This window comes from Rattus norvegicus, chromosome 15 (genome assembly GCF_036323735.1).
Source record: "Rattus norvegicus strain BN/NHsdMcwi chromosome 15, GRCr8, whole genome shotgun sequence".
Lineage (NCBI taxonomy): Eukaryota > Metazoa > Chordata > Mammalia > Rodentia > Muridae > Rattus > Rattus norvegicus.
The window spans coordinates 28505539-28577627 of NC_086033.1; the positions used below are offsets into that span (position 1 = coordinate 28505539).

A 72089-nucleotide genomic window follows, 5' to 3' on the forward strand; every position below is an offset into this window, starting at 1 on the left:
GCTCTTCCAGTTCTTTCTCTGATTCCTTCAACGGGGGTCCTATTCTCAGTTCAGTGGTTTGCTGCTGGCATTCGCCTCTGTATTTGCTGTATTCTGGCTGTGTCTCTCAGGAGATATCTACATCCGGCTCCTGTCGGCCTGCACTTATTTGCTTCATCCATCTTGTCTAATTGGGTGGCTGTATATGTATGGGCCACATGTGGGGCAGGCTCTGAATGGGTGTTCCTTCAGTCTCTGTTTTAATCTTTGCCTCTCTATTCCCTGCCAAGGGTATTCTTGTTCCCCTTTTAAAGAAGGAGTGAAGCATTCACATTTTGATCATCCGTCTTGAGTTTCATTTGTTCTAGGCATCTAGGGTAATTCAAGCATTTTGGCTAATAGCCACTTATCAATGAGTGCATACCATGTACGTCTTTCTGTGATTGGGTTAGCTCACTCAGGATGATATTTTCCAGTTCCTACCATTTGCCTACGAATTCCATAAAGTCGTTGTTTTTGATAGCTGAGTAATATTCCATTGTGTAGATGTACCACATTTTCTGTATCCATTCCTCTGTTGAAGGGCATCTGGGTTCTTTCCAGCTTCTGGCTATTATAAATAAGGCTGCGATGAACATAGTGGAGCACGTGTCTTTTTTATATGTTGGGGCATCTTTTGGGTATATGCCCAAGAGTGGTATAGCTGGATCCTCAGGCAGTTCAATGTCCAATTTTCTGAGGAACCTCCAGACTGATTTCCAGAATGGTTTTACCAGTCTGCAATCCCACCAACAATGGAGGAGTGTTCCTCTTTCTCCGCATCCTCGCCAGCATTTGCTGTCACCTGAGTTTTTGATTTTAGCCATTCTCACTGGCGTGAGGTGAAATCTCAGGGTTGTTTTGATTTGCATTTCCCTTATGACTAAAGATGTTGAACATTTCTTTAGGTGTTTCTCAGCCATTCGGCATTTCTCAGCTGTGAATTCTTTGTTTAGCTCTGAACCCCATCTTTTAATAGGGTTATTCGTCTTCCTGCGGTCTAACTTCTTGAGTTCTTTGTATATTTTGGATATAAGGCCTCTATCTGTTGTAGGATTGGTAAAGATCTTTTCCCAATCTGTTGGTTGCCGTTTTGTCCTAACCACAGTGTCCTTTGCCTTACAGAAGCTTTGCAGTTTTATGAGATCCCATTTGTCGATTCTCGATCTTGGTGTTTTGTTCAGGAAATTTTTTCCAGTGCCACCAGTGGATCCTCTTAGAGATGGTCTGTGTTATGATTTGTGCTGTTCCTGTCTATGAGGCTGTTGATCCTGATTGTCAGACCCTGTGGATTTTGTGGACATGGGCTTTAAGACCCTCATCCTAGCTCCCTGGAAGCCAGTCTTTGCCGAGCTGCCTCCTGAACAGCTCTTCCTGCATCATGCCTGGACGCCGCCACCTTCCTGCCATGTTAGTAATAGACTGAACCTCTGAACCTGTTGTGGATTTTGAGTGTAACCTATTATGAATTTATTTTATTCATTTTCTACTCAATCTAATAGGCGTCTGTTTCTTCTACACACCAGTAAGATACTTCACTTACACACAATATCATTCAAGCATTGGGAAGAAAAATCTTTTTTTTTAGGAAATTCACAGGTACATTTTAATTTGTACATTTTACTTATTACCGGTGTGTGTGTGTGTGTGTGTGTGTGTGTGTGTGTGTGTGTGTGTCATGTTTTATGTGGAGGTCAGAGGACCACGTCCTAGAGTTGGTGCTGTTCATCCATTGTGTGTCTATGGAATGAACTCAAGCCATCAGGTTTGCATAGCAAACACCACCCAGTGAGCCATCCTTCTGCCTTCTCAGGTACATTTTCAGGAATTGCACTGAATTGCTTAGTGTGATGGTTTGAATATGCTTGGCCCAGGGGTGGCCCTAGGAGGAAGTGTGACATTGTTGAAGTAGGTGTGGCCTTGTTGGAAGAAGTGTCATTGTGATCATGGGCTTTAAGACCTTAATCCTAGCTCCCTGGAAACCAATCCTCACCTAGCTGCCTCTGGGACAGCTCTTCCTGCACTGTGCCTGCCTGGACACCACCATGTTTGTGCCTTGATGATCATGGACTGAACCTCTGAACCTGTAAGCCAGTCCCAGTTATATGTTGTCTTTATAATTGTTGCCTTAATCATGGTGTCTGTTCATAGCAGTAAATCCTTAACTAACACACTCTAACAGGGCTTCGTTCAGATGTATTCTGTAAATCCTTGACTTCGGTATTCCTCTCCACTGACCTCTCACCAGAAATAGTCTATGCATTCTCTCACTCTGTGCCAGAAGAAGGCAAAGTAAACCAGGCTTGTAATTGCAGCACCCAGCTCTGCACAGGGCTCCATTCCAGAACCCTTAGGTTCCAGCCGCAGAATGCTGTGCCCACCACCAGAGGGCAGTGCATCTCCGCTAGAAAGATGGGAGTCGCAGTTAGGGTTGGGTGAGGGTGTTGAACCAAGCCTGTCTCTGATTGGCTAGGCAAAACCCTGAGACTCAGAGGGACAAGAAATTAAATATTCATCATCCAGAACTGACTCCTCTGCCCTAGGAGCCAGGCTCCACTTCAGGGTGCAGCACAGCGTTTCCTGTGGTGTCAATAAACAAGAAGAATGAACGAATTCCTGAGAGTATCTTTGCTGATTCTCTGGTTCCAAGTGGCCTGTGAGTTGGGGCTGGTAGTGATAGGCATGGGGAGAACTGAGTTCAGAGGCCACATGGCTGAGAAGTGTTCATTTGGAAAAGCAATTTGAAAACATATCCACTGACTATTGTTCTCTGGTCTGTTTCTATGTAGGGGCGAATAGCCAACGGGGAGAAGAGAATCTTCTGGCTCTGAGCACCCAGGAGGGTGACAATGTCACCATGAACTGCACTTACAAGACTTATACAACTGCTGTACAGTGGTACAGACAGGACTCAGGCGGAGGTCCTGTCCTGCTAATGTTAATACGTTCCAATGAGAGAGAGAAGCACATCGGGAGACTAAGAGCCACCCTTGACACCTCCAGCCAGAGCAGCTCCCTGTCCATCACTGCTGCTCAGTCTGCAGACACTGCTGTGTACTTCTGTGCTACAAATGCACAGTGTGGGGCAGGCACCTGCAGCCCTGACACAAACCCTCAGGGCTGCTTCCTAGACCCCAACTGTGGGTGAAATACGGATTATGTCACTCCAGGAGTGTCTCCTGGTAACTGGAAGGAGAACTGCTTTAAATGTGTCATTTCTGTTTGTTTGTCTTTACCTCTGTAAGCTGGGTCAGAGGGCAGCAGGATGCTGAAATGACAGGCTTTGCTCTGCCTGTGTCCTCAAGCTCATCGTCAGTGTGACGTCTCCAGTTTCTCCATATGAAATCTGAGCCAGTGAGCCTGAGGAGACTTCAGGCTTAGGTTTTTAATAAGCCTGGTGTCCTTGTGCAGGGTGAGGGAAGGTCCCATCTGTCCCTTGTGCAGCCCTGAGGTCTGGTTGGCTCCTCGAGAGGCCAAGATCATTCTTACATCTCTCTAGTTCCAGGTTAACGAGCATGTGCCAGACGTTAGAGGAAGAAGCCCTCCGCACGTTACCTCAGCCTCTCAGTTTACAACTGGGGCATGGGGCCACTGCATAGCAGGGAGGCAAAGATTCGAATCTCTAAGACAAAGAAACAGACATCTAAATCTGGTTCTGTCTTTAAGAGGACTGTGGTTTTTAAGACCCTGTTTTACACACTGGGAAAAGGAAAACTTAAAGTCAGTTCCCCTTCCAAGCAGGGAAGCACGCTCCCCGCTGCCCCATTCTGATGTGCTCTATAGAAGGAAGGATACGAGAAGGGGAGGGCATGTAAGAAAAGTGCTCTTAGTGATAAGAAATGAAATCAGTTTTGGCTAGCATATGAGCTAGAATAGCAGCACACCCTCAATGAGGAAATTACCTCGTCTAGGAAGGAGCAAGTAGGATCCAGGTGAACAGAAGTCTTGTGTGTGGTGACAAGATCCATCATCCATCCTTGCCTAGATCACAGCATTCACTCTTTAAGAACCAGTTTTTCCCATCATCTTATGACAGTCCCCATTCATCACAGTTACATACAATCCTGGAACCCTTCCAAGAGGTGGCAGCCCAAACAAAGCTTGGCCTTCCCATAGCAATCAATATTCAGGAAGAAGTACCACACACTTGGTTACAGATCAAGCTGATGGGAACAAATTTTCAGTTGAGGATACCTCTTTCCAGGTGATGCTAGTGTGTGTCTTGTTGAAAAAAAATGCTACAGCATATAAATATATATATATATAAATATATATATATATAGCATTTATTTTACTAATTTATGTGTTATTAAGGTTCAGTGAGATGTTCCCATACATGCATACAGTATATCCACTGATCAAACCTCCTCTCTCCTCTGTATGCACACATCCCAAGCCTTCTAGGCTTTCAGGTGAACACAGGATACTTGTGTGCTTTATTTGTTTGTTTATTTATTTATTTACTGTTTAGTTTAGTTTTTTCAGGGTAGCACAGGGGTAGGAATTTAAGTCTGGCTTTTTTCATTTAATGTCCTCCAGGTCATCGGTTTTCCTGAAAATGACAGTTTTATTCTACCTTTTCCTGAGTAGTGTTCTTCTTTGTGATGCTGCACTTCTGTCTGCCCATTTGCTGATGGTAACCTAAGTTGACTTCCAATCTAAGCTGCTATGACTAAAGGTACATAAACCTGTGGGTAACTATGGCGTGCCAATTTCGTCTTCTCTGAGTTTATTTCCAGAAAGAGAATAAACACTAGCTTTGCTTTTGATTTTCTAAGCTTTTCACAAGGCTCGCTGCAGTGGTCCTCCTGATAAACACCCTCTGCCCATCAGCATTCCTGAATCCCATTACCATGCACCCTCATCAGGCCTCATGGCTTCCACACAGTGAGTGATCTGCTGTCTAATACTTGGTTTTGTTTTGCATTCCACCAAAGGCCAATGACACCAAGCATGCCTCATCTGCTTCTTGGCTGTGTTTCCTTCCTCCTCTGTTCAGATCTTTTGTCCATTGTTTAATTTGTAACTTCCCTTTTTGTTCTTGTTTCCAAATCACCCCTGTGACAGATGAATAGGTGGAAAATAAGTTCTCCTATTCTGTAGGTTGTCTCTTCAGTATAAAAATTCTTTGATTTCTAAATAAAACCTTGTTAATCTGATATAATCTGTTCCCTCATTTTTCACATAAAATTGTATTTCTAATTACTTGGACGACCAGTTTGTAACAGAACATCCTCCTTGATTCGGGCCTTCTATTTTATAACTTCAGCAAACTAAGGACAAGTGGGATGATAACATTGACAATCCACACATCCTGGATGTTTCATAGCATCATAAGTTCATAATAGCACGAGTATGACTTTGGTTATGACCTACACAAGGGCAAACTCCAAGGAATTTGCATTAACAATGTCATGATAGTCTTCCCATTGGAAGAGCATTTTCACTATTTGTATGTATATACTTGAAATTCAATAGACACACAATGATGTTACAGGCACAGTATAGTTTCCTGAGGTGACCCTTTGTGGCTCTGCTACATAGTAAAATTTTGTGCAGGTTTATTAAAGAACTCTTGGGGTTAATTTAAAAATTGCAACCCCCCCCCCATCAGAAATAGTCATGACGCAGTTAATAGGCAAAACAAGAGACAGACGAAAGCATCTAATCAAGGGGTCCATCCTGGGCTCCAGGGAAACGGTGACCAGACGTCAAGAGATCTCAGAACAGCCTTTGTCATGCTCACAGTGAGCTGGGAGATGTTTATAAAGAGAAGTAGTATAGACATTACATTTGAGGACTGGGGAAACATAGGAAGCCCTCTTTCCCTCACATGTCAAACAGTTAACAAAGCTAAAGCCCACTTTTGAAGACTGAGATACCCTGATAAACTCTGCAGAACGTTTTTGGTGTAGCATTCTTGCATTCCCATGCAGATCACAATGTTACAACTTAATGATCCAGGACAAATTACCACACATAGAAAGTCACGCTGCAGTACAGACAGGAACCACAAGGGGGAGCTACCCCTCTATGCTATTGATAAATACAAATTCACCCAGTGCCTCTAAACAGAATTCCCAGGCTGAGGGGAGTGATTGTCTTACTTAATATATGAGACGACAAATTTTTAAAAAATCTTGCAAATGATTTGATGCCAGTCATGTTTTTCTGCAAGAACCTTTGTTACTGCAAAAAGAAGCTTTTGATGAGGAACAGTGTGTGCGCGCGCGCGCGCGCGCGTGTGTGTGTGTGTGTGTGTGTGTGTATGTGTGTGTGTGTGTATGTTTGTATGTATCTATGTATGTATGTGTGTGTTGTATGTATGTATGTTTGTATGTATCTATGTATGTATCTATGTATGTATGTGTGTTGTATGTATGTATGTTTTATGTTTGTATGTATCTATGTATGTATCTATGTATGTATGTGTGTGTTGTATGTATGTATGTTTGTATGTATCTATGTATGTATCTATGTATGTATGTGTTGTATGTATGTATGTTTGTACGTTTGTATGTATCTACATATCTATCTATGAATGTATGTGTGTTGTATGTATCTATGTATGTATGTGTGTGTTGTATGTATGTATGTTTGTATGTTTGTATGTATCTATGTATGTATCTATGTATGTATGTGTGTGTTGTATGTATGTATGTTTGTATGTATCTATGTATGTATGTGTGTGTTGTATGTATGTATGTTTGTATGTATCTATGTATGTATGTATGCATGTATGCATGTTGAAATTATTACAGTTGGTCTGACATAAGAGCCACAGACTAACTTCAACCCAATACCATGACTCTCAAAATAATATACGCTGTTGTTCTTGCTCTTAGCTACAGCTCAGAGGTGGAACATAAGTCCCTATGCAGAGGACACCACACACTTTGGACATAGGACTCCACAGACTCCAATAGATCTAACCTGAAAGTCTTCTTCTGTCAGTCTACCATTCATGGTACATGAATGTGCTAGGTAAGCTTCCAAGAGAGTGAAGCAACCAACAGGTTTGTCCAACTGTGACACCTTTGAAGGACACAATAAACAGTGTGGCAAGATATCGCTACCTTCCTTGTAACCAAAGCTCTTTAATGGGAATTAAGATCTGATCAAGGGGAGGAAATTGTGCCTAATACTGGAAACGTAGTCAACTCCTTGGAGCTTGTAAGGTCACAGACCTTAGGGGAGACTGTACTACTTCCACTTCACTAGAGTGAAACAGTTTTTAATATCCCATTCTACAGAGAGGGACAGCAGAACACAGAAAGGGGAAAAGGGCTGGTGTGCTGATTTTATGAGGAATGAAGGTTTTAAGAGTCCTTGTGAGAAAGCCATTCCATCTTCTCATTCAATAAAAGTTTTGTGAATTTATTTTTGTTCATTCCTGTAAGTATGAAGCACACATTAACATGTAGATAGACAGACAGGTAGGGTGTGTGTATGTGTGTATGTGTGTTTATGTATGCATTTATGTGTATTTTCCTTCTGTTATTTGACATGTCACATATGCCTGATTTTGTTACTCAGGGGACATATGAAAGCTTTCACTAAGAACTACCAGGAGCCTGATATAGCTGTCTCCTAAGAGACTTAGCCACAGCATGACAAATACAGAGTAGAATGCTAGCAAATGAACTGAGAACTGGGTCCCTGTTGGAGGAGTTAGAGGAAGAATTGAAGGAGCTGAAAGGATTTGCAACGCAATAAGAACAACAATACCAACGAACCAGAGCTCCCAGGGACTAAACTACCACCCAAAGAGTACACATTGACAGATCAATGGCTCCAGCTGCATATGTAGCAGAGGATGGCCTTGTTGGGCACCAATGGGAGGAGAAGCCCTTGGTCCTGCCAAGGCTGGATCCCCCAGTGTAGGGAAATGTTAGGGCAGGCAGGAAGGAAGAGGAACACCCTCATAGAAGAAAGGGGAGGGGGAATGGGATAGGGGGTTTATGCACAGGAAACTGGGAAAGGGAATAAAACTTGAAATGTAAATAAAACATATCCAATTAAACAAAAAGGATTTCTCTGATCAGTCATTTTATAGAAACTCATGAAAAATAAAAATGTTAGTTGCCAAAAAAGAAATCCTTATTTCTCATATAAATTTCCCAAATCCCATCATTAGAATTTTAGCAAGACTGAGATGAAGTTTTGCATTCTTTTTAAATTGTCAACCTTTTGTTTTTCTCTAGTGAAAAAAGGATGAATCTATAAAACCAGAAGCAGCATGGCTAGGTAATTCACATATTACTAGATTTCATAATAAGTTGCATGTCCTGCATTATCTATCTGAGCAATTTGAAAATTAGTTCATCTTCTTACGATGGTTTCCAGTCGATTATAATAAGATCGACAGGTCTTCAAAGCAGTCTAACATTCTCCCACATCCATACAGGAAGTTATCACAGGGCACAATTAAACCTGCCCCATAACTGACAGCGGTATTTCCTGTTGGGGTGGTTGCACCACACAGACCAGTAACTTTGCTTGTTCCTCTGAAGCACACAGTATAGGTTAAGATCTGGGTTGAAAGAGAACATAGAAAATTTCACTCAAGACAAGAGTTAACAAGATGCTGGTTCTAAGCCTTCTGGGAGCAGCTTTCAGCTCCATTTGCCTTGGTAAGGATGTTTCCCAGCATAGGGTCAGACCCTTATTCCTGAAGGTCACTGGGAGAGGTTATTGTTCTCTGCTGAGGCTCAAAAGAGAGAGATCATTGGAACTCTGGCTCATAAGCTACTTCATCCTTTGGACTCTCGCTGTTGTAGTTAAAGAGGCTGATATCTCTGTGTTTTGTCCTTTAGCAACCAGCATGGCCCAGAAGGTAGTGCAAACTCAGGCTTCAATTTCTGTGATGGAGACGAAAACTGTGGCAATGGACTGTGTGTACGAAACCCGGGACAGTTCTTACTACTTATTCTGGTACAAGCAAACGGCAAGTGGGGAAATGGTTTTCCTTATTCGTCAGGATTCTTACAACAAGGAAAATGCAACAGAGGGTCGTTATTCTCTGAACTTCCAGATGTCAAAAAGTTCCATTGGACTCATCATCAGAGCCACGCAGATTGAGGATTCAGCAGTATATTTCTGTGCTATGAGTGAGGGCACAGTGGCAGAGGCATCTAAAAGAGCCCCACAAAAACCTCAACCAGAGACAAAGGTTCTGAGAATATACTCCACAGACAGGAAGAGGCAAGGACTATGGTAGCACAGGAAAGGGTTTGGCAATAAACTTTAGTACAATTCATGTGAGATGTCCATTTTAAATCAGTTACCTGAGGTATCCATGTTCAGGGCTAGCACAGGTCGGCACTAAGTCCTCTGCATCTATCATGGCTTCCAATTGAGTGGTTTTGAGGGATCCTAAGTGTTCAAACAAGTGGGTTTCTGATTCTTGTGCCTTCCCTTGAATTCTTTTCTTTCTCTTGGTTTGTCTTGTTCAATTTTGATGTGATAGACTTTATTTTATCATTATGTTATATATTATTTTTTAAGTTTTGTTGTTTTTTTCTCTAATATTTTCTAATGAAAGGCAGAACATGAGTAGACCGAGATGGGAAGGTCAGTGGGGAGGAACTTGGAGCCAGATGCAGTAGTGAATGTCTGTAGTCCCAGAGCTCAGAGGTAAGCACAGACTAGCATTTGGAAAGTATTTCTTTGTCTACCCACAATTTGTATCTAAGCAAATCAACAGGACTCAGCCACTTGATTAAATCTGCCTGGGACAAAAACGTATATGTAGAAAAAAGTAAAACACAATTCAGTACAGCTTCATAATCTACTGTTGGTGTTATTCAGGTGGGAAAACTATTAAACTACTTTCAGATCAAATGAGTAATTCTACTGTTAAGTTTTTTAACTTGAAAAGTTGTTCTGTCATTTCTGCAGTATTTTTATGGAATGTCTAACTGCCAGACAAATTATTAAATAAGATGTCATACACTGACTTTTATCAAAGCTAGAATTGGGACCAATTAAGGCAGAAAAGTTTCTTTTAAGTTAGACCTCTTTCTATAATCATACTACAAAAGCCTTTGTGCAACAAGGACAAGTATAAAACTTCCACAAATGCCCTCTTCTGGGCAAAATATAATTTTGAAATCTGCCTAAATATACCGATCTCATTTGGAGGCTTCTGCTGAGGGGACACTTCAGGTGGGTCGCCTGTCCAGGGTCTTCATTATAAACTGTGTAACTGAGAAGGAGTCAAGTCCCGGATGTCAGTACCATGCCAGCACACATCAGATAGTAGAAGGCAGTGTCTAAACAAGTGCGACTCAGGAGGAGAAGAAGACAGAGAAGGGGAGGAAGGAAAGGAGAGAAAAAGTTAGGATGGTGAAGGAGGTGGAAAAAAAACAGGGGGTGAGAATAGGCGATAACACATAAGTAAAGTGATTTCCCATTGAATTCATGTTATGGTTCCTTTCACAAAACGTTAGAAATGTTGTTAGTATGTTAGGCTGAAGAAATGTGGAAGATGCCCAGATGATCATTCTGAACTTCACCAGGCATCTGGATTTTCCAGTGACCCCTCTTGTGAAAGATGAGAGTCGGGTAGTCATAGAGATCTTGAATCCTGGATTCCCCTTATAAAGTAATAATAAAAGTTCATCTTTTGGGGACTTAAGAGCCTTGTTCCTAGGTGGGGTCTCTTCAACATCAAAGCCTCAGCTAGTGCTGGGTTACAAAGGCCAAGCTGCACAGCTGCTAAGAGCAGAGAGAAAAAGAGTATGGCCGGCCAAGTTTTTATAAAAGGTATGACCCTGGTTCTGTGTCACTTGGCACAGGACCCTGGCTTTCAGAGAATGACAGAGGTGACAGGGTAAACCCCGCTAATCCTCGGAGGTCTGTGATGTGTGTGTGGGGGGGGGGGAGGCAACAGTTATTAACAGTGAACAATTTCAATTTAAATCCAAGTCCTAACTGATTCAGGCTGCAAGCATGTAAAAGGTGGACAGGCCAACGCAGGAGACATAACAGCGCACATCTTTCAGGGTGAGGGCCACAGATCCATTATCACAGACTGCAGGAGGGTTATTCCAACTTCTGTAAGTAAGGTGATTGATAATGGCCGCCAGGCTCCAGACTCTGCTGCAGTCTAGAGATTCTGCTGTTATTTTAGGGGTTTCCTGAAATTACTCACCATCCACCCCACATCTCAGAGACCCTTTCTTGCTCATCATAGCTCCTCTTTGTTGCTACCGAGTCCTCTGGTTGGAATTTTTTGTTAGGTCTATGTTGCACTCAGTAACTTGATTAAAAACTGCCTGTGACAAAAATGTATATGTAGAAAAAAGGAAAACACAATTCAGTACAGCTTTATAATCTAGTGTTGGTTTTATTCAGATGGGAAAACTATTAAATTACTTTCAGATCAAATGAGTAATTCTACTGTTAAGTTTTTTAAAGGAAAGTAAAACTAGCCTTCCCTTGCTGCTTCCCTCCTCCAACTGTCTAGGGTCTCGCACCGTTGCTTACCCGGCTTCCTATTCTGCATCCAGTGGACTGGGATACGTTTCTATTTTGAAAACAGAATGAAGGTAGTTATTAAGCAGGTACTACATTTGATACAAAGCATTGCTCGTCCTTACCTATTAGCCTGTCCCTTGTCTGTCTGTAACCATTGTCTTTGTCTTGCCCTAGCTGAACCTGCCCACAACCCACATGCTTTACTCTGCTTGTCCTTTTTGTCATCTTGTTCCAGACAAAAAGACACAGGCTTAGTAGCTTGATGTTCCCCGACATCAAGTGACATGATAGTACACAGGAGACCTGAAAGACAAGAGGTACGTGCTCAGTCAGCAAAGGGCTTATGTGCAAATGTGAGTTCCTTACTTCAGTCCCCAGCATCACCTCAAAGTAAAGCTAACTAGTACAAATGGTCGGTCCTAAAGGCTTATACACACAAGCAACACTCAATGGACTCACCAGGTTATATTTATATATTTATTCCCATGTTATATATAAATATACAACATACATACAACACACATATGATGTGTATGTGCACGTGTATGTGCATGCTTACATGCGTGCTTGCATGCATGCATGCATGTGTAACAATAATAGTTGAATAAAAGAGGCTGTGGATTTGAGAGGGGATAGAGGAATACAAAAGGGGCTGGAGAGAAAAGAGGGAGAATGAAATGGTACAATGCTATGTTAATTAAAATCAAAATTTTGAAACTAAAGCTAGGACTAGTGGCAAGTTCTGGCAATCTGAACACTAGGGAAGAAGGTCACTGGTGCTCAACTGACCCGAGAGCACAGCAGAATCAGTGAGCTCAGCATCAGGGAGAGACTCGTCTCAAAAAAAATGGCGAAGAGTGGTTGAAAAAAAATCTAACAATTTCCTCAGGCCTCTACATACTTGTATCCATGTTCATGTGCACATATATGTACATGCTCATAAAACATACACACACAGACACACACACACACACACACACACACACACACCACAGAAAGAGAGAGGGGGAGCACTTTGCATAGATTTCAGTGACGTGGTTCTTTCTCATATTCCCAGCACACTCGAGGATACCCCCACGTCTAGCACAATAGCCAACCCAGGAAATATGATCTTGGAGTCCTGGATGAGTGACTCTGCCTAGCTCATGGAAGAACAAAGCTAACTGTGGATAGCAGAGGCTCTGGGTATACAAAGAAGGAAGATATTTAAAAACAAACAAACAAACAAAGGAAAAACCCATCTCTGCTAGACATCAAGTACGAGTGCAAAACAGACTGAGCGCTAGCAGAAACCAAGAAAAGACAGCGGTCGCCAGACAGTCCCCTCTCCTGCACAGAGCCTACTTCCTCCAGTTTTTAAAGCACAAAAATGTTACCCAAAGCGTCATCCTTTTCTTTCTTTAAAACTGAATATTTAGCAGTGCATTTACTTAATTGTGTTTAATGAACCTTTCTAATGTTTTATCCCCCTTCATACACACCTCCAACTTTGTTCCCACGTCATCTTCTCTCTTACGGTCACCTGTGCTTCTCCATCTCTCTGTTACGCTGTTAGTAGTACCTTCATCGCTTCCCTTCTCGCATTCATTTAACTTCATTTTGAACTTTCATTGCCATGTCAATTTAACTCTAAATTCCTGGGAAGTTTTATTTTATTTCTTTTGCTTTTGTTATGTTCTAGTACATTGCTCTTTTCTGCTTTCCCCATATCATTGCCTCCGTTCCGTTTTATTTCTAGAAATTTATTTAATCTCATTTCTACTCTATTTCTGTCCTTCCTCCACCTCAACAGTAGGTTGCTCAATGCAAACTCTCAGAGGTTTCCAAAGCAATACATGGACAAATAACATCACAGAAACATAAGAAATGTGAAAACTATAACTTTATACCCAAAGCTCATAACTCTCCAACTACTAATTTTACACCTGAAGGGTTCACATTTTTATATTTTAGTTTTTTTAAATAAATGATCGATGCAACACCTTAAGTTCCAGAAAATGACTGGTCAACTACTAAATTTAAAGATGAATTCAATACAGGGCATAGAGAATAAAGTCAGACTTCAGAGGGAAGGGAGTTGGTATGAGAAAAGCAGTTCTAAGAATGGAAAGACAATGTGGAAGAAAGATTCATGTTGCAATCAATGGCCCCAGACCCACGCGAGTATAAAAAGCCTTCATTGGAATTAATGGACTACGAAAAAAATAAAATTAAGTTAGGAAGGGAATACTGGGAGGTGGAGGATACAAAAGCCAGTATACAGATACCAGACACCTTCTGTGTGCAAGTAATAAAAAACCAGGCAAAAAGTAAATCAAGAAAAATTATTTCACTATGGCTTAAAAAATGCATAAACAAAGAGGTGGAAGATCTCCCAAAGAAAACTTTAATGAAGGAAGAATTGAAAAGGACACTAGAAGGTTGTCTAGTTAAAGTTTCTATTGCTGTGATTAAACACTGTAACAAAAACAACATGGGAAGGAAATGTTTTATGTTTCATTACCTACGAAAATCAAGGCAGAAACCTGGAGGTTACAACAGATGCAGAGGCTGTGGAGGAGTTCTGCTTACTGGCCTGCCCCATGCGGTATGCTCAGTCTGCTTTCTTATTCCATCCAGGACCACATGACTGAGCTGGGCCCTCCCACACCAATCTTCAACCAAGCACATGGCCTAAAGACTCACTACAGATCAAATTGTGAAGGTATTTTCTCAAGAAAACTCGAAGACCAAATCATTTAACCAATTTATGAATGAATGACCTGAATAGATACTCAAAAATTCAATGCAAATAGCCAGTAAGTATTATAAAAGGTTTTCAATCCCTTTAGCTCTCAGGGAAACACAAATGAAGGCTTCAGTCAAATGAATGTCACTTCAGCTAAGTCATTATTATAAAACTAACACAGACACCACTAAGGACATAAGGAAAGAGAAGTCCTTATACATTGCAGAGGGGTTATAAACTGGTATGGTCACTGTACCAACCAGTGTGGAGGTTGCTCAAAAATTGAAACTAGAACGGCCATATGATCCAACCACGTGACTAACACATATATCCAATGGACCCTCAGACCATGAACCACAAAAATACCTGTACTTACACACTTCCCACCAACTAGGAGATGGGTACAACCCAAGTGACCTCCAATGGGATAATAAATAAGTTATGCATTAGCTTAGGCTGTACAAGCTGATCACTCGCCTTCCTTATGTAAAAGGTCAGTGTCCATATTTCTTGTTTTTCACTGGTATGAATATTAAGGTGATAAACGGATACATTAAAATATTTGTTGTATCATTTAGATGATAAATGATCTAAAAACTTCCACGTGGGATTAGAAAGTTCATGCTTCAGAGTTTCTTACTTTGAGTCGTAGGCCTAAGAAGAGCCCTCTGGGATGTCCACATGGTTTTGAGTTTTATATTGTTTTTAAAACTAAAATGTATGGAAAGCCTTCTCTCTCCGAATTCCCTGTTATTACAATTTTATTTTGCTTTTAAGCTTTATTATAAGAAAGTCTTGAAAATAAATAAAAATATCACACACCAAAATTAACTAAACTCCGAGTCTACACAACTTAATGAACCCTTTACCCACACTTAGGATTGGCCGATGCCAATCATTATGACTTTAATTTTCCAAGAGATGATAAGGTGGCCATAAAAAGTATTTTGGATTTAGAGGAAGTGAATAGCTGAGTTTCACAGACTTGGGTGGCCAACGTATTTTTCATTGTACACTTCGGTGTCACCAAGATTCTACAGTCTTTAGCTGCAGCTTTTTTTTTTTTTTTTTTTTTTTTTTTTTTTGGTTCTTTTTTTCGGAGCTGGGGACCGAACCCAGGGCCTTGCACTTCCAAGCTGCAGCTTTTTTATATTGTGATTTCTTTTTCGGTTGCTTAACTCAGAGTCAGTTTATTTCCCAACAGGTTCCAGTGTTGGAATCCTTATCTTCCCTCCCTGACTTCCTCCAGTTTTCTTTTCTGTTCTCACTCTTCACTGCGACCACACTGTCCCCTCTGGTCTGTCTGAGGGGGCATCTGTCTTTTGTGTGCTGCCTTTGTTACAAAATTGCCTCACTGAATGGATCTATTAAGGCTTACAATAATTATTCTGATTCTTCTATTGCATAATTTAATTCACAACCCCTCACTAGAACTACAATCGTGGCAGTAAAAATGGAAGGTGATGCTCATGACTGCCGCCCTCTGCTGTCCAAGACTGGAATAGTCTCTTGTTGACAGCCCTACACTATGACAGGCGTCATTCCTAGGACTCAGTGACACGTCAGAGAAATGGCAAAGAGACGTTCCCATGGCTAACTTAGTCCCTAATCAGTGTGACACCTGTTGAATTTAATTCTGAATTAGTGCAGCAAACTGGAAATTGTAAGTTTCGGCCCTGCTATAATAGTTTTTATTTACTTGATTTACTTCTGTAGTTCTTTTTTAGGTTCAATAACCCTTAATTGGGTCTTCTTGTAACTGTACATTTTTAATGTTTTCTAGGGAGAGGGGAAAAAGAAATCCTGATGTAGTAGCATCAGTCGAATAAAATGTTATAGTTTTCTGAACTGTGATATTTCTGATAAATTCCTTTAAAATATATCAAGATATTGTTTTTTTCACACTAAAATTTTTGTGCACATTTTCTGTTCACAAAAAAATTATAAAGTCACAAGTTTAACACTTTAGAGTCTAACATTTTAGAATTTAAAGCTAAATTTAGAAAATGTAACTTTTCCTTGATACATGAATGTTCCAGCTACTTTTCCATTTGCTATAACAAACCATGTGCCGGAAGTAAGTTGTATATGAAAGCGCTTATTTCTGTTTAGAGGCTACAGGCCACCATTGAGGAAGTCAGGGCAGGAACTCCAGGCATGGGTTAAAGCAGAACCAGGAAGATGTACTGCTTTTTTGGCTGGCTTCTTGTGTTTGCTCAGCTTGCTCTCTCATACAAGCTAAGACCATGTACCTTCCCAGGAATGGAATTGTCCACAATGAGCTAGGAAGTTCCAGATTAATCACCAATCAAGAAAGTACCTCTACAAGCATGCCCACAGCTAATCATAAAGAAGCAAACACTTAATTGTTGTTTTCTCATCCCAGGTGACTCTAGTTTGTGTCAAGTTGATAAAACACTGACCCACAGAATTGATCCTTTTTTCAATTTGACACACAAAGGCAACACAATTAAAACATGGCCTTTCTTTTCTTGTTATTCCTAAGATCTCTTGCTAATATGATATAAAGCATAGTATAACTTTAATAGCCCTACATTTGAACACTTTAAAAATTGTTCGGTCTCTAAAATGCTCAGACTCTCTTGCAGAATCAAAAATGAAGGACCAGGGCACAGTTACAGTCATATCAAAGAAAAGCCCAACATTCCCCAGTGCAAATCAAATAATGGAGCTTAGTATCTGGCCTCTGGAGTTCACTCATGGTCTTCCCGGCTCCAAAGAGCCTAGCAGTTCAATTTCTCTGACTCTCCAAGCCACTGCAAGCTGTGCTTGTCTCATATGCTTATATGAACAAGCTCTTCTTCATACCTACTACAGTTCCTGGTTCTCATCCCACAGAAGTCATGACATCTTACTATGCTAGGATCTCCACTACCACTGAAGCTTCCCGTTTACTAAGACCCTCTTACAGCATCTTCAAGGACTCTGATTCTATCTCAAATCACCAAGCCTCAAATTCTCTATATGACCTCTTCAATCACTATGTATTTTTCTGAAAGACATTTATACATTATTGACGAAATTTTGATGCCATCTTGAGATGCAGTTTGGGTCCCCTCTGGACCACAACTGTGTGTAAACCTTGAGGAAATACTTTCTAAATTTCACTTTAATTATTCTTGTCTCTTCTTAATCATAGGTGATTTTTAATACTCACTTAACCAGCATTAATTATCTTAGTAAAGCAGAAATTTCACTTCACAGCTGATTCTTCACTCCTACCTGACCAGAAGCCATAGATTCTTATCTCAAAATACCACACAGACATTCCAAGTAGAGTCCATGGGGGAGTCTCAAACTTCCCTCAAAACTTTTCAAAGAGGGATCATCACTAACATTCTTATCTTCCAAATCCCCACATCTCATTAAGCATGGTCAGAAGCTGCAAATTCTCTACCATTCATATACAAAATCATCCAAGGCATAAAAATTCACATGGTCAGGTCCATCAGAATTGGTACCAATTTCTGTTCTAGTTACTGTCCCTGTTAACTGAGATGAAACCAACTTAGAAAAGAAAGGGTCTATTTCAGCTTACAGGCTGTAGTCCGTCATTAAGCAAAGTCTAGGTATGGAATCCTGGAGAAACTAAAGAAGCGCCATGGGAAAATGATGTTTATTGGCTGGTTCCTCATGGCGTGCTCAGCTCGATATTCTTCACAGCCCAGGATACAAGGTCCACTGTGAGTCAGTCCCCAGCCTCAAGGGGGCAAGTTTTGAGTTGAGGTTTCCCATTCCCAAGTGACTCTAATTCATGTCAGGTGAGAGCCAGACAGTGAGAAGCACATCAAAATTGTAAATTTATCTTGAAATTTGTTCTCTATAGGACACTGTCCTCTAATTAGGAAATGAGTTTTCTGTAGATTAAAGAAAAGATACAAAAACTTACTTTCCCTACTGAAGTGGTAATTTCTGGTTTCTTTGGAGACTCAATTGTGTCATGTGATGCTTTTCTGGAAACTGTCTTATGAGAGGAGGTTTTGCTGAGACACGTGTGTTTTTTCTGGATGCCACCTTGTGAGAGGCATATGATGTTTTCCTGGAGCAGATGCGTGAGAGTGTGAGGGATGTTTATGAAGAGTATAAATATAACCCCACAGACAGTGAGAGGATGCTCTTGCATTAGTTTATCTTGCAATGCTTCACTGGTCTTTACTGATAATGCTCTTGCATTGCTATGCCTTGCATCACTTTGCTGGTCTCCAAAGATTTTTGATTGTCATGACTTCATAGAAAGAGATTTGCCAAAAAAAGTCTCATAGTATTCCTGCTGTTTCTGAAGACTTGTGCCAATTTGATGGAGCCTTGTGGTTTCTTCTGGATATAGCTGCTGCTACCGTTCATGTTTGGGTGCTTGCCGATTGGACTGCAGCTACTGCTTGGATGGCAGCTACTGATTCTGAAGAGTTAAATTTCAAAAAGTTAGTCTCAAACAAAGTCCAGACATGCCTGAGAGAATTTGAGATAGGGCTCACCGGCCCGACTATCAGCTCCCAAGGACACTGGCCATCTGGAGCCACCCCCTCCCCTTCCTTCACTCTCTGAGGATGGGTCATCCCCCTGCTGCAGTGAGATGAGTTGCCCTGCCCACATTGCTGAGATGCTAGATTACACGTATGCTTTGTTGATGTAACTCCGTGCCAATAGTAACTGTGCACCCTTTGTATTAGCCAATCATGTGTATCCACACGAAACCCCTGGTTTTCCCTATATAAGCTCCTGCCTAGAGAGGCTCAGGGCATGACTCAATCTCCTGTGTGGGATACGTGTCAGCCCGAGATCTCATGAATAAAACTGCCTCTTGCTGATTACATCAAGACCGGCTACTCGTGTTTCCTGGGGGTACCCCAACCCGTGACTGGAGCGAGAGTCTCCCCAAGTTTGGGGGTCTTTCAGTTCATGTTTGATGTTTTGGACAGGACTGCTCATATTCTGACAATGTAGATTACAATCTCCCCAAAGAACTACTTCTAAACAGCTGCGTTTCTCCTTATCTGATTAACAATCTTTCTCCCCTACCTTTGGTCAATGGGTTAGAAGGGAGGTTAAGCATTTAAGAATCCTTATAAAGTAGGTTATGGAAAATCTAAGTCAGTACTCTACTGTAATGGCAACAGTCCTGACTAGGCATACTTTAGTCAGAAGATTTTTAGCAATGGAAGAAGAATCTCAGATACCAGAGGAAGATCATCGCCAAGAATTGCTCTTCTTGCCAATCCCTTCAATCTCCCTGTAGTGAAGGAACCAACATCTCCTTAAGCTCAGAGCAACCTCTGTGCTCTTCTCTGGGCACTAGTGGTGTCCTGGTTATATTTGTTTTCTAGAGAATCCCTGACAGGAGTCAGCTGCTTTCTGCTCCTCTTGGTGACCTTGGTGGGCATCCTGAAGCTTGGACAGCTCTGTGATTGTCACCCATCTTTAGTCCATCTTCACAGAAAGAACACTGTGTGGCTTCACTCTGAACAGAGACACTTATGTGACTGAGTTCCCCACACAGCATTGACACTGCAGAAGGATGCAGAGCCCAGGGGCGCCCCAGCATGATGGCAGCACCTGTGCATGTGCAGCAGCTGCTCTGGAGCTGAGGAGCAGCTGCTCATCCCTAGTCCCTCAGGGTCCTTCCCTGCACGTGTGACACCCTCACCTGGGTTTCCAGTGCCTCCTGAGGCTCACACCAGGAAGTCAGCTTGTCTCAGGCCTAGGGGCTTTCAGACTGAGTGCAGGAAAGATAAAAAACTCTCTTGATCATTAGACTGAGGCAGCTGCATGCCTCTCTGCACTGAGTCACGAGTGCAGAGCTGGACACAAACCACCTGAGAACTGAGCAGTAAGACATGCAGCCACTTTCAGGGATTTTGTCCTGTTCTGAAAAACTTTAAAATGCATACTTCCGTTGTTACAAGTGGGAAGTACGCTGCTCTGTGCAGTCACCAAGTGCAATAGCACACCAGCACTTCTTGCTCCTGTTCCTCGGGAGCTTACAGACTGGTTTGTTTTCTCTTCCCACTTCCTCCTCACAAGCCCTTTAAAACTATTTATCACAAACTTGGGTAGTAAAAGGAGTGACCAAATACACCTGCCTTATCTATTCCAAGAAAAGGAGATCATTAAATCTATATTACATAATAATTATTATCTTGTTACTCTGTATGATTGGAGAATCTCCTTTAAATCAATTTATAGGTCAATGAAAACATTTTAGTCAGAGCGTGCACCCATATTCTGGATATAATATTCAGTTGTTCTTTTGTACACCACTCCTCAGACTCTTGATACAGTCCAGACACTTTATTCTTAGGGTAAACTGGTCCCCTCCTCCTCAGAGTTTCCTCCATTGTCTTAGGATCCCAATATCATCAAAGAACCATCTCCCCTCACCTCCTCTACCCAGACTCTCAGCCAGGTCTGGTTTGGGAGGAGCTTCAGGCTCTGAAGACTGGGAGGGAACTCAGCAGGGTGTGGCCAGGCAGGGTTCCTGGGTGGAGCTGACTGGTTGCAGGAGGAGGGGACACTTCCACAGCCACCCTGACACCACAGCCCAGGGGTTGGTTACTTGCTTCTGTCTCCAGCAGCCACACAAGCACCATGAAGAGGCTGCTGTGCTCTCTGCTGGGGCTTCTGTGCACCCAGGTTTGCTGTGAGTCTGGCTGTCAGCATTCAGGGCACCTGAGAGGATCTGGCTCAGCACATGGAGGGGTGGGGGTGCAGCTTAGGAGTCCTGCAGAGCTCCCAGCTTCTCAGAGGACATGGGTGTGATCAGGGTTCTGTGGTCACTGCAGTGACAATCATCTGTGTCTCTTTCTCTGTTTCTAATCAGGGGTGAAGGGGCAGCAAGTGCAGCAGAGTCCTGTGTCCTTGGTTCTGCAGGAGGGAGAGAACGCAGAGCTGCAGTGCAAATTTTCCACCTCAGCAACCGGGCTGCAGTGGTTTTTCCAACGTCCTGGGAGAAGCCTTGTCAGCCTGTTGAACAATCCTTCTGGGACAAAGAAGAGTGGAAGACTGACATCCACGACAGTCACAAGGGAACGACGAAGTTCTTTGCACATCTCCTCCTCCCAGACCACAGACTCAGGCACTTATTTCTGTGCTATGGATGCACAGTGCTCCCCCACACACCTGCAGCCTGTGCACAAACCTTCAGCCGAGTGGTTATGTCTCTTCTTAGTCAGAAGACATCAGGAAGCCACCACAGAATATGTATCTAGCTTAATGCCTCTTTCCTGTATCTCTAGAGTTTCACCCTCATCTAAGCTTGAACTTGTAGGTTCAAAACTTTGACCTTTAGCTTCATTTCTCCATATAAACTCCCTCCTGAAGTAGAAATTTTCAACTTAGAACTAACAGAAGCTGATGGGATTACTGAATCAATGTAAACATTTTAGCCACAGTGTACTGAACTTGCAAAGAGTAAGGAGCAAAAGGAGAAACAGGCAAAGGCTGACATCCATGTAAAACTGCTGTGGACAGTGATGTAGCTTAGATGTGCCTCAAACACATTCAGTCCTGAGCAGAGTGGGTCATCGCAAGGGTGGACACATGCGTATGGCCTATTGATGCGCTGGGAAAGCATCCCCCAAACGTGTCTATGCTGTTAAACAGATGTGAGTGAGATTCGCACTGTATTTTTTCCTCACCTAAGTTCTGTGCATATCCTTGGAGTTTCTCTGGACCAGGAATTTGCCCTATTCTGAAGAATGGCCCTGCATGTTTAAGAACATGTTCTTGGCTGAATGGATATTTATGAGTGTTGGGGTCCAGGAATTGCTTCACAAACCCCATGAACACCAATCTCACTCAGACAGGAATAGTTCATTGAGCATATGCCAGGGTCACAGCCCTGATTAAGGAATTGAACCATAATACCAGGTGCAGGTCCTTCAGGCCTTTTAAAGCCTGAGATCTACAAACACCTGTGCCAAGTTTTTCCACCAATCAGGATTTAGGGAGATTTCCTTAGGGACAGCTCATCGTTGTACACTACTCCCAATGGTTGGGGTATTCAACTGTGGCATGGTACTTGCCTTTTCTAACATCCATGTCTTCACTTGTCTATCAGGATGGGACTTGTCTAACACTCATGTTTCTTTTTGCCAAGTAGTATGTCAGTCCCAAGGAGGGCTTGGAAACTTAAACTTTACTCAATCCCTACTCAAAATGGAAATCTTATTTTAAATAGTTTCTTCTATCTCTTATGTTAGGGGTCCATGCCCGTGGTAGGCTATAAAAGCTAATACTGTAAAAGCTTACACACAGGTGCAGGAAGAGCTGCTGGGTGGTTAGTTTGGGTCCAAGTTTACAGTGAGTAACTATACAAACAGTTCTACTGATTCTATCATGATGGTTCCCAAGAGCTTAGAATATAACAGAATAAGTAATCATCTTGGGCATTAGAAAGTTTCCTAGTAACAGCAGAGAAAATTTCCCTATAATGACAGCCTAGCCAGGTAACTGTTACCTAGGCCTTAACATTTTACTTAGGCCTTAACATTCCATTAGGCCTGTACTGGCTAGTTTGTGTGTCAACTTGACACAAGCTGGAGATATCACAGAAAAGGAGCCTCAGTTGTGGAAATGCCTTCATGAGACCCAGCTGTAAGGCATTTTCTCAACTAGTGGTCAAGGTGGGAGGACCCAGCCCATGATGGGTAGTTCCATCCCTGGGCTGGTGGTCTTGGGTTCTATAAGAGAGCAAGCTGAGCGAGCCAGGGGAAGCAAGCAGTAAGAAACATCCCTCCATGGCCTCTGCATCAGCTCCTGCTTCCTGACCTGCGTGAGTTCCAGTCCTGACTTCCTCTGGTGATGAACAGCAGTGTGGAAGTGTGAGCTGAATAAACCCTTTCCTCCCCGACTTGCTCTTGGTCATGATGTTTGTGCGGGAATAGGAGCCCTGACTCAGGAAGGCCGTAATACTTTACCTAGACCTTCACAGTGAGATAGTGTTGCTACCGTCTATTTTCTTTTTGTTATTTCTTCACTGTTCCTATTTATTACTAACAGTGAAGTACTGGAGTCTCTGACTGTTCTTGTTAAATGATCTGTTTCTACTGAAGCTCAGTCAGTTTTTGCTTTATGTATTTGCAAGATTGTTATTAAGTACAATGTAAATGTTTTATCTTCCTAATGAATACCATTTATTTTACTTAAGATCCAACTGAGGAAATCACTCTGGCACTAATTTATGTTCCTGGCTTTGAAACTGATTATTTGGCTGCCTTCCTGTGCCCCTTTCCATACACTGCCTTTAGGTAGGGATATCTATCCCATGCTGTTAGCCTCACTACCCCCGACCAATCACCCTTAAGCTTCATCCCTGTTTGAGTAGCCTAGACTTCTCTTAACTGAGCTCTACCCAGCCCTGACAACCCCTTCCTCCTAACTGTACATCCTTAGCTTCTCCTTTAGGGAGTCACCAGATTTAAAACACTATCCTACCCACATCTGCAAGGCAATGATTACCCCTCCCTAATCGGAAACACTAGACCAGCAACTCCACACAATCCCACTACTTGCTAAGTTACACATGGTGTCTAACACACCTGCCTTCCTTCATATCTTTTGGCATACCCCCATCAGGTAAGGGCAGCCAATTCTTTCAAATAAACACATCCAGGCCCACTGAATATATTTGCCCTCATCCTCAACCGGGGAGACTAGATTCACCCCAAACTCAGCTCTGTCTATCTACACTAATTCTACCCACCCTCATTGTTCACACCCTTTCTCTAAGTAGACACTAGAGTCACCCTACCAAGTGTACTCATCACTGAAATGAAAGAAATGTCCTCTCTGGTGAGGAACACTAGACCCACCCTTTCACTCACCTGAGGACTGTGTGCCCCACATCTTCCAGTCCTCTTTCTTCTCCCCCTTTTTATGCAGGGAATCCCAACTCACTAATATTCATTACCTGAGGTATCAGCAATTCTACCTATGCCAGTTTTTTGTGGTAAAGGCCAGAGTACCTATTCTGAACTCCAGAAGTTTCACTGTGAAATCCTTTAACCCTACAGAAGTTCTGCTCCCATGTTGAGAAGTCTCGCTTAGCTTGAGCTGAGTTGGGACTACTTCTGAAACCCTCTTCGAACATTAACACTGATTTTCCCACAGACTGAAAACTAAACCCCATACAGCTATTTGGAATAATAGTAGACACAGCTTCAAACACCAATTTCATAGAATAAAGATAATATTTCTATACCAAAACTAAGTAGCAATGACCTAACTCCAGATTTCTGGGTACCATTGCAAATACAATTAGACTCTACCAAAAATTACTGCTACCATAAGTAACGTACCCCAAGAAAAGTGACTTAGATGATGCACAGACATGTTTTCAAAATAGCAATAACCGATATGATCAAAGAACTCAAAAGAACATGGATAAATGCTAGAATGAAGCTCAAAAACATAAACAATTTGATGGAATATTGAATCAACACATGATATAAAATATAAAAATTTAATAAGTAAATGCTTTGAAAAAAACACAAATGAAACTGTAAAAATTCGGAAATATATATATATATATACACACACACACACACACACACACACACACACACACACACACACAGGTAAACTTCATAAATAAGTGGACCAATTAGAAGAATGTCAAGTCTTGAAGACAGAGGAATTGAATTACTCAGAAAAAGAAATGTCAAGGAGGAGGAGGAGGAGGAGGAGGAGGAGAGGAAGAGGAAGAGGAGTAGGAAGAAGAAAAGGAGCATAGTCTCCTGTCCATTCAGAGGGTGAAACAAAATGAGACAAATGGGTTCCACATGGCTCTGAATCTGGCAGGAATCCCAGGAGTGTTATAGCCCTCACAAGAGAAGTGAGGAGGTCTAGGCACCTTGTAGAGAACAGGTAACTGGGATCATGGGTCTCACATCAGCTACCATGGCAGCATCAACATCAACAGTAGATGTGGCAGCAGCAGCAGCAGCAGTAGCAGCAGCAGCAGCAGCAGCAGCAGCAGCAGCAGCAGCAGCAGCAGCTTCTTGAACCTGGCCTGCAGCAAGGCAGGTTCAAGGCCCAGCAATGAATGCTTTAGGAGAGAGAATTCTTCCCCAATATGTGACTGATTGCTCATGGTCCTCTCAGGGAGGTGTTGTGGTTATATGTTCCAGAGCAGGTACTGAAATTGGTAGGAAGTGACTTGACTCCTGCTGATCTCAAGTCTCAGAGATTCCTGTGGTCTAAGCTCACTCAATCTTACCAGTTGAGTGAGCCCTCTTGACCTTCAGAGGAGGAAGAAGGGAAGGATGAGGATATGAGAAGAAATAGACCAACACAGAAATTCTGGACCAATGAAAACGCATAAATAATGGATATAGAAGGAAAAGTGATTCAGATCAAATGCACAAAATATATTTTCAACAATATAGTAGATAAAACCTTTTTCAGTCTGAGGAGACAGATGCCTTTAAAGATCCAAGAGGCATATAGAGAACCAAATAGAACTATAATGATAACACTTGTATTTTATGACCACCAACACATTAAATTTATAGAACAAAGAAAATACATTGAAAGGAACAAGAGAGAAAGATCAAGCCACACACAAAGGTAAACTTATCAGAATAACAGTACATTATCCAGTGGAGATCATGAAACTCAGAAAGCATTGGTCAGATGCTCTACAAGTTATGAAAGCCCACAGATGCCAGCCAAGACTATACCCAGCAGAACTATCAGTCATAGTGGAAGGAAAAGGGAAAACATTCTACAATAGTCTTGAATAATATATAACCATTAAGCCAGCTCAAAAGAAGATGCTGGAGGTAATACCTAAGCTTGAAGAGAAGATTAGTTTCATCACATTGAATCAAAATATGTCTAACAGAAAGCCACAAAGGCAAAACTCACAGGAATTAATACAAATTTTCAATAATTTTAACATTTATGATATCAACTCCCTAATGATACAAGAGATACAAACTAAAAGATTAGATCAGAAAGTAGGGTACAACATTTTTGCTGTTTCTAAGGAATAAACCCCAGTACAGGTGGACACCATCTTAGGAAAGAAACATACCTCAGGACAGGTGGACACCATCTTAGACAAAAAGAGGGAAAAATAGTCTTAAGCAAATGGGACGATGAACAAGGATGTGTAGCTACTCTAATATCTGACAAAACAATCAGAAGACACACCCCATGGGTAGATCCCAATTTGGGTCAGTCACTGGATGACCTTTCCTTCAGGCTCTGCTCCAGTTTTGTCCCTGTTTTTCTTTTAGTCAGGAACAATGCTGGGTCAAAAACATTTCTTAAAGTGTGTTTCCTAAGACATAAAGCAGGATGCGTAGAGCCAGGGGTCTTAGAAGAGTTGGTAAAGTGGGGAGAATATGACCAAACACATTCTATGAAACTGTCAAGTAATTAAAATAATAGAAGCTGATTCTTTATCTCTATCAACTTTAGAGCCACCTTATGTCTGATCTAACAGTAGTGTAGTGACCACGGCTCCTTCACAGTTGTCATATAGCACGTAAGCTTTCTAACTTATTTGAACTTGTACAGAGAGGATTGTGAATGCCCCTAAAATGCTCAAGGTTAATGCTTATACTCCAGGTTGTAAATATTAAGATTCTAAGATTTGACTTCACGGTTTATCGGGGTCTTGACCTGAAAGAGACTTAGTAGAGATCTTTTGTTCTTTCTCTCATTGGTTGAGACTTTCTTCTCCCATTGTATTTATTATTCCTTTGATATCTATTACAATTGTAGCCTGATGGCCATGAACTCCCTCAGCTCATGCTTATTTGAAATGTCTTTATTTCTCCACCAGTGCTAAAAGTTAATTTTCAGAGTATAGAAATCTTGTTTAGCATTTATCTGCTTTCAGGGCTTCAATTATATCATTCTGCTTTGAAGGAGACTCTAATATTACTCGGGAATTTCTGTCTTTGTATAGAGTGATATTCCCCCTTATGTCTTTTTACATTTTCTGTTTGCTTTGTATTTTTGAAATCTTGACTAAAATATTATCTAGACTGGTTCTTCCCTGGTCATGGGTACTCAAGGTTTCAAGGACCTTTGGTTTCAAATATTTGCTTCTTTCTCTACATTTGGGAATATTTCTGATATAATATTTTGAATAGTCTCTCTATGCTATTAGTGTTTTTATCAGGTCCTTTCCCCCTCCCCATGATTTTGGGAGCTTAATCTCTAGAGAATTTCCCAGAAGTCTTAGTCATGCTCATTCTTTTTTTCTTTTAACTTCATAAGTAATGTTTGAATGTAGTATCCATCACCTTTCCCCCATCTGTAATATTAATCTCAGCAATAACCATTCACTAATACTTCCTTTATTCATTCATTCTGTTTGGTTAAGTATTTTAATAATGCCTTCCACTGTGTGTTTCCATTCATTATTTTTCATTTCCAACAATTTTTTCTTTTAAGGATCTTAAATTTCTTGCCCTATTCTTGTTCAGTTTTGCTGACGTTTTTCTTTTTACTGCTTCCTCCCCAGGTTCTGAATTAAGAAGGAGTATAATCAGAAATGCAGTGCCTGAGGACCCACTGTGTGCTCTGTAAAAACCTCACTCACAGCAGGTATGGTACAGACATCACATTGCAAAAGGATCGTTCTTCCCAAACATGTCCAGTCATCTTAAGCAAATTCTCCAGATCCCTCTGCGGCTTGCCGCAGTGTAGGAGAGAAATTGTGACAGCTGCTCTCAACAGGACAAAATCTCTTTCCATGGATAGGAATATTGGTGCCAAAGGAAAAGTTAGTGAGATAACGGTTTCTGCGTAGAAACTCTAGGAAGCTCTGGAAACTGTTGAGTGAAGAGCTCTGTATTTGGCCACAGAGGGGCAGTGCTGTATCAGAGGAGATGAAGTGTGTTTCTCCTAAGTACTTATCAATGAATCAGTGAGATTATGTACTCAGACTGCATTTGCATATTTATTTGCATATATATGCAATTTTAAAGGGTCCATGAATTTGTGGAAGGGAACAGAGGTAGGGTTATGAAAGAGATTGGGGGGAAGAGAGGAAAGAGGTAAATTATATAAATACATTTTAAATTTTAAAAACTACATACAAATAAATCATCTCCTAACTTGCTTAAGTAGAATTAGAGAGAAGCAAATACACACACCTATCTGGCCATCTAACTATATTGTGCTTGTTTATCCCAAACTCATAGTGTTGACAAAAGGACTTTAGAAGTGAACACTATTAGATTCATGCTATCCTTCGAGGCCAGTGCCACATCAACTTCTCTATTGTACATTTATAATGCTGACACCCATACCATGCCCATTCTTCTGCCATACTAACATGAACCCATACACAGAACTATGTTATTTGTCCTTTCCACATGAAATCGACTCGTGGTTTGAAGCCATTTCAAACTCTTCTTCAATCCGAATCTTTTCTGACTGGATCAGGAAGCAGGGTCCACACCCTTTCCTTCATGGCCTTTGTCTAGACACACAGGTGCCTCAGGGAGCCTTCAGTTTTCTGTTCTCTGTAGAAGATTGGAACTGGGTATGTCATGAAAGACACCCAAGCACTGCCCATGCAGTGGGCAGCTGGGCACTCAGCAAATGCATAGCAGGTCTGCCTCATCTTCAACCTAACTTGCTTCTGTCTTCAGATCACCTTAACTTTTTTCTTTTCTAGTTTTCACACATAAAAACAAATTATGATCTATTTCTTTATGTGTTAATGTTACTTAACATCGTATCTTCCAGCTCTATTTTCCTACAAATGACAGGATTTTGTTCCTTCACATGGCTGAGGACACTCTCTCTTCTCATGTGCAGTATCTTGTTCGTCTGGTGACAGGTGGTACCAGGCTGGTTCTGCATCTTGGCTATCATGGCCTTGCTGTGGTAAAATGCATAGGTAGTATCTCCTAGCATTGAGAAATACATAGAAGTAGAATATCTCAATCATTGGTAATTTCCTTTCTTTTTTAATCTTTATTACTGTTTAAATTTTTTATTAAACTTTTAATAAAACTTATTTTGATCATAATTCAGCGCCTCTGCTTCTCTCCACAACCCTACCTACCTAAATTTATGATCTTTCTTCTTATCTCTATTTCCACTAAAAATATAAACATCAAAATAAACAAACAAAAACTAATAATAGAAAATATAAAAACAAAACAAAATGAGTCAAAAAGCCCACACCATAACAAAAACACAAATCAAAACAAAACCTCAACCATAGAGTCAATTTTGTAGGGCACTGGACTGACTATGGAACCTGGTTGATAGACCTGATAATACTCCACTGGGGCAAACTGAAATTAATTGAAAATATTGCATCTGTCTATCCCAGGATCATAGGACTGACAAATAAGACTTTAGAATTAAATGTTACCAGATTCAAGACCAGGGCCACATCAATTCCTCTAATGTACATTTGCAATGCAGTCACCCATACCTTGTCTGTTATTCTGCCACACTGATATGACCTGAGCCTAGAATTGGTATATATTCTTCCCACTGGGAAATCTACTCATGATTTGAAGAGAGTTAAAACATCTCCTCAGTCAGGATCTTCTCTGACTGAATTGGGAGCATTGTCTACACTCATTCTTTCATTGTCTTGTCTAGACACACAGCTATTCATTGCAAAGAGCATCTTGGTTAATGGCGACATCCCGAATTCACTTCCCTTTCCTGGTGCTTGGATTTTCCTATTCTGACCCTTTGCATGTTTCCTGCAAGCTACTACAATCTCTGTAAATTCACATGCGCATTAGTCCTGTTGTTTACAGAAAATACTGTTCCTTGGAGCTGTTCACAACCTCTGAGTCTTACAGTCTTTCTACGTCTTGAAAATAGATTCATTAACTTTGATGGGAGTACATTGGTGAGAGTGTCCCATTTAGAGCTGAGTGTTCCAAAGTCTCTCACTCTATGTACATTGTCCAGTGGGGCTTTGTGTTAATTCCCATCTGCTCTAAGAAGACTTCTTTGATGATGTTTGAGCCAAGCACTGATCTGTGGATGTATCAATGTCTATACTGCTTTGCTTGGTGGCCATAACAGCACACATTGTTACCACCCTGTGCAATGTCTTTATAAGGAAGGGATTTGTGATCCTCATGACTCAATTTTCATCAAAACAAATTTGAGCAGAACAGGAAGTGCTTCCTTTGTCAGAAATAGCCTTAGACTAGTGTGCTGTGAAGGGTGGAGCCTGCTGAAAGAACTGAGGTGCCTGTGAAGGTGGAGACAGTGCTCTGTGGGGAGAAAAAAGGCCACCTGAGTTTCCCACAAACTTTGGTCTAGGAGAAATGGACAAGATCCTGACAGCATCATTTTTACTCCTAGGCCTTCACCTGGCTGGTGAGTCATGGAGGAGAAACCCAAGGATATGGGATTAATGTGGAGGCACAAGAGAATTGAGCCACCAGGAAGTCATGATATCATAAGCAGGAAGTAATTCCTGGGAAGCTAACAACAGTTGTTATTTCTCTACACAGAGGTGAGTGGCCAGCAGGAGAGACGTGACCAGCAGCAGGTCAAACAAAGTCCCCAATCTCTGACAGTCTGGGAAGGAGGAACCACAGTTCTGAACTGCAGTTATGAGAACAGTGCTTTTGACTACTTCCCATGGTATCAGCAGTTCCCTGGGGAAGGCCCTGTACTCCTGATGACCATATATTCAGGATCCAGTAAAAAGAAAGATGGACGATTCACAGTCTTCCTCAGGAAAAGTGAGAAACAGCTCTCCTTGCACATCGAAGACTCTCAGCCTGGAGACTCAGCCACCTACTTCTGTGTAGCAAGGGCACAGTGCTCTCCACACACCTGCAGCCCAGACCCAAACCTGCAGCTGAGGCTCCAGCAAAGCCCTGCTGCGGGCTGAGCCTGGCAGAGATGCACAGGAGTTGTCATGTGCAGGAGCAGGTGAAGAGGTCACTCAGTGAGTGTGAGGATTAGACCATTGGTCCAGAGACAGACCAAGCTGGAGTCATGGCTTGCTTTCTCCAGTCTCCCTCAAGAGCAGCTGGCGTCTTCCATCTATTCCCTTAGCTAGTTTAGATGAGTGTTTGTATAAATAGTTCTCTGTGTGATTGGTTTGTGGCAACTATAAATTACAGAGGCCCTGTCTCCCTGCACTCTTGTCAACAGTGTTCTGAATGTGTGGTGTTATAGTGCAGTGTCAAGAGACATTGACTTTGGTCTTGGGATAGAAATAATGTAGAATTTTCTTTTACCATCAATTTCCTCGGATGACCAGAGTAGTGGTGATTCACATGACCACTTCCTCTTGTTTTGCCTCTCATATCCTCATCTATCTCCAACAAATTCAAGTACGCAAAGCAGGAGGTTTTCACAAGGATGCAGTAGTGTCCACAATAGACAGATGACATCAGTGGGGAAGGAAGAGTTCAATTTCCTCATGTAGGGAAAATGTGCAACCTTCACTAAAGAAATAATTTCACATGTATATTTCATAGATGAAGAAAATATCAAATGGATGTAAAATTTCTATCATATAAAATCAGCTTCCATGTTTATGGCCATCTGCAATGCACAGAATTGAAAAAGGACCTCTCATTGCATAATACTTTGCTAGCTTTACTCATTTGGTGCTGTAGAAATAAATGCCAACCAGGTTTTTAATGGAAAAACTTTCATTGTCTTATAAGTTTAAATATTTTCTTGTCATAGAGTTGATGTTGTGGTAGCCCTAAACTACCTAGGAAGCTAAGTGAGGAGGAATGTGAGCCTAGGATTGGGAATCTAGCCTTGGCAACATAGTAGAACTCTTTCTCAGGAAAACAAAATGAACAAACGCACTGTGGAAGATGTTTAATGTAAGAATGTGAAGGCTATAAATTCTCTTACTCTCATCCACAGTGAATAGATTTTCAGTATCAAAAAGGGAAAATTACAAAGGAAAATAAAGCCAGTTGGCTTTTAGCCAAGAGATATATCTCAAAATACCAATAAGTGACCTTCCAGGGTCCTTCAAAATCTTCTCTCCTTATTTTAAACTAGAGTTAGAAATTGCAAACAGCATTTGTATCTGATTGGGGTAGGATTCACAGAACATAAAGACTGAGCTTGCAAGTCAGCAGGAGAGGCAAGGCATACTTATAGGTGTACCACACAGAATTTGGAAACTCTGGGTACCCTGAGGCAGAACCTTGAGCTTCCTCTGGATTGAAAGACTGAAAATTATTTAAAGAGAGCTGAGAGAGAGTTACGGCAGATTGATGTAGAATAGCATAACAATAACCATTTCCGTGTCTTCCTGTGCTGGGCAAGCAAATGTCTGCTTTTGGAGTTTGAGGTTTGACATAAATTCCTTTGCCAGATGCATTTTCAGCCTGCAGTCAATTGTGTGTGGGGGTCTCCATGCCTTCAGTGTCTGAATAAAGAAATATTATTTCAGGAAATTCTGATATAGTCATGGTTTTGTAAGAGAAAGGTGATTTACAGACGGATTTTGTTTTTCTGAAAACTCTACCAATAACTGCAGAACATCAACTGTGGCCATGCTCCTGTGACAGTGAATGGCATCACTGAACATTGAGATACAGAAGCTCCTCACTCTCATGCTTCTCCTCCTGACTCCTGCCAAGATCCCCAGAGCTGTGTCATCGGATAAGCCTTTGTTGGGGCCGTTGGCTCTCCAGGACCCAATGCAACATTTCAGTCTCACAAATCTGTTTTGATTTTGTTTTTCTGTGATGCTTTGTGGATGTGAATTCCCAGTGGTTTTGGCTAAGGAGGAAGGAAGGGTAAGGATTTCTGGTTTGTCTCTGCAGAAAAGCCAGGATTGGTGATCATGTTTCACCTTTACTCAGACTGGAGTCGGAACAGTTGAAAGTTGAGTGAGTATAGGCAATAGAGTGGGGACTCATGCTTATCTTCCCAACTCCCCTTTCCAGTCTACCAACTTCATGCTCGTTCTCCCTCTCTCAGCTTCAAAAAACAAAATAAAACAAAAGTACCACCCACCCCAAACAACAAAATCAAAACCCACAAAATAATAATCAAAACAACAAACAGGCCAATAAATTTAAACATGCCAAAACAAAGCAAAACCGACATGGCAGGCGTAATGGGAGGGGAAAACCTGAATAAATATGCTATATGAACAAAAGTGTTGATTGTAAAAAGGAAGAAGCTATTGCAATTGATTCCTGGTGCTAAATAAAACCACTTTTCTTCCATGTCCACCACGACATCAGTGAGGCAGCTCTGTCTCCTAACTCCATTTTATGTCCGTTTTCACATTTCTCAGTCACATCTGCCTTGACCACACACACATTGGGAATCTCTGTAACCCTGACCTTGGTCCAGACATATTAACCAAAATGATATGCATACTGACTAAATATGAGATAAAATAATTGAATACAGAGTCAAAATAAATGTTGGGTTGTGCCTGAAATTCCTACTATGTTCTGTCAAAATAGAAGTTACAAAGTTACTAAGACACTAGCTGAACTTTGATATAACTTTTTCTTTATATTGTTTTTATAAAGAGGCTGTATGCCTGACCTTTGACACCTTTGACACCAAGAGACTCTAAGGCATTACCATTTTATTGGTCACTGGCCAAAAATGAAAGGGCTCTTATAATCTTGATTACCCTAATTAGCATGGTAGTCTGCATTCCACCTACACTACAGGGCAGGACCCCTAACACATAATGGATTCCACATACTCTTTTTATTTTTGGTTTGGTTTTCTCTTTTCACTGTTTTTTTAATCTGTTACATTTTTTTAAAAAAATAATGGTTTTGAGACAGAGACAGACAGAGAGAGAGAGAGAGAGAGAGAGAGAGAGAGAGAGAGAGAGAGAGAGATCATGGAGTTGGGTTAGGTAGAAGGAAGGGGGAAGGATTTGGGAGGTGTTGGGGTAAGGGGAAAATATGATTAAAAATATTGCATGAGGGGTTGGGGATTTAGCTCAGTGGTAGAGTGCTTACCTAGCAAGGGCATGGCCCTGGGTTCGGTCTCCAGCTCCGAAAAAAAAGAAAAAAGATAAAGAAAAGAAAAAGAAAAAATATTGCATGAAAAACTTGTTTTATGAGGGAATAAATAAAAATTAAAAAAAATTTTTCTGAGATGGCCCCTCAGGCCTTATCACAGATCACAGATTGATTTATTAACTTTGATATTTTAAGTTATTATTTTTATTTTAATTAAAACATATTTACCTCATTTTCCCCTTCTCTTCCCTCCCTGAAACACCTTCTGTGTCCTCCACCTCCAGCTTTACTAAAGCTTTCCAATAGTAACTTCAAATCCATGGCCACTGTTTCTATGGTTACTTTTTTACACACACACACACACACACACACACACACACACACACACACACACACACACCTCTAGTGTGTGTACATGACTATATAAATACAACCTGTTGAGTCTGGTGTTCCTTGTGTGACTTCTGTGCTGACCACTTGATGCTGTAGCATTCATCAAATGTTCCTCCCTGGGGATGTCCATTTGTCCCTGTACTCAGTTGTCTGCAGTTCTTTGTGTAGGGATGGAGCCCCATGACATTTATTATGTCTATGGGCACCATCATTGTTCAGGACTAGTTATGCAGTCTGTTGTGGTATCAACCAAGAACATCGCTTCCCTGTCATTTCTAACAGACAGTCTTACAGCAGACTTCCTGGCCTTCTGACTCTTAGACTTTCTTGCTACCTTCTTTTCTCCAGTGTTTTCTGAGCATTCAACATAGATGTAGATGTAGAGAGAGATTCAGCATCTTGCTGTAGATGTATTCAAGGGGCTGACTATCCCATGGCTTGTTCTCTATATTTTGACCCGGGGTGGTTTCCTATAACAGTCTCCATCTGTTGCAAAGGAAAGCTTCCTTGAGAAGTAGGAGATCTACACTTACTCATGGGCATAAGGAAGAGTGTTTAGATTACAGTTTAAAAGGTTTCTGGTTTAGTAAGGGGCAATAGTAGATTCTCCTCTAAGACCCATTATGTCATGAGGTCTGAGTAGTTAGCTACATTTTAATGCCAAGCTTTATTTCCCTCTTGCTGAGTGGGCCATAAGTCCCATTAGAGAGGCATTGTTTATAACCAATTTATTAGTGCCACCATTGCACCTTTGTAAGTACATTGCAGGGTTCTTCACTAATGTGATTCATAAGGATCACATCAAGGTAGAACTATTGGTGTCTTTCCCCCTTTGTCAACTTGAATGGCACCTTTTGATGTTATGAAAGTTAGCGGTAGCAGTGAGGTTTTCAGGTCAGATCCAGTTCAAGTCTTTACAGTCCTATGAACAACGTGCACTGTTTCTTCAATAGGGACTTGACTTCAATCTCTGGGATCCAAGGGCAACAGGAATAGCCAGCACTCTTCCTAGAGCCTCTTGGATTCCCATGATCCACATATGGAAAGAAGGTTCTCATGCCTGGCATTTGGTTTCTTATTAGATGATCTGTCTCTTGCGGGGGTATTGCCACCTTGAGTGTGATAACTTCCTTAAAAAATACAGAATGTAGTTCAGGTAAACATGAAACAATCAGTATCTTTAAGGCTATTTCAAATATCTTCAGTGGCATTTATACTCTCTCTCTCTCTCTCTCTCTCTCTCTCTCTCTCTCACCATCTGTATTGAACTTCCTCCCCACTCTGAACTAAGCACACCATTATCCCAATTTTCCTGATTTACTAACTTCTTTTTATTATTTTTGAATATTAAGCTCCTTTCTTTTTAAAAGATTTATATTGGGGTTGGGGATTTAGCTCAGTAGTAGAGCGCTTGCCTAGGAAGCACAAGTCCCTGGGTTCGGTCCCCAGCTCTGAAAAAAAGAACCAAAAAAAAAAAAAAGATTATATTGATTGGTTGGTTGGTTGGTTGGTTGGTTTTGTGTTTGTGTGTGTGTGTGTGTGTGTGTGTGTGTATGCTAGCACACACATCTGTGTGAGTACACAAAGACTTGTGTATATACATGATTGATCACTCCTGTGTGCATGTGAAGGACAAAAAATGGTGTCCAATCCCTCAAGGCTGGAGTTTGAGTTTTTGCAGGACACTTATCTTGTCAAATGTCCTGGGAGCTGAGCTTCTACCTTTATTATTAGCAGCAAGTGCTGTTCACTGATGAGCTGTCTCTCTACCAATCTTAAACTTTATCCTCACTAGGAAGTATGTCTATCAATAAATCACAAGGAAAGACACAGGAGCATTTAGAATAAGACCAGTTGTTCAGCCCAGGACCCAAACCCAGTGTACTCCAAAGCCACATCTCAGAGGCTGTGGTCATGCAGCAGAACATCCACCTGCTCTGTGGAGAACTAGAGCAGGGACAGAGCCCTGCCATCCTGAGCTCCTCAGGCTGCTGTGGCTCCCATGGTCTCCTGCTAAGTACAGAGACTGCAGTCCAGGGCATGTGATCTCAGCTCTCAGCAGTGAAATGGACAGAGGAGGATACCTCAGAGTCCAAACCATAGTCCCCAATGTACTTGCTTTTTGATCACTTAATCTTATAGAGAGGCCTGTAACTGTTTCAGAGACCTTGTTTGCATTTTCTCTTTTGATTGCTTCTTGGATTAACGACTACACCTGGAAGATGAAGAGCTACATTCAGAGTAGGATACAGCAGGACACAGAAATTCCACCACCAAGTCACCTGGAATTAGCATGTTTCTAAGTACAGACGGTTTATGTGTAGCATGGACATGTAATAGGTTTGAGTCACAGAGAGACCTGGCAAGCTTATTATGAGACCGTTTTGTAATTAAAAATACACAGAATTTAACAAGCAAGACGGAATCCTTCATGTCAGTGGGACAGAAACTTCAAGGACATGTAATAAGTATAGTTCTCTGTTTGGAGAGAAATGACATACCTTCTGAATAAAACTTGATGTTAGACTTTAAAAACCTAATCATTTTTTGTAACAGAGGGTTTTTTTTTTATTGGTATAATGTCTGTCAATCTTCCCCGCCCCATCTCTGTATGTATGTTTCTCTGTCTCTGTTCATCTGTCTCTCTGTGTGCATATGTGTTTGTTTGTGTGTGTGTGTGTGTGTGTGTGTGTGTGTGTGTGTAAAACAGTGGTCAAATTGGGTATCTTCCTCTATTGCTTTCTACATTTATTGATTGAATAATTGTTAGATTGATTGATTGATTGATTGATTGGTGTCTTTGGTTGAGGCTTTCACTGAGACTGAAGCCCACCGACTGACTGACCAGTGAGATTCCAGGATTCTCTCGTCTCTGCTTCTTAGTGCTGAGATTTCAGGTGCACCCACAGCAACTGAATTCATGTGTGACTGCTGGAGATGACTCATGATTCATAACTGACCCCTGACACACTGAGCATCTACTTAGCCTCTAAAGATTATTATGTCATTCCTCTTACTATTTTACAGACTATAAACAAAGAGGGATCTTTAATAATTCTGATCTACTATCCTTTACCATGTGATTTAAAACTAACTTTGTTCATTGCAGAATTTGGATAGATCAACACACTCACTAAGAAAGGAAGATTATTTCAGATCCCAAAGGTTTATGGGGTAATTTATGAGATCCTTGAGAACGTTTTTACTTTATTAAGCTTAATATGACAACAGAATAGCACCCACGTGTGTAAAGCAGCTACACCCTCAGCAGGCAGGAGTTTTCTGAAGCTCGCTTTTCTAAGTGATGCCTCTTTTGACTACTAAGAAAAACAAGGAAGCAAGTAAAGGTCTGTGGTAAGCTACACATTTGATCACTGTGTACGGAACTTGTGGCCTATGTTCACACAAAACCCCATTTCCTGCTTGAGGAAAGACACACAGGCAGTTCATGTGCACACTGCCTGTTGCTCAGATTGAGAGCTGAGCTGAGGCAGAACGGACACACTCATGCAGAAGGACAAGTGCCACATGCCTCCTCGGAGCCTGCTCTGTGTGCTGGTGGTCTTGGCTTTGTCTGGTATGATGCATCACGTATAACTAAGAGTATCCAACAGGAAACAATGCCCCAGGAATATGACAGTTCCTATAGATACGAGGGGCAAAAAGGATTTGAGGGAAGCCATCACAATGTGTATTCAGTTAGCTTTCTCTTTGGGTCCTAAGGTGCCCAATTCCAACAAGGTTTGCTTTACACTGCCACAGGATAAGCTTTTAATTCATTCTTTTGATTGTTTTGCAGGATGTAATGTGGCCCAGAAAGTGACTCAGGTCCAGTCAACAGCAAGCAGGCAGGAGGGGGAAGACATCACCCTGGACTGTTCATATGAGACAAGTTATGTCGTATATTATCTTTTTTGGTACAAGCAGCTTCTTAGTGGAGAAATGGTTTTCCTTATTCACCAAATTTCTTCTACTGCAGAGGAGAGGAGTGGCCGCTATTCTGTAGTCTTCCAGCAATCACTCAAGTCCATCAGCCTTGTCATTTCAGCCTCTCAGCCAGAGGATTTGGGGAAGTATTTCTGTGCTCTCAGTGAATTGACACAGTGTTTGAAGTGACAGCAAAAGCTGAACAAAAACTGGGGCTACTTAAGCAGAGACCCTCTGAGGGAGGGAGCCCAGCTGAGACGCACACCTGCACATCCTGAACAAGAAGATCTCAACTGTGGATGCTCCGTCTGTGTCTGCATCAGAACTGTGTTTCTAAGTAAAACCTCAGACCATGCGATTGAGAAAGAATTATGGTGAGCGGCTTTCTATACTACATTGTCTTAAAACAGAGTTAAAAATAGACCACTGAGAATATGTGTAATATTTTCTGCACTTGGGAATCTTGCACCGCAATAATTTGAAGTTTCTCTTTAATTTGTTAACAGCACAAACCTCAGAGGAGGCATCTGGAATAGCAAAGAACATAATTTCCTGAAGAAAGTTGCACTCAGAGAAGGAGATCCAGCATGAATGTAGTAGTCAGAGACAGACTATAAGGATTTCTCTCCATGAAATACTGGTGGTGACTGGGTTACCCCACCAATCTTTATCTTTGTGTCTAGTACTGAGCCTGAGGTACTGAAGGTCAGCAGTTGGGGAGGACAGGTACATGAGCATAGCACCTGGCTGTTCTGAGATTTGTGAGAATTCAGTGAGACCCATAAAGCCAATGGAATCTAGAAGGATAAACTTCCCTCACCTCCTCAGTCCCTCTGGTTTGGGGGAGCATCAGAAGTCATGCCATTTGCCAACGTGATACACACAGACTCGACCTGAATAAAGAAAAGCTGTAGAAGTGAGGAGTAGAGAGTTAATGGTAAAGTGAGCTGGAATCTAATGGACATCAAATATTTATGGGGCCTGAATCTGCAGGGCTATATAAAAATAATTAAATATATCACACCTGTTTCTTGAGTCTTCTACAGCTGCCTTTTCCATGTCCACCCCCAAAACATAGCAACATGGAGAAGGAAATTCTGAGTAATGTGTTTCCAGATATGTTTTTAAAGATTATTTTTTAATATCATGTGTGTAACCTTTTTGTCAGCATGTATATATGTGTACTGGGTGAAGTCTGGTGCTCATGGAGGCCAGAAAGGGATATTAGATTCTGGAAATTGGCGTTATTGGAGGAAAGGATTTACCACGTGGATGTCAGGCACTGAATCTAAGTCCTCTGCTAAAGCAGTGACTGCTTTTAATTAGGGAGTGTATGTTCCAGGTCCTGTTTCTAGGTAATTTGCATAAACTGTACATGATAAAGGAGGTAAATAACTTCAATTCACCAATTAAAAACCATAGGCTACCTGGGGGGCATTAACAAAGAATACTATCTGTGTCTCCAGGAAACACTTCCCATAGCTAAGGACATCAAACACTGAAAGTCAAACCATAGAGATCAGCATCGGAAGTAATTGACAGCTGTAAACATGGCACTGCACGTCTCATATTTGACAAAGGAGACTTCAGGCCACAGCTAGTCAGAGAGCTGAGGAGAGCCACTGCATAGCCACAGAGGGCAAGTCTTGTGTATGTGAGTACACGGAGCATGGCTCCCGGTTCAACAAAATAAACTCTAATTGACAGAAAATGTCACATGTGTCCCTAATCAGTAATGATCTTAGACTTCAATGTTTCACTGTGACTTTGGCAAGTCTTCCTAAATTAAAAACCAACAAGGAAACTTCAGAGCAAGAGATTCTGCAAGTCCATCTCTGTGAATTTGGCAGGAGAATCCCAGGCAGGGAAGGGAAGCCAATGTGCACTCAGAGAACTCACTGAATGCAAGCGACAGAATCTTAGCAGACGCAAAATTTATGTTCTTTACTGTAAGAAGCAAAAGCCTGAGAAGTCAACAAGGACACAAATTTAAAGAACGTTTTAATGAATAAATAAGTGTAATATCCTATGAATTTGTTAGTAGTTGTCCTTTTTAACGGTTCCTCAGGAGTGGTATAGCTGGCTCCGCAGGTAGCACTGTTTCCAATTTTCTAAGGAACCTCTAGATGGATTTCAGAGTGGTTGTACCAGCTTGAAATCCCACCAAAAACGGAGAAGTGTTCCTCTTTCTCTACATCCTCGCCAGCATCTGTTGTCACCTGAGATTTTTATCTTAGTCATTCTGACTGGGGTGAGGTGGAATCTCAGGGTTGTTTTGATTTGCATTTCCCTGATGACTAAGAATGTTGAACATTTCTTTGGGTGCCTCTCAGTGATTCGATATCCCAGGAAATTGGACACAGTACTACCTAAGGACTCAGCTATACCATTCCTGGGCATATTCCCAAAAGATGCTCCAACATATAACAAGTACAGATGTTTCACTATGTTCATAACAGCCTTACGTATAATAGCCAGAAGCTGGAAGCAACCCAGATGCCCCTCAACAGAGGAATGGATACAGACAATGTGGTACATCTACACAATGGAGTATTACTCAGCTATTAAAAACAATGACCATGAAATTCATATGCAAATGGATGGAACTAGAAAATATCCTGAGTGAGGTAACCCAATCACACACAAAAAAAGAAACACACACACACACACACACACACACACACACACACACACACACGGTATACACTTACTGCTAAGTAGATATTAGCCCAAAAGTTTGAATTACCCAAAATACAATCCACAGAACACATGAAGTTCAAGAAGAAGGATGACCAAAGTGCGGATACATCCATCCTTAGGGGGAACAAACATTCACAGGAAGAGATACGGAGGCAAAGTTTGGAGCAAAGGCTGAAGGAAAGGCCATCCAGAGACTGTCCCACCTGGGGATCCAGTCCATGTCCATACAGCCACCAAACCCACACAATATTGCTGATGCCAAGAAGTGCATGCTGACAGTAGCCTGATATAGCTGTCCCCTGAGAGTCTCTGTGAGAGCATGACAAATACAGAGGCGAATGCTCACAGTCAATCATTGAACTGAGAATGGGTTCCCCATTAGAGGAGTTAGAAAAAAGGATTGAAGGAGCTGAAGGGGCTTGCAACCCCAGAACAACAATACCAACCAACCAGAGCCCCCAGGGACTAAATCACCATCCAAAGAGTACACATGGACAGACCCATGTCTCCTCTGCAAATTCAGAGGATGGCCTTGTTGGGCACCAAAGGTAGGAGCCCTTGGTCCTGGCAAGGCTAGACCCCCCAGTGTAGGGGAATATCAGAACAGGGAGGGAGGTGGGAAGTGTTGGGTGGTTGGGTGGGAGAAAGGAGATAACATTTGAAATGTAAATAAAAAATATCCAAAAAATTATCACACAGTGTTTGTTCTGACAAAGAAAAAATGTTTTTGACCAAATCTACCACCAGAGGTCTAACTGAAGTATTTGATATTTGAGCTGAGCTCCTGGCTGACCTCTAGTGCTCATGAATTAAATTGGAAGAACACCTCGTGGTAGCAGTAGCTATCATTGCTGATTTGAAGTTAGAATTTTGTGACAATCATGGCAGGGGAGGATCCAGGAAGAAGGTTATATTTTATCTACAGCTGTCAGATACAATGGTGATTCATGTAGCAGTGCCAAGTATGACTCATCTATATTCTGCACTGGCTGGTTAGCAGAAGACTACTTAAGGTATGGGGCTTGCCTTGTTGTCCAAGGTGGGGCATTTTTCTTTGCTAAGTGAAATTCATGCTATATGTTGACCTTCTTCATACTACAGAAATATCCTGAGATCTAGGAACAATGCACTGATGGAGAAGAAGCTGCTGTAGGTGTAGAACTAGAGTTTATTAATGTAGAACTAGAGTTTTTAAAAGGTTACTCATTGTCAGAGTCCGGATGTGCAGGGCCAGACATGCCTGAGGGAGAGCCAGAGATAGGACTTGCCAAACCAGCTATCAGCCCCAAGGACATTGACCATCTGTAGCCACCCCTTCCCCTTCCTTCACCCCCCTGAGTGAGATGAGCCACCCTACCTGCCTGCCGAGCTGCTAGAGAGCACGTACTCCTTGCTGATGTAATTTCGCGCCAAAAGTAACTGTGCACCATTTGAAATGACCAATCATGTGTAACCGCACGAATGCTCCTAACCTCCCCTATATAAACCCCCGAGTCTGGAGGCTCAGGGTCGATTCCTCTGTCTCCTGTGTGGGATACATATCGACCCGGGATCCCGCTAATAAAGCTACCTCTTGCTGTTACATCAAGACGGCTACTCGTGATTCCTGGGGGCACCCCACCCCGCGATCGGAGCAAGAGACGTGGCTCCCTGTTTAGGGGTACGCTCTTTCATTGGTAGTGTATCCTAGTGAGCTCTTGTTGCCGTATATCTTCCGTCTACCCTTCCAACTTAATGAACAGTTTCCCCATTGGCAGTAGGATGGGAGACTGATCACAGATATCTGTGAGAAGCCATGAAAGCTGTCATTAGGTTGCACTGTCAAACAGACCTCAGAAGACTCTATGAGTTTTTCTTATGAGAGACACTGGAACTTCAGAGCATGCCTGTTAGTCTGTATGGAGTACATGGTAAGCAAATCCAGTTAAGCTTTTGAAGTAGGGGCGCTTCTGAGCTGTGTGGTTCCATGTGCTTTCTTGTTTAGTACTTAGCAGACATGCCAAAGTTGTTGAATCTCCCGTCCTGGGACAGCATAGCAATGTTCAGGAGAATAGGGCTTGGGTTCAGTTCTGCACTTAGTAGCTGAGGGGACTTGAGCAGACTGCTTCACGAATTTTGTGCTTGATTTCCTCATTCCTGCATATGATTATTCTTAATATCTACTGCAAATTTCGCTATGATGGCTGCCAATTCTTAGTAACCCATGTCAAAAAGTGTAAAAAGTCAATTACACAAAAGGAAATTGTGTGTATGAGGAAAAGAATGCTTGTCAAGTGCCACAAAATGCCCATCACAGCCTGGGTTTCCTGTGCTCTTGTTGTGATGCTGTCTTAATGAACGACACATCTGTGCTTCGCTGCAGTCCTTTGCAATTAAGTGTCCCTGCCAGCGGGGACCCAGTTATTCAGGGTCCCGAAGAGGCTTTCTACCTGTGGGCCAAAATGGGGGTGAAGAGAAGAAGGAGACCAAGCAAAAGTTCTGTTGTCAAGGTCTTGTTTATTGGGGTGAATGTTACAGCTTTTAAGGCTTTCAGGTAGGGGGAGTGTCCTTTGTGAAACACAGAGGAGGGGGAGGTGCGGATACAGGTAGTGATAGCTGGAGGCAAAGAGGTCAGGCGGTAGACGATGAGGTCAGGTGGTGGAGACACTGGGTGTTGATTCAGGAGGTAACAGGTATCTGCTAAGGGAGCTGAGGCATCCCTAGAATGTTATCTTCCTGTGCCGTAAATTCATGGGAGAGGCTTTAATTCAACAATCTTTTTTTTTTTTTTTAGATTTATTTATTCATTTATTATATATGAGTACACTGTAGCTGTCTTCAGATACACCAGAAGAGGGCATCGGATCTCTTTACAGATGGTTGTGAGCCACCATGTGGTTGCTGGGAATTGAACTCAGGACCTCTGTAAGAGCAGTCGGGTGCTCTTAACCACTGAGCCATCTCTCCAGCCCTAATTCAACAATCTTAAGACTTAATGCAGTCATCTTAGGGGTGAGTCTCTGTGGCCAAACAGCCCAAAGTCACCTAGCCACTTTGAGCCATGCAGTCAAAAAGCGGCTAGGCCCAAATCCAATACGGCTCCGTGCAATTAAGTATTTGTTAGAGTTCTCACAGGGGGAGAAATTATAGTCACTAAGAGAATCTTAATTATTTTAGTCAGTGTGCCCAATAATGTGTTTTTATGACATTTTCATCCAAATATATCATCGTTTACTCATATTTACCTCAGCACCATCCCTGTTCCATCCCTACTCCTGCTAGTGTGATCTTCCTCCAAATGTTCCCAGTCTGCATTTGTCTCTCCCTTTTCTCCATATATATGTATACATACATTATATTTACACATACACACATATATATACCTCATGTACAGATACATCATATACATATGCATCATATATATATATATACATCATGTACATACACATATACATGTATAGTACATGCAACCTACTGAATCCATTTGGTATTGTTCATATGTACATGTGTTTAGGCCTGATGAGACAGGATTGGAAAACCTATGTGGGAGTTTGTTGCTGGAGGAAACTGATTCTACCTCTGCTTGCAGCTTTTATCACCTTATTCTTTGTATTTTGATGAATTGTGAATATTTGTCCTATTTGAATGGGGACCTTCAGAGATTTGTCTTTGGAAATTGTCTTGTTTGTTAATAACTGCTGGGAGGTCCAGCCCATTATGGGCCAGATCATCCTAGGCAGATGGTCCTACATTGTCTAAGAAATCTCTGTATACAAGGTGACCTGCAGGACAGATAGTAAACAGCATCTTTGTTCATGCTCTATCCTTTTGGCTGGAAAGTGGCCAGAGGTAATACTGGATAAAATAGCAGGCAGGGCTGCTTTCAAGTGTCTGCACTGACTTCTCTCAGGGATAGACTATCATCTGGAATTATAAACTAAGATAAAGCTTTTTTCTTTCCCAAGTTGTTGCTTTGTTTGTTTGTTGTGGTCATAGCAACAGATACCAATTCCACGAAGTCTGGTCAATATTTATATTGGTGTGTGCACGGGAAACCTACAAATGCCTACATCTTCAAAGAAGAGTTATTTGCCATTCTCCAGAAGTTATCAGCTGACAATAGTCCTTTGCATGGAGTGAGGCCCACGAAGCAGTTCCCTATTCATGTAGCATATTTGGCTGGCTTAGTTTCATGTAAGGAAAGGTCATGTAAGAAATCACATATGCTAGGAATTCATAACTATGACAGCCATGTCATGTTGGAAAAACAGCAATCCCCAGCAATCCTTCCTATCTTCGGGCTCTCAGATCTCTGTCTCTATATCTACTTCCCCACCTCCCTGTCTGTCTGTCTATCTACCTAATCTATCTATTTTTTCACAATATTTTGAGACAGGGTTTTTCTCTGTTGCCCCAGCTGTTTTGGAACTTGCTTTGTAGATCAAGTTGGCCTCAAACTCAGAGATTAACCTGACTTAAGTACTGGAATTACAGGTGCGTGCCACCAACACCCAGCTTTGATATTTGTTCTACCTCCTTTTCTTGAATGTTCCGTGAGCCTTTATCAGAGAGGCTAATAAAAATGTCCCAGTTAGGGTTGAACACTCTCAGTTGTTTATTTTTCGTTCTTTGATTTCTGCATTGAATGGTGCCCAACGCAAAAAGAAGCTTTTTGACACCACCAGCAGCCTATGGGAATAAACATAAACATTTTGTCCTAGCTTGTGTCTCTGTTGCTGTGATAAAAATAACATCAACAAGGGATTATTCCACCTTGCCAATTATAGCCTGTCCTACAAGGAATCTAAGGCAGAAACTCAAGGCAGGAGGCCAGAACTGAAGCAGAGATAATAGAAAAATTTTGCTTTCTGGCTTTCTGGCCCACCAGCTTTCTTAGAGAAGACAGGACCACCTGTCCAAGGAGGACTACCTATAGTGACTGGGCCTGCTCACAGACATTATTAATCAAGATAACACTACACAGATATGGTTAGACGCCATTCTGAGTGAAGAGATTGCTCAGTTAAAGTTTTTTTTTCTTCCCAAATGACTGTAGATTGTATTGAGTTGCCTAATATAAATGCCCCAGTGGAACACTTGTCAATTTGACGTAAACATACCAGTACTAAGTCATAACCTTTCCTTTCTTGATGATTCCTAGGATTTCATGTTACTGTTACAATATATAACAGAGTATGACTTTAAAATGTTCACAGTCTTTAAACAATTCACATCTTCAGAGACCTTTTAAACGCTGTTAAAATCCAACTTAATATCTTAAGGATGGATTCTTGCACAATAAGAACAAATTAAAACAAGGGAACAGCTACAATCAGATTAAAGATAAGCCCACCAGCGTGAATGCTCATTGTTTGGTGTCTGGAACTCACTCATGATTTTCTGAGCTCCAAGGGGCTTGGCTATCTCCACTTCAACAGTTTGCCATGCACAGCACATGTGGCTTCTTTCATAGGCTCAAGGTGTGTCCACCCTACAGCTGCCACTGTCCCTGATGACTGACTGTCCCACAGTCCCAAGTCCTAATGTCTTCAACATGTCAGAGTCTCTACTTCTGCTGAGGCTGCACCCTCATTAAAGGCCACTCCCTGCTGTTCACCATTGACTCCTTTAATCTTGGATCCCCAGTGAAATTATGTCTATACATCTTCATCCTGCCATTTTAATTGTTTGGTTCTGTAGTACATTTGAAATCTGTAACTCCCTCACCATCTTTGTTGTTTGTGATCGCTTTAGCTCTCTTTGGTCTTTTGTACCTCCATACAAATTTTGTAGATCGTTTTTTTTCTCTTTGTCTATGAAAAATGGCTTTGAAATTGTGTTGGTTTACATGAATTAATCTTGTAAAACTTGCAATTCTAACAAAAACCAGAATGTACATAAGATACAATCATAGTAAAAAAAAAAAAAAACTGGTATATTCTTAATGTGATTTCCCTTGTCTTATCTTTTCAGTAATTAGTGTTTGAAGGTCTTGTCTTAAATTTGGTTAATTTGTACTTAATTTTGCAGAGGGTGACAGCCATCATTTCATTCTTCTACATAATCTGTTTTTCACCAGCACCATTTACTGAAGAAAATGTCTTTTCACCATTGCATGTGCTAGAGTTGTGTTGTTTTACTTCTAAGTCCTAAAGTCCAATTCCACTGGTGTGTGTGTGTGTGTGTGTGTGTGTGTGTGTGTGTGTGTGACTTGAGTTTTGTAGCAGGTAAAGCAGATATCACAGGATATTTTCATAGATTTCCTTCAGTTTCTACAAATGGAACATGTTGAAAAGCATGGTTATAGTTTGTTAAAGTTCTGGGAGAATCTGGCATTCGGTGTCCTGTCCTGACCATTTCTCTGTGTGGAGGCTCTGGTTGCTTCGCTTTCATTGCCTGCTATGGATCTATTTATGTGGTTTAGGTCTTCCTGAAGTAAATCCGGCAATTCATATATATATATATATATATATATATATATATATATATATATATATATATATATATATCTCCAGGAAATTATCTACTTTTATATTTTCATCTACTTTTATATTTTCAGCTTCTTAGAGTATAGTTTTAAAATAAACAGCCTTAACAGCCCACAGGATTTATGTATAACTCTTATACCACCCATTTTACCTATAGCTTTATGAATTTGTGTTAGTCCATCTCTTGGTTAATGAGGATAAGGATTTTCAATCTTTTCCTTTAACAAACTATCTTTGTTTTATTTTTAATTTTTGTCCTATACCTTCCATTTCATGTTCTGCATTATAATTACTTCTGTTCTATTACTCCTTCTGTTTTGAGGTTTTGCTTCTTTCTTTCTCTAGGACCTTGAGGTGCATCGTTAACATTAGTTTGTTTAGTTAATGATTCTGCGCTTGCCTAGGAAGCGCAAGGCCCTGGGTTCGGTCCCCAGCTCCGAAAAAAAAAAAAAAAAAAAAAAAAAAAAAAAGAACCAAAAAAGTTAATGATTCTCCTGCTTTATTTTTATCTTGTCTATCTTTTAGTTGTGACTTGTGAATGTCATAATATATAACTTATGTTTAATCAAATTCAGTCCTCATTCCCCAATTTCTAAACCCTCTCCTATTCAACTCATAACACCCTCCCCATAAACCTCAAGTCCTATCTTTGTTTAGAGCTACTGAGTCTACTTAGAATTTTCAGTATGTGGATGAATGTGGAACCATGTCCTAGATCATTGGTAGATGTCCATGGCAACATGACTGAAGAATACTGACTCCATGAGCCTTCCCCCCATCTATGTGGTAATTTTGGATGGCTTGATTGTATAATCTTGTGCATGTATCACAGCCAATTATCCATTCAGTCACTAATGGACCCTTACTCTGTTTCCACGTCCTAGCTATTGCAACCAGTGTAGCAATGAACAGGGATAAACAGTTATCTTTGTAGTAAGGATATAGTGTCCTTTGAGAATCTGTCCTGAAGTGGTATAGCTGGATCATATGGTTGGGCTATTTTAACTTTTCTGAGTAACACTGACATTAGTTTCCATAGTGGTGACACTAGTTTACACTACCAAAAGTGATTAAGAATCCCCCTGACTCCATATCATCATCTGTCATTTTTCTCTTTGCCATTCTGACTGGAATAAAACTAAAGCTTAAAACAGTTTTAATTTAAATACCATCCTGAGTGAGGCAACCCAGTACAAAAGAGCACACCTGGTATGCACTCACTGATAAGTGGATATTAGCCAAAAGCTTGGAACACCTACGAAAAAATTCATAGATCATATGAAGCTCAAAAAGACAGAAGGCCAAAATGTGTATATTTCAATCCTTCTTAAAACAGAGAACAAAATACTCACGGGAGGAAATACAGGGACAAAGAGTGGAGCAGGGGCTGAAGAAAAGGTCATCCAGAGACTGCCCCACCTGGGGATCCATTCTATATTTAGCCACCAAACTAAGTCACTATTGCTGCTGCCAAAAAGTATTTGCTGACAAGAGCCTGATATGGATGTCTCCTGAGAGACTCTGCCGGAACCCTACTGAAATAGATGAGGATGCTTGCAGCTAACCACTGGACAAAGCATGGGGACCCCAGTGGAGGAGTTAGAGGAAAGACTAAAGAAGCTGAAGGGGTTTGCAACCCCATAGGAAGAACAACAATATAAACCAACCAGATCCCACCAGAGCTCCCAGGGCTAAACCACCAACGAATGAGTCCACATAGAGAGACCCATGTCTTCAGCCGCATATGTAGCAGAGAATGGCATTGTTCAGCATCAATAGGGGGGAAAAGCCCTTGGTTCTGTGAAGTCTTGTTTCCCCAATTTAGGGGAATGCCAGGGTGTTGAGGTTGAAGTGGGTGGGTTGGAGTGGGAACATCCTCATAGAAGCAGGGGGAGGAGGAGGAAGTATAGGAGGAGGAGGGAAGGAGATAACATTTGAAATGTAAATACATAAAATATCCAAGAAAAAAAACAAAAAAATTAGCTTTAATTTTCTTTTCTCTGATGGGTAATGATTTTGATATATAAAAAAATTTATATTTGTATTTCTTCCTTTAAAAACTATCTTTATTTCAAATCCCATTTTTATTAGGTTGTTTCTGTCTTGCTCTTTCGTACTTGTCTTCAGCAGTATGTATCTGAGAAAGGTGTCTCCATTCCCTAGGCTGCCTCTTCACTCACATGATGGTCTTCTGTGCGGTATAGAGGTTTCAGTTTCACAGAGTCCTGATCATTGATTGACAGTCTTGGTGCCTGTGCCACTGGAGCCCTGTTCAGCAAGTGCCTTTAAGTTGAAGCAAATTCCCTACTTTCCCTTCTAATAGTTCAGGATGTCAGGTCTTATGCTGAGGCTCTCGATACACTTGGAATTGAGCTTTGTTCAGAGTGACATATAAGGATCTAATTATAGTTTGTAGGAGAAAGCCTGTCTATCACGGTTGATGTGTTCTTTTTTGAAGAGTTCTTAAGTTTGATTTGAAAGTCCTTCATTGAGAGTTTTTGCTTGTATGTGCATTATGGAAATTTGTCAAATTTTTTTCTTTTTGTTAACTTTTTTTACTGGATTTGGTATCAGGGTAATACTGCATTCATTAAAAGAATTTAGAAATATCCCTTTCTTGTGGATTTATGGAATAATTTGAGGAATACAGTGTCAGTTCTCTGAAGGTCTAATAGAACTCTGTGCTGAATTCATCTGGCCTTTGTCTTTTTCTAGATGAAGAAAGGATTTTGTTTGTTTGGTTTAGTTTTTGTTGTGTTTTGTTTTGACAAAGTCTTTCTGTGTTGTAGCACTCACTGTCCTGGAACATGCTATGTAGACAAGGCTGGCTTGTAACTCAGAGTTATTCAACTGTCTCTGTCTTCCTACTGTAGGATTAACAGCATATGTCTTTTCCCTTCCTGGATAGGGGATTTTAATTACAGCTTTCATCTTGTAGATTGTAAATGTCTTGTTCAATGTTTTTACTTCATTTTGATTTAACTTTGGTAAGTCTTAGGAAATTGATCTGTTCTCTTTAGATTTTCTAAAAAGACTTAAACATAAATGTTTGTAGTACATTCTTCTGATTTTATGAATTTCTTTTGTCTGTTATAGTGTATTCTTTTCATCTATAACTTTATTAATGTTGACTTTATCACTTTCTTTTGATTAATTTTGACTTTATCACTTTCTTTGGGTTAATTTGGGTAAAAGCATAATAGTCTTTTTAAAGACCAAGCCTGGGTTTAATAAATAAATTGCATTTCTTGCTTTTAATTAAATTCATCCCTGATTTTATTATTTCTTTCTATTTATTATTTTAGGAGTGTCATTTCTAAGAACTTTCTAAGGCTTTTCAGTATATACTTAGCTACAAACTGGATATTTCTCAATTTGTTTTGATGTAGGTCCATCTCCTTTGCTGGGTGTGGTAAACATGCCTTCAACCCCAGCACCCAGGAGGTAGTGGCAGGTGGATGTTTGTGACTTTGAGGCCAACCTGATGAGAACTCACAAATGCATAGTGAATTTCAGGACAACCAAGATTAGAAATAGAGAGACTGTCTCAAAATAGAACAAATAAATAAACTTCCTTCTTATAAATGCCTCAGTGTGCCCCATAGATATTGTTATGTTGTGTTTTCATTTTCTTTGAATTCTAGGGGTTTAAAATTTCACATCTTGGCTCCATTGCCAATCACTAGTGTGGTATTTAGTCTCCATGGCTTGTGCTCTTGCTGCAGTTTCCACTGCTTTTATCAGCCATCTTTATTGCACTGCTATGAGATATAATACAAGATTTTATTACAATGTCCTACATTTGTTGAGACTTGCTTTCTGTCATAATACACGGTCAATCTGTAAACATTTTCATGGGACATTGAGACGTATGCATATTCTCCAGTGCTTGGGTTCAATATTCTATGTGATCTATTCTATTGGTAAGACTTTTCACCAAAGTCTCATTTCATTGATGGTTTAATTTTCTGCAACATTTCAGTTTGGTTTTCTTCAGCAATTGTATTATGTTGTTAAACTGTGTTTTCATGACTTGGATAACTCCCTTATTTCATTCATTTCTTTCATTTGTTTGCTTTGTTTTGGATTTGTTTTGTTTTGTTTTGTTTTTACTGTATTTGTGTCTGTGTTCAGTTGTTTAAGCACACTTAGAATCACTCTTTTGAATTCTTTGTCTGGAATTTCTTCCAGGCAATGTGTATGGGATTAGTGATGTGTGGAGTAGACCTATATCTTGGTTTTACACTTGTTTTTGTGTTGGAATTTCACATCTACAGTACATCATTGGTTATGGTTCTTCCTTCTCCTTTTCCTTCCTTTACTACTCCTCCATCCCATGGTCCTTATACAGTCTGCCTTTCTTCTTAGTAGAGGCACATACAATGTAAAGGAAAAGATTAAGGGTGAGTAATTTTCCCACATGGGTCTGGTACAGAATGTTCCAGAATGGCATGTGCTATCCCAAGCTGGAGCAGTCAGGTAGCCTGTTTGTTACAAAAGCCTGTGGCCTGGGCTGCTGGAACGAAGTTCCTAGAGGTTTTAGATGGATCTAGTGCAGCAGGCTGGCCAGGGACTGGAGGATAGTTTCTGAGATGTGCACACCTAAGCAGGGGAAACAAATCCTTTTCTGAGGGAAGCCCATGGATTGTGTTTCTTGTTTACTAAGTTTCTGGGTGAGGTAGGCACCTAAGCATAGGAATCCATGTTTCTTTCTTGTTGTAGGAAGCTGAGTATGATAGATTTCTGGAGCAAAACTCAAGGGATTCCTGGGAGCTGTTGGTGGGTCTGGTTCACGTGCCCATGGACAATCATGAAGTTTAGTTCCCAGGTGGTATAAGTGGGTCCTACCAGAAGAGGTTTTCTCTACTATTCTAATGAAAGGTTATAATTATAAACCTTTCTTTTAAAACTTAAGTCTTCTGTAAACTTTTTAACCTAAAAGTTATATTGAGAGAGAGAGAGAGAGAGAGAGAGAGAGAGAGAGAGAGAGAGAGAGAGCCTGGTGGTTAACATTTGATGGATAAAATATGCACACGTCTTTGGAAGGTAACTATGCTCACCATCACACCATCAGAGCCCGATTCATCTTTACACAGAACATGCTAACTAATAATGAGGAAAGAAATATCAGAATTAAAAGACACCATGGATCTAACAGACATCCACAGAACACTTCACCTAAAGCTGCAGAGTACACGTTCCTCCCAATAGCACATGGAACATTTTCTAAAACAGATCACACTACTGGTAATAATTTAATCCTTAACAAATACAAAAGAATTAAAACGAATGCTTGTTTCTCATAAGATTGTTGTGTAATAGTATCAAAAGTCAATAGCAAGAAAAACTGAACAATTACATGGAGATGGGAAAAGAGTCAATGATTCATTGAAAACAAACAGGGAAAAACTTCAAAATTCTTAGAGTAAAATGAAAAATAAATCACAAATTATAAAAACATTTTAGGTACATTAAAAGCAGTTATATAGACAGGAATATGGTTTACTGTGTAAACTGTCTGCCTTTCTCTTCCCTCCTCCTCCTCCTCCTCCTCCTCTTCCTCCTCCTCCTCCTCCTCCTCCTTCTTCTCTCTCTCTCTCTCTCTCTCTCTCTCTCTCTCTCTTCTCTCTCTCTCTTTCTCTGTGTTTTCCAGGGTCAGTTGCTCAAAAGCATTGCTTTCACTTCATGTGTGTCCATTTTCTGTGTACTTGTCTTGTTTGATTGCTATCAGTGTTAAAATCTTTTCACTGTGTAGGTTCTCACTGGTTCCAGAAATTCCATATTTGTACATCTTGGGGTGGCTAGTGTCTGAACAGGCAATGTATCCTGGTTGGGCTGGCAGGAGAGCAGTGAGATCCATTAATGGAGTATCTGTCTTAATGTCTTCTAATTCTACTTAGCATTAACTATTCTGTATGATCATGAAGCTGTCAGGAATGTCTCAGAAATATTTATTCTAAGATCATAGAAATATGTTAAACTGTGTGCTATAGGTAGATAACATTCAATCAGTTCTCAGCTCTGCATTCTATAACTATAAGACAAATTTTGAATAAAATCAAAAATTAAATGAAGAAAAGTAATATCATAAAGGGGACTGGAACAGCTGGTGCAGCAGAAAGGAGCTATCCACAAGGTGGCAGAGCATCTCCGTGGCTGCAAACTCACAAAGAGATTCTCTGCTTGCCTGTCGTAAGAGCAGCCTGCAATCAGCAGTCCTCTGTACAGACAGATGAAGAAGACTCAATGCTTTGACCCAGAGCTGATCACAGAAGCATCCTGTCTGACTGAAGGCCACAGTCCAGAGGGAGAGCAATGAAGACACTGACTGGATCTTTGTTCCTGTGCTTCTGGCTGCAGCTGAATTGTGAGTGAGAGCTTTGGGGGGAAAAGGTGTTTGTCAGTGTTCGTTATCAGTCTGTGGAGCAGACTGGCCTTTTCCAGATTTTCTGAAATCAGTGTAGGAAGGAAAGCAATGTCTGGAGAATGGCAGCCTCATGGTCTTCTGCTCTTTCCTTTTGCACAGGTGTGAGCAGAGGAGAGCAGGTGGAGCAGCGCCCGTCTCACCTGAGTGTCCGGGAGGGAGACAATGCCGCTATCGTCTGCACCTACACAGACAGCTCTTCCTCTTATTTCTGCTGGTACAAGCACGAGCCCGGAGCAGGTCTCCAGTTGCTTATGGAGATTTTCTCAAGTACAGAAGTAAAAGAAGGACAAGGATTCATTGTCCTACTGAACAAGAAAGACAAACAGCTCTCGCTGAACATCACAGCTGCACATCTTGGGGACTCTGCCACATACTTCTGTGCAGTCAGTGCACAGTGCTCCTCAGGCACGTCCTGTCTGTACATAAACCTGGGATCAGGGCCAGAGACAGATGCATTTTCCTCTGCTGAGACCAGGAGCTTCCTGTATTTTATGCTTAGGAAACAGATGTTCTAAAACACCTTAAAATCCTGTTTCTAAAACATACAATGAGTGCTAGAGCATTGAATGATGTCTTAGTGAGAATAACTAATTAGATGTCAAGACTCTAGAGTTGATTGACAGGTGTCATTTAGATTGCCCCCACTCTAAAGACATCTCAGTGCAACTGGTGGAGAATACTCATTATACAAAGGTTCTTATCTTTTAATAATGGTACTTAGTATGTTCACTAGGATATTAATGGACACTATAGAAAATCATTAAAATAGAAAGCAATTTTTTCAAGTATCAGAACTTGATATGTGTGTGTGATATGTATTTCATTTACATATAGCATATATTATTTTAGACAAACATTACATATGATGCCCTATGTTGGCTCCTTCTCCTCCTCCTCCTAGGTGCATCCTCTCCTAATGGGGCCAGACAAGACAGACAAGTTTTGGGAACAGGATCCACAGTAGGCATCAAATTCAGGGAGAGCTGCCACTCCAGTTGTTGACAGACCTGCATGATGATGCACTTCTGCTACCTATGTGCAGGGGGCCTAGGGCCAACCATGTGTGCCCTTTGATTGGTGCCTCAGTCTCTGAGAGCCCGCAAGGGTTCAGGTTAGTTGACTCTGTTTTTCTGTTGTTGTTTTGTTTTGTTTTGTATTGTATTTTTTTTGGAGAGACCTTGTGTTTTCTGGGTCTACCAGTCTGTCCCCTAACTTTTCCACATGACTCCATGAGCTCCATCTGATGTTTGGCTGTGGGTCTCTGTATTTGTTTGTGATAGGTGGAGCCTCTCAGAGGACAGTATACTAGGATCCTGTCAGCAGGCATAACAGAGCATCATTAGTAGTGTCAGAGATTGGTTCTTATCCATGGGATGGGTCTCAATTTGGGGGCAAGTCACTGTTTGGTCCCTCCCTTTGTCTCTATTCTATCTTTGTCCCTGAACATCTTGTAGGCAGGACAATTTTGGGTCAAAGTTTTTGTGGGTGGGTTACTGTCTTTATCCCCCATTAGTAGTCCTGCCTGGGCACAAGAAGTGGCCATTTTAGGATCCATACGCCCACTACTAGGAGTCTCAACTAGAGGTGCACATACAGACCCCTGCTCCCCTCCCCCGTGCAGGTCTCTGGCACATCCTAGAAAAACCCCCTGACCACTCTCCACTCACCACCTCTGCCCAACACTGATTTCCGTTCTCTTTTTCCACACATGATTTCCCATTTCCTGCTCTTTTCCCTCCGTTCCTTCTTTTCATTCGCCTTCAATATATATTTTATTTCCTCTTCTGAGAAAGACTCAATCAGCCTCCCTTGTTATTTGGACTCCTTGGGTCTGTGGATTATGATATGGTTTCCCTGAAATTTATGGCTACTCTCCATGTAAAATGAGTACATACTATGCATTTCCTTTTTGGTCTGCGTAACCTCACACAGCAAGATATTTTTTAGTTCCATCCATTTGCCTCCAAATTTTTTGATGTCCTTGGTTTTAATAGCTGAGTAGTATTCCATTGTTTAAACGAACCACATTTTCTTTATGTATTCCTCAGTTGAGGGACATCTAGGTCGTTTCCAGCTTCTGGATATTACAAATAAATCTGCTTGAACATAGTTGAGCAAGTGTCCTTGTAGGATGGTAAAGAATCTTTTGGGTTTATGCCCAGGAGTTGTACAGCTGGATCTTGAGATAGAACTATTTCCAGTTTTCTGAGAAACTGCTAAATTGATTTACAGAGTGGTGTGACAAGTTTCCACTCCCAGCAGCACTGGAGGAGTGTTCCCCTTGTTCCACATCCTACATGATCTTAGCCATTCTGATGGGTGAAGGTGGGATGTCAAGGTTGCTCTGATTTGTAGGAGATTTCTCTGTTCTGTTTAGCTCTGTGCCTTATTTTTAAATTGGGTCATTTGTGTTGGTGTCTACCTTCTTGAGTTCCTTATATACTTTAGATATTAATCCTTTGTCAGATGCTGGGGAGGTGAAGATATTTTCCCAATGTGGAGAGTGTCATTTTGTTCTATTTAAGGAGTCCTTTGACCTACTGAAGATTTTCAGATTCATGAGGTCCCAGTTTTTAGTTGTTGATCTTAGTGCCTGAGTCATTGGTGATGTGTTCAGGAAGTTGTCTCTTTACCAAAAAGTTTAAGGCTACTCTCTACTTTCTGTTCTATTAGATTTAGTTTATCTGGTTTTATGTTGTGGTCTTTGATCAACTGGGATTTGAGATTTGTGCAGGGTGATAAATAGGAATTATTTGCACTCTTCTACATGAGGACATCCAGTTAGATCAGCACTATTTGTTGAAGATGCTCTAGCTTTCCACTGCATGAATCTGGCTTCTTTTTCAAAAAATCAAGTGTTCATATGTGTGTGGGTATGTTTTTGCGTGTTCTATTTGACTCCATTGATCAGCCTGTCTGTTTACAAACCCAAACCAAGCAGTTTGTATTACTATTGCTGTGCAGTAGAGCTGGAAGCCAGGGATAGTGATATCTCCAGAAGTTTGTGCTTTATTCATTTTGCAGGTAAGTTTAAGCTATCCTGTTTCTTTTTTCTACATGAGGTTGAGAATTGGGGAACAAATTTCGATGTTCCTGTGTGAAAAAGTATGATGACACCTCTATTTAAGTATGATGACACCTCTATTTTATTCAATACATAAAATCTAAGTTTGAATGGATCCTAGATTAAAAATAAAATAGCAAAGCTATAAACCATATGTAAACAAAAATGGTGTAGATTCTTGTGAATGGTCTAGGCAAGTCTTAAGTATTTTACTGGAATGGGAAGGAAAAATGAAAACAGATAAAATGATCTTTATGGTTCAAAGTACATTAATGATAACATGAAAATGGCCCCACAATGGGAACAAAGTACTGACAATTCCTTTGTCCGATAGCACACTTCAAACCACAATTCATAAGCCTCTCCTTACCTTAGTAATACACAGAGAAGTAACTTAGTTTTTAAAATGAGCAAAAAGATAAATAGATGGTCTACTAATTATTTTATGGAAATGCTTGATAAACACACGGAAGAACGTTGAACACTGCATTTTTAGAGAAGGACAAAATTACAAAGTATACTGTACAGGTGGTGGTTTGAATAGGTACACCCATCCACATAGATTCCTGTGTTTGAATATGGAGTGGCACTATTAGTATGTATAGCTTTATATGAGGAAGTGTTGTCTTGTTAGTGGTAGTATGGCACTGTGGAGATAGGGCTCTGAGGTCCTAAGTGCATCCAGCCTGTTTTCGTTGCCTGAGGATCAAGAGGCAGAACTTTCAGCTCCTTCACCACCATGACTGAGCATTACCAGGCTTCCCACCATGATGATAATGGGCTCTACCTGTCTATTATCTGTAATGTCCATTAACTGTAAGCTAGCCCCAATTAAATGTTTTTATTGAAACAGTTGTCTTGTTCATACTGCCTTTTCACAGCAATAAAACCATAAGACAATACCACTCCCAGTAAAACTGAAAATATAAAATAGAGACAATATAACAAGTTTTGCCTAAAGTCTGGAGAATTTAAATAAGCATGCATTGTTCATGGGAAGGAAAAATATTGAAGCTGCTTTGGAAAATAGTAATTTCCTAGTAATGTACTAAAGAGAAGTGAGAGTGTGTATTACCTAAGAAGTAGTATACAAGTGCTCATATCTGTGTACCCATAACTTCACAAAGTCGGAATAATCCAGTGGCTGCCAGTAGATGACTGGAAAATATGTAGCCAACCCATGGAAAGCAATGTCACACCGATGGGAAAAAATGACATATTGACCTCTGCTAAGAAATGAAGTGTGAAATACAAAAAAGCACATGATAGTAACCAACTGCAACAGACCACATATGTAATAGCTATTAACCTATTAATAAGATTTTATCAGTGGCAGAATTAGAGGGAAAAAGACAGGCATAACTATTCCTAGGTCTGAAGTTGATTTTTGTGGTGAGGAACTTTGTTAAAATTTATTTGATGGTGTTGAGATAGTTCTGTGTGTAAAACAATAATCATAGACTACACTTGAATGGCTGAATAATACAGTGTATGAATGCTCATTCAATAGAATATTCACAATACAAAGCTATAACAAACCGAAAAACATTAAGAGTAGACAGCTTGAAAGTGAAATCAAAGCTCTCCCCTCCAAGCCTCTTAAGACCCTGTTCATTTTAATCCTGTCATCTGGACTGGGACACTCACCACCTCCTGGGGCTCTCACAGCCTGCTCACTACACCAAAGCTTCTGTCCTTCCTGGAAGTCTGTCTTTAAACAGTGAGGTTTACATACTGTCCTAGTTTTCTTTCTATTGCTGAAATAAAATCCGACCAAAACCATATTGGAGAGTGAAGTGTTAATTTGGCTCACAGGTTACAGGCCATCATCATCGGAAGCCAAGGCAGGAAGTCAAGGAAGAACCCACAGTCAGGAACTGAAATAGAACCATGGAGGGAAGCTGCTAACTGAGTTGATCCTCGTTGGTCCTCATGTTTCAGGAGAATTCTTATTTTGAAACAACACAGAACTACAAGAATGGGAGTCCCATTACCCACAGTGAGGTTGGTACTTTCACTTTGATCATTAACCAAGAAAATGCTCCATAGATTTGCTTACATGCCAGTGGAAATGCATTTTTCCAGTATCGGTTCCTTCTTTCTAGATGACTATCGCTTGTGTCAAGTTGACAAAAACTAGTACAAGTTGATCCCTTTAATTCTCACCACATAAACACCAGTAGTAAATCCATAACCTTCCATTTCTTGTTTGTTCCCAAAGATGTAATGCTAATACTGCAATTAAAATATAGTATAACTTTAAAAGTTCAACCTTATTTAAAATGTCTCTTTCAATATCCAATTTTCAATTGTGTGCTCCTATAAAAATTATATGTGTGTGTTTATATATATGTATACATTACATATTATAATTTAAACACATTATATTATGTATAACAATGTAGTAATATTATATAATGTTATTTTATATCATATATTATAATATTATAAGTAATGACATTATAATGGAAATATATCACATTATATAATAACATTATATATGTAATAAATGATAAAATTTTTATACAAGACAACAATTAAAAACTGTACTTTTGAATCAATCAATCAATCAGACACCGCAGAGTTCACAGGGAATAAACCACCAACAAAAGTGTACGCATGGAGGTACCCATGGCTCCAGCTGCATATGTGTAGAGGGTGGCCTTGTTGGGTATCAATGAGAGGAGAGGACCTTGTTCCTGTGACTACTGGATGCCCCAGTGTAGGGGAATACCAGGGCGGGGAGGAAGGAGAGAGTAGATAGGGAACACTGTCAGAGAAGCAGGGGGAGAGTGGATGGGGTAGGTGGTTCCCAGAGGGCAACCTGGGAAAGGGAATAACATTTGATATGGAAATAAAGAGAAAAATGAATAAAATAAATTAAATAACATAATATTAAAATACAAAAAAACTGTACTTTTAAAGAGACACTGGATATTATAAATAGGCATCAAACTTTTAAAGTTAAAATGATATATAATGGGCTGGAGAGATGGCTCAGAGGTTAAGAGCACTGTCTGCTCATCCAGAGGTCCTGAGTTCAATTCCCAGCAACCACATAGTGGCTCACAACCATCTATAATGAGATCTGGTGCTCTCTTCTGGCCTGCACATGTACATGCAGGTGCAATGCTGTATACATAATAAATAAATCTTTAAAAAATGATATATAATATATATTTATCACATAGATTGTTTCTGTGTGCTTATGGTACTCTGTGTGGGTGTCCATGTTGTGTGTGATATGTATGTTAATACTTGTGTGTGCATGTTATGTGTTTGTGTCTGTGTGATGTTTGTGATGTGTATGTATGTGTATGGCATATATTCAGTGTCAGTACTGTGTATGGTGTGTGTGTAGTTGTGTGTGTGAGATGTTTGAGTATAGTGTTTATGTATGTTCATCTGTGTAATTGAGGCATTCATGTGCCTTGGTGCATGTATGTTGGTCAGAGGACAACCCGAGTAGATCATATATTACAATATTATAAATTTTTAAAAATGTAATATATTTACATATTTTCACATTCTACCTTATTTGAGACAGGGTCTCGTCTTCAGCACTCTAGGTTACCTGCTCCCAAGTGCTTCCTGGGAGTATATTCTGTCTTTACCTCCCATCTTGCTTTGGATCAGTTGTTCTCAATTTTCCCAATGTTACCACACTTTAATACAGTTCCTATGTTGTGATGACCCTCAACCATAAAATCATTTTCATTGTTACTGTATAACTGCAGTTTTGCTGCTGTTCTTAATTGTGACATAAATATCTGAAACTTCTGAAAATCTTAGGGGACTCCTGTGAAAGGGCCCTTTGATCCATCCACCTAATAGTCTTGACCCACAGATTTAGAAGTGCTGCTCTAGAAGAAATGAGTTTGTGGACATATGCTGCCATGCCCAGTCATACACAAGCTCTGGAAATCTGACCTCAGGGCTTCCTATTTGTGTGCTTTTAAGCACTGACCCATCTCCTAGCTGACTTATTAACATTCTTAAACAAGAATATGAGGTTAGTAATTCAAGTGATTTTTCTGATGTTCTTCAACTATGGGAGTTGAATTCTGTCAATGTAGACAAGTAAAGAATCCTGCTGTATTATATCACTGACAAGGAAGCCGGGTTGCTCTAGGCAATATGGCATCCTTGGATTTTACACATGCTGGGCTCTGTAAATTGCCACAGTAAACTGAAAGCCAGCATGAGTTGCTGGTCTTTTTTGTGTTGTACCTCTTTCTTTCTGATCAAACTTCTGGAAGTATTTGTATATCTGACTTCTTAGATGATTGTCATTCTTCTAACACTTGTGGATTTGAGTTTATTTTCTTTCTACTGTTGCTCTTTAAGTTATGGAGAAATTTGAAAGAAACAGACGCACACACACACACACACACACACACACACACACACACACTCACACACACATCTTCCACAGCCTCATTCATAGGCTAAACATTCACACATTGCTGGCATATTGCTGGCATAGGTAACCCTTCCCGGGAGACAATCCCCACAGGGAGGAACAGATGAGAGAGGACCCGTCTTCCTTCTTGTTCCTGGAAGGAAAGAGGCTGCTGTGACTCAGTCAATGTGTTCCACTGGCCCAGAAAGAGGTTTTAATCACGAGTTTCTTTTCTGGGGACAGTACTTTCACCAGCCATGGAGGTCTCTAGGTTGTAGTTCCTCTAACTCTAGCAAGAAAACCTTCTCATCTGGAGTTCCAGCTTGTCATAGATAGCAGAGGCAATCTAACTTCGCAAATTATCTGTCCCATAATGCATTGCCACCATGGCTGTGGTCGTCATTCACACTCAGTCTGAGAAAACGGCACACAAAATCTGAGGTACACTTCATAATCTGGTTTCATAGGGAATGCTAACAACCCATTCACTTTCACCAAATACTAGAACTATTATCTTAAATTACAAAACACACAATGTACTTTGTGAGAGTTTTGCTTTGTCTATGAAATAGCAACATAGCAGGAGGCAGCAGGCTGTGGACTCTCAAGACACTTGGTTCCTCATATGGCCTCCAGAGGGCGCTGCTGCACTTACTACTGTTCCTTCTTCCTTTGTAGATCTCCACCTGCTCACCTCATCCTTCCTGCAGCTGGCTGAGAATTTAGCAAAGGAAAGTGACAAGAATCGGGTATTCGAAACTTGTTTCAGGTTCCTGTTTGCAGCATCGGTTTTTATCTGTGTAGGAGACTTCTCCGGCAGACTCTTCCTGCTTTCAAGCTCTTGTTTCCTCTGGTACTTTCCAGTTGGTCTGTTTCAGAGTTCCTCCACAACAGTGCTGCAGCCTTCCCAAGGCTCAGCCATGCTCCTGGCGCTCATCCTAGTGCTGGGGATAAACTTTCTCCTAAGTGAGTACACCTTCCTTGTGGTCTCTGTATCCCTGCATTCTGACTGTCCTCAATAAAGTCTGCACTGCACTTACTGACCTAATATTCCCTTCCAGGAGTTGCCCAAGCTCAGTCAGTGACTCAACCTGACGCTCATGTCACTGTCTCTGAAGAAGCCTCTCTACAGTTGAAATGCAAGTATTCCACACCTGGGGCACCTTCCCTGTTCTGGTATGTCCAGTACCCACAGCAGGGGCTGCAGCTGCTCCTCAAGTACTATTCAGGAGACCCAGTGGTTCAAGGATTGAATGACTTTGAGGCTGAATTCAACAAGAGTGACTCTTCCTTCCACCTGCGGAAAGCCTCTGTGCACTGGAGCGACTCGGCTGTGTACTTCTGTGCTCTGAGCTTACAGTGTCTGAGTCTGTAAGGGGAGCTGAACACAAACACCCATGGCTGTGGGTGCTCAGACACAAGATCTCTCCTTGTTGTCTCTGAAGCGTCTCTTTCAACTTGGCGAGGAGGAAAGGGGTGTCAGGCAGTCCCAGCTGCCATTGCACAACTCATTTCCAGTTAAAATATCCACTGTCTGACTTCATCTAAGAAGCTCTTTGCATATTTTCAAAATTATATAATGCTCAATCATAATTCTTTAGAATGGAGGAGACTGTCATTTTTCCTTGAGAACCATTTCCTGAGTGGGCATTGCTTGGACAGTGACTGTGCTAAGCAGCTGGTTGTGCTCATGAGGAAAGACAGAAGCTTTCATTTGTCATTTTGTGTTTTGTCTACACAGGAAGTGGAAGGTGTGCTCTTCAGCTTCTATCCTGAAGTTTGCCTTCACTCCTATCTTTCATGTCAATTTTCCTGTAAATTCTTCTTTTCGTGCTAATTAAACCGATCAGAATTTGTCACGATATTTAAGTACTCCCATATAGGAAAGAACTTGATGCATTTTTAGTTGATATAGAAGTTTATCAAAAACAGAAAAGCTTAGTGATCTGTCATAATTTTGTCAGGAACCATTAAAAACAAAACAGGAGTATAAGGAATTGGAGCTCATTGGTATTTTTTCTAAAGACTTCTTCACAGTTATGAATGTACTATTATAAATGTACTATTCTATTGTTGTTGCCATCTTAAATTCTTCAAATCTACTTTGAGAATTTGTAGTATGAGTCCTTCTGCATCTTTTCTTGGTATGCATTGCTTCCTCCTTTCCATGATTTTACTACGGTAATAATAAACATAGATTCTCTTTTTTTTTTTTTTGGAAAGTTTTGTATTTGTTTTTAATTTTTTTAGTTAAAATTACAGTAGATTATGAAGTAATGGGTTTTATCATGGCGAGTTTATACATAAAATATTCATGAGGGGCTGGGGATTTAGCTCAGTGGTAGAGCGCTTACCTAGGAAGCGCAAGGCCCTGGGTTCGGTCCCCAGCTCCGGAAAAAAAGAACCAAAAAAAAATATTCATGAAATACATGATATATAATTATATATAATATATATATAAATGTATAATAAATATGTATAAAATTATACTTGATTTTCATTGATTTTCCTTCTCTACCATGTTTCCTCTCCCTTCCAACTGCTTCAGTTTCTTATCATCATTATTCCTAGTCTGTTTCCTTTTGTTTTTATGAGACAGGGTCTCTCTACTTAGAGCTGTTCTTCCTGGAATTCACTTTGCAGTCTAGGCTGGCCTCAAACTCACAGAGATCTGCCTACCTTTGCCTCCTGAGTTCTGGGATTAAAGTTGTTAACCATACAACCTGGCTATCTGTTGTTTCTTTCTTCTTTCTTTCTTTTTTTGAGATAGAGTTTTGCTGTGTAGTCCTGGCTGTCCTGGAACTTGTTCTGTAGATCAGGTTGACCTCTAACTGCCGGCCTCTGCCTCCCAAGCGCTGGGGTCAAAGATGTGCGCCACACTGCCTGTCTATCTCTCCTTCCTTCCTTCCTTCCTTCCTTCCTTCCTTCCTTCCTTCCTTATCTTTCTTTCTTCTCCTTCCTTCTTTCTTTCCTTCCATGTAGCCCTGGTTGTCCTGGACCTCATTCTGTAGACCATGATAGTTTCAAACTCACAGAGATGTGCCTGCCTCTGCCTAGTGAGTGCTGGATTAAAGGCATGTGCCACCATTGCCTGGCATTTGTTTTCTTTTTTTTTTATTTTTTTTTTTATTTACTTGAGTATTTCTTATATACATTTCGAGTGTTATTCCCTTTCCCGATTTCCGGGCAAACATCCCCCTCCCCCCTCCCCTTCCTTATGGGTGTTCCCCTCCCAACCCTCCCCCCATTGCCGCCCTCCCCCAATAGACTAGTTCACTGGGGGTTCAGTCTTAGCAGGACCCAGGGCTTCCCCTTCCACTGGTGCTCTTACTAGGATATTCATTGCTACCTATGGGGTCAGAGTCCAGGGTCAGTCCATGTATAGTCTTTAGGTAGTGGCTTAGTCCCTGGAAGCTCTGGTTGCTTGGCATTGTTGTACTTTTGGGGTCTCGAGCCCCTTCAAGCTCTTCCAGTTCTTTCTCTGATTCCTTCAATAGGGGACCTATTCTCAGTTCAGTGGTTTGCTGCTGGCATTCGCCTCTATATTTGCTGTATTCTGGCTGTGTCTCTCAGGAGCGATCTACATCCGGCTCCTGTCGGTCTGCACTTCTTTGCTTCATCCATCTTGTCTAATTGGGTGGCTGTATATGTATGGGCCACATGTGGGGCAGGCTCTGAATGGGTGTTCCTTCAGTCTCTGTTTTAATCTTTGCCTCTCCCTTCCCTGCCAAGGGTATTCTTTTTTAAACATAGATTCTCTTATCCTAATATCGCCATGTCCTGCAAGACAACAGAGGCAAGAGTCATAGTGGACATTAGTGCTCACTGGCTCCAATATGAAATTTTAGTTTCTTCTTCCTCTATTTGAGACAATGGTAGAAGACAAGTTTTTACTTCTGTGCATACAGCAGAGAAGGATGAATACTTAGGATAAGAAGGAAAAGGAAGGGAGAATTTTCTAGCTGCTGCTGGCTCTGAAATGGAAGTAGGTAGGCACCATGGAATCAGGAGCACCTGAGCATAAGTTTCAGGACATACATAAAATCTGGGCATGCTGGCTCTGCAGGGAGGTTAGGACAGACAGATAGACCTCTATAGCCTGCTCTCCAGCCAGCCTAGCCTAACCATGAGCTCCAGGTATCAGTGAAAGAGCTTGTCTCCAATGAACAAGGCAGATAGCTTCAGATAAATGACATCAAAGACTGACTTCTGGCATCCACATGCATGTGCACATATGTGCACATAAACACACACACACACATTCAGAGAGAGAAAGAGAGAGAGAGAGAGAGACACAGAGAGAGAGAGAGAGAATTTCTTCAGAACATTAGGAAGAACATCCAAGTGTTTTCTAAGTTTCTATGTATACACATAGGCATGCACATGTATATACATGTGCCAGTACATGTCACCATGCACTTGTACCCACACACCATGAGCACATTCACATACACATGCTCACATATATATTTTAGCATTGAACAGAAACATGCTTTCAGCTATATCTCCCAGGATCTCTCTATACCTGATCCACTCACCCCCAGAAATCAGTGTGGGGGAATCTCTAGGAGATGCCATAGACATGATATAGAGAAGGGTGCAGGGAGTCTATGAGATGACTCAAGCTGGACTCCTAGAAGTGGGAGATATGGATCCTGAAGTGGCCACCTCCTGTAGCCATGCCACATATCCCAGTGGAGGGATAAGGACACCAACACACTCACAAAACTTTCAACCCAAAATTTGTCCTGCCTACAAGAAGTTCAGGGAAAAAGATGGAGCAGAGACTGAGAGAGTGACCAACAAGTGGCCCAACTTGAGGCTCATCCCATGGGCAAGAACCAATCCCTGACACTATTAATGACTCTGTTATGCTTGCAGGCAGGACACTAGCATAACTATCTTCTGAAAGGCTGTACACATCAGCTGACCAAAACATGTACAGAATCTCAAAGCTAAATATTAGACAGAGCTCTGGAAGCCTTGAATAAGAGTTGTAGGAAAAACTGTGGAACCTAGAGGGATATTTACTCCACAAGAAGACCAAGAGAATCAATTAACTTGGACCCTTGGGGGTTCTCAGTGACTGAACCACAAACCAGAGAGCATAAATGGGCTGGACCTAGGTCTCCTGCATGTACATAGCAGATACATAGCTTGGTCTTCATGCAACTCCTCCAAGAACTGGAGCTTGGATTTACTCTGACCGTTGCCTGTCTGTGGATTCTGTTCTCTTAACTGGGCTGCCATGTCTGGCCTCAATGGTAGAGAATATACCTAGTGTTACAGTGACTTGAGGTGCCAGGGTAGGTTGGTACCCAGGGAGGGGGATCTTTCCCTTCTTAGAGAAGGGTTGGGGAGTGGGAGGGGCTGTGTGGGGAAAGGAATGGAAGGCAGGCTGCGATTGGATGTAAAGTGAATAAATAATGAACAAAAGACAAACAGAAGCACAATATATCTGAAGAACTAATGCCAAGTGACCTTATGTATTACTCTGGTAATCTCTTAGGTTTTGTTTTTTTTTTTAATGAAGTGAGAAGACCATGGTATTTGTCCTATCTTACATATTACTCTGATAATCTCTTAGTTTTGACTTTATTTATCATGAAACAAGAGGGCAGGGACAGTGTAAGCAATCATAAGACACAGAGCCTACACCAGCCCAGGAATGCTCATGTATGCCTTTCCAGTCCACTCACCTGCTGCAGGTGACAGGGTTCCCCATTCTTGCCACTGCACATTTGGCCTGGCTGAGAACTTCAGGTCTGTGGAGTAATGTGACAGGACTTCCTCTGTTTCTCATTCTGCTCTTCTGTTCACTACCACCACCACCACCACCACCACCACCATCATCATCACCATTATTGTCAGTGGAGTACAGTACCTCAACGTACCAACCAAACGTACTGCACTCTTCCACTGTGTCTCACAGTGGCTAGACAAGGAATTGTTAGGGATTAAATATTTGGTTGTTAGTGGGTCGAGGTACAGGAGGTGTGATCAGGACCTGCTTTTCCAGAGATCTCTTTCTGTGGCCACAGAAGGCTGTTGTCTTCCTTGAATCCTCACAGGGTCCTTCTCAGAGAATGTGCAGGTCCGTGGTCATCACCCACAAGGTATGCCATGTTTATTTGGTAAAGGTATGTCTCTAATGTACTTTAGTCAAATCTCATAGGAGGGGATATGAAGGCAAAGTTTAGAGCAGAGACTGAAGGAACAGCTGTTCAGAGCCTGCCCCACATTTAGCCCATGTGTATATCCAGCCACCAAACTAGATAAGATGGATGAAGCTAAGAAGTGCAGGCTGACAGGAATGGGATATAGATCTCTCCTGAGAGACACAGCCAGAACGTGTCAAATACAGAGGACAATGCTAGCAGCCAACCACTGAACTGAGAACGGGTCCCCCGTTGGAGGAATTACAGAAAGGACTGAAAGAACTGAAGGGGCTTGTAACCTCATAAGAACAACAATGTCCACCAACCAGAGCTTCCAGGGATGAAACCACTGTTCAAAGATTATACATGGACTGACTCTAGGCTCCAACTGCATATGTAGCAAAGGATGACCTTGCTGGGGCACCAATGGAAGGAGAAGCTCTTGGTCCTGCCAAGGTTGAACCCCAGTGTAGGGGATTTTCGAAGGGCAGTTGTGGGGGATGAATGGAGAGGGGAAACCCTTAAAGAAGGGGAGGGGTAGGGGTTAGGGGGCTGATGAACAGGAAATCTGGAAAGGGAATACATTTGAAATGTAAATAAGAAATATTCAATTTTTTAAAAATGGAAAAATAAATGAATTAAAAAAATAAAAGAACAATAAAAAATAACCAAAACTATCTACCCATGTTGGGCAGTGGACCTTGCCAGAAATCCTGGTAAAGGGTGAAATGGATTGGAAGCCCTGGAACCCAAAGGGACAGTAGGAACTTTGCCTGCCACATAGCCACAGTCCCCCATAGAGAGGACTGTGACCATCAGAGCCCCTAATTCTCTCGACATGCTTATGAGTCATCCCTAACATCTCAAACCACGTCAATAGGAAACATATGCTGTCAGACCCCAACCTCCCTCAAAACTGTATATAATCCAATCCAGACGGAATAAAGGTCTGTGAGAATAATAATAATAATAATAATAATAATAATAATAATAATAATAATAATAACAACAACAACAACAATAATAATAGAGCCTTCATTTAAAAAGGTCTTTTTTTAAAAAGTATTTTTCTGTTTGGTCATACTATGTAATAAGCCAATGCTCTGCTAATGAAAACTGATGTATGCTATTTCCCTGTGAGATGAGATGAGACTTTTTTATTAGTCACATTGTTGCAGTAGGATTTCAGTTTCCTCTGCTATGGTCTTCATGTAATATGGTGGCTGGCAACCCCTGGAGGGTACACTCTTACACATACATAGTTATACATACACAGTTATACACCATTTCTTTTGGTAGCTGATATGTGCACATGCTACTAAACAGTGCTAGAAATGGTCCCTGCAAAGCATTAAGGTACACGCCATGGTACTTTGCCCTTTTCTATAGATATCCTAAGCAAACTTAAGATGTAGGGATGGATGCTTGGTTCAAGTGCTGAACCTGAAAACACTTAAAACCTGCTAGGAAACTACAGTAGGATTTCACCCCTTCGTCACCAGTATTGGGTGCACTGTACAGAAGAGGCAGACTCCACTCTTCCCAGAACCTTGACAAAATTAAGATCATCAGACCTTTAGGTATGATTCTCAAGAATGTTCTGGCAAGAATGGTAACTTTATTGTAGGGGACAGCTGCTCTAAAAGAAAGGATGAAGGTAGAATGATTGAAGGTTGGGTATTTTCATCTCTACAGTTATGTCTTCTAATGGACTCATTTTCTGATTTCACAGCACAGCACAAGGTGTGGCTGAGCCAACACGAAGTTCTTTTCTCAAAGCCTTAGAGGTGGAAGTCTTATATGGAGGTGTGATCAGGACCTGCTTTTCCAGAGATCTCTTTCGGTGGCCACAGATGGCTGTTGCCTTCTGTGAGTGCTCACATGGTCCTTCTCAGAGGATGTGCAGGTCCATGGTCATCATTAATCTGATGGTCCAGCCCTCTTGTGCTATTTTATTTATTTTACTTTGGTTACCATTTAATGTCCTATCTTCAAGTGTCACTGAAGTCCTTAGTGTGAGGGCTCCACCATAGTTATTTTGGGAGAGACACAGTTCAGTTCTTAACAGCCTTATAAGATTATTCTTCACATATAAAGATTGTTGAGTCCTCCTTATTCTAATATTTATGAGTTTCTGCTGTGCATATGAACATGCACATGTGCACACATGCACATACGTACACACACACAGACACACACCAGAAAGAATCTTACACTGTATATTGAAATTTCATTGTAGATTTTTCTAGAGTGAGTAGGAAGATTTAAGATGATTCGGCAAAACTTGCTTTTTATGTGATTTTATTGCATGTGAGTGTATAAATGTACGTATATGTTTAGTGTGTGTATGTGTGTGAGTGTGTATGTGTATGTGAGTGTGTATGCATATATGTATGAGTGAATGTGCGTGTGCATGTACAAAACTGAGTCCACTGGGAATCACGTGTAAGTTTGATGACTGCCTTTTCTTACCATTGTCTGCATGTTTCCAGAAAGAATAGAAAAAAATTATAATTCGTGAAGAAGCTAATTATGAAAGACTGTAAGTACAAGGACCTGTGGTAATAACTGAATCTGAAGGAATATTATCCAAATTGGTCGAGTAGAATTCCAATCACCATTTCAGTATATGAAAACTTTAGATTTAGCTTCATTCTTTTCTGCTTCATTTATTCTTGGTGTTTCCCTCAGCCTAATTCCCATCCCCCATTCTGTCTAAATATTAATTCAACCTTTACTTGCACCTCCTCCTGTTATCTGAGCTGATTCACATGACAGGCTGGCCACTCTCCTCACACATTCCTCCCTCTCTGACTGCTGGCACAATGGACATGCTTTAGGGAAGGCTGTGCTGCTTACGAGGGGTTAGTGGGTTAGAGAGCAGATTTCAATCTGTTCAGCACTGTCAAGAGGACACAGCTGCCCTACAGTTTCTACTCAGCATTCTTGCTTTGGGTACATTTTTCCAAAGAAGTATGTGCCAAGAATTAAAGTTTTGACTCACCCAGAACATTGCCTTTTATATATAATTTGCTAATTTTTATATCTGGGTAGATTTAATATTTTCGTGTTTTTGGAAATCTTGATTTTTTCCTCCTTCTGTTGTTTTGATAAAGCTTTCATTGTTCTCGATAACAACATGAACTGGAACATCAGCCTACGGAACTGTGTTTCAGTTCTCATGGTGAGTTCCACGATGCCTCGATGACATGGCTGCCTAGAGAAGACCTAAACAAGATGGCACTAATCGACAGCCAATACACATGTGAATGTTGAAGGGGGAAATCCCGCAGAGCCCCAACTGTACACAAACACTGTGGTCAGCTAAGAAATGCCGAGAACAGTCTTATCCAAGGAAGAACCTCCCAATTTATTATTGAATACCATGTGGTCTACCCTGAAATCATATACATACAAGTTACATTCTATACTCTGAGCAGGTGTTATCTATATATCCCAGACTTTATATGTAACAACAATTAAAGAAAAAGCAGCAAGACAACATGAATTGGGGGAGGGGCTATGTATAAGAAGTTGAAGAGAGAAATGGATATGTTTTTGTTCTTTGTTAGTATTTTTTTGTTATTTTTCGTTCGTTGTTTCATTTTGTTTTTAGAGATCTATGGATTTTGGGAGCAGGATGGTCAGCCCAGACAAACACTTAATTTAAGCAAAGATATATATATATATATTCATTTTAATTTTATGTACTATTTGGTACATAGATACTGATATGCTTCCTTATGACATTTTCAGACAGAGTCACTCAATCCCACATTCCTCCATCTCTCTCCTTCTATGGTGACCTCCCCTCCCCTCCCCTCCCCTCCCTCATCTTCCCTGTGTCTCCATTACATTTTGCTTGCCTTGCTCTTCCCATCTCGAGTGGCTCTCCCCAGCCACACGTTCCTTGTACCTTTCTGGCCTCTGTGGTGACCCCAGGTCACACATTTCCGTCTGAAGATGTGGAGTTAGGAGCCTCTACAGTTTCCACTGAGGTTAGGGCTTCAGGACTTCAGGGCAGAACATGTGGCCTTTGTTTTTCTGGGTCTCAGTCAGCTCATTTACAAGAATCTTTTCTGGTTCCATCATCTAACTGCAACGTTTATGATGCCGTTTTCCTCTGCATTGAAGAATATTCCATACTATGTAGGCACCACAGTTTCATTGTCCATTCATCAGATGAAGGACATTTATGTTGTCTCCGTTTCCTTGTTACCATGAGGAGAGCAGCAGTGGACACAGGTAAGCATCTGTGGAGAGGGACAGAGACCAAGAAGTGGCAAAGCTGGGTCCTGTGGTGGATTGAGTATTCGTGTTTTAAAGATTCTCCACACTAGTTTCCAGAGGAGTTTCACCAATCGTTATTCCCCTG

At 41.1% G+C, this 72089-nt stretch overlaps 5 gene segments (V, D, J or C); all 5 read left to right on the forward strand.

Annotated features, from left to right (window-relative positions):
- The first annotated feature begins 8412 nt into the window (after nt 1-8412).
- LOC120096973 (T cell receptor alpha variable 19-like) lies at nt 8413-10076 on the forward strand. The segment is given in 2 exon segments: nt 8413-8651; nt 8835-10076. Coding segments are annotated over 2 exon segments (453 nt in total).
- A 10757-nt stretch (nt 10077-20833) lies between these two features.
- LOC134482276 (T cell receptor alpha variable 22-like) lies at nt 20834-21526 on the forward strand. The segment is given in 2 exon segments: nt 20834-20885; nt 21066-21526. Coding segments are annotated over 2 exon segments (513 nt in total).
- Nucleotides 21527-30516: 8990 nt separating this feature from the next.
- On the forward strand, nt 30517-31091 carry Travl-ps1 (T cell receptor alpha variable like, pseudogene 1). The segment is given in 2 exon segments: nt 30517-30568; nt 30706-31091. Coding segments are annotated over 2 exon segments (438 nt in total).
- Nucleotides 31092-53465: 22374 nt separating this feature from the next.
- Nucleotides 53466-54889, forward strand: LOC102555014 (T cell receptor alpha variable 5-like). The segment is given in 2 exon segments: nt 53466-54030; nt 54190-54889. Coding segments are annotated over 2 exon segments (468 nt in total).
- A 7259-nt stretch (nt 54890-62148) lies between these two features.
- Nucleotides 62149-64043, forward strand: LOC120097129 (T-cell receptor alpha chain V region PHDS58-like). The segment is given in 2 exon segments: nt 62149-62522; nt 62618-64043. Coding segments are annotated over 2 exon segments (360 nt in total).
- Nucleotides 64044-72089: the final 8046 nt, after the last annotated feature.